Source organism: Triticum dicoccoides, chromosome 4B (assembly GCF_002162155.2).
Source record: "Triticum dicoccoides isolate Atlit2015 ecotype Zavitan chromosome 4B, WEW_v2.0, whole genome shotgun sequence".
In the NCBI taxonomy this organism is placed as follows: Eukaryota; Viridiplantae; Streptophyta; class Magnoliopsida; order Poales; family Poaceae; genus Triticum; species Triticum dicoccoides.
This window is the reverse complement of record NC_041387.1, coordinates 312,280,274-312,352,362: the sequence shown is the minus strand read 5'-3', so window position 1 is coordinate 312,352,362 and position 72,089 is coordinate 312,280,274. Positions and strand designations below refer to the sequence as shown.

Below are 72,089 nucleotides of genomic sequence, written 5' to 3'. Positions count from 1 at the left end.
TGGACTGCATAATAAAGGTTCATACCACAAGTGGCAATATAAAGTGATGTTCTTTTGCATTAAGATTCCGTGCATCCAACCATAAAAGCACATGACAACCTCTGCTTCCCTCTGTGAAGGGCCTATCTTTTAGTTTATGTCTTTTACATTATGCAAGAGTCAAGGTGATCTTCACATTTCCCTTTTTATTTTATCCTTTGGCAAGCACCTCGTGTTGGAAAGATCCTGATATATATATATATATATATATATATATATATATATATATATATATATATATATATATCCAATTGGATGTAAGTTAGCATGAACTATTATTGTTTTCATTACCCTTGAGGTAAAAGGTTGGGAGGCAACACTATAAGCCCATATCTTTCTCTGTGTCTGATTAGAACTCCATAACAATAAGTATTGTGTGAGTGTTAGCAATTGCGGAAGACTAAATGATAGTTGAGTATGTGGACTTGCTGAAAAGCTCTATTGTTGACTCTTTCTGATGTTATGATAAATTACAATTGCTTCAGTGACTGAGATTATAGTTTGCTAGTTCTCAATGAAGTTTATGAATCATACTTGACATTGTGAATAGATTGTTACTTGAGCATAAGAAATCATATGACAAAATATATATATATATATATATATGAATGATCATGATGCCCTCATGTCCATATTTTATTTTTATCGACACCTCTATCTCTAAACATGTGGACATATTTTTTGATATCGGCTTCCGCTTGAGGACAAGCGAGGTCTAAGCTTGGGGGAGTTGATACATCCATTTTGCATCATGCTTTTATATTGATATTTATAGCATTATGGGCTGTTACTACATGTTATGTCACAAAACTTATGGCTATTCTCTCTTGTTTTACAAGGTTTAACATGAAGAGGGAGAATGCCGGCAGCTGGGATTCTGGGCTAGAAAAGGAGAAAATATTAGAGACCTATTCTGCACAGCTCCAAAATTCCTGAACCTCCACGAAAGTCTTTTTTGGAATTAATGATAATTATTCAGCGGAAGAAATACCTGAGGAGGGCCACCCACCGTCCACGATGGTGGGGGGCGCGCCCACCCTTACAGGGCGCGCCCCCTGCCTCGTGGGCCACCTGGCAGCCCTCCAGTGCCCATTTTCTACTATATGAAGTCTTCTACCCTGAAAAAAATCATAAGCAAGCTTACGGGACGAAACTCCGCCGCCACGAGGCGGAACCTTGGCAGAACCAATCTAGGGCTCCGACGGAGCTGTTCTGTTGGGTAAACTTTCCTCTGGGAGGGAGAAATCATCACCATCGATCCTCTCTTCGGGAGGGGGTCAATCTCCATCAACATATTCACCAGCACCATCTCCTCTCAAACCCTAGTTCATCTCTTGTATCCAATCTTTATATCCAAACCTCAGATTGGTACCTGTGGGTTGCTAGTAGTGTTGATTACTCCTTGTAGTTGATGCTAGTTGGTTTATTTGGTGGAAGATCATATGTTCAGATCCTTAATGCATATTAATACCCCACTGATCATGAACATGAATATGCTTTCTGAGTAGTTACGTTTGTTCCTGAGGACATGGGTGAAGTCTTGCTATTAGTAGTCATGTGAATTTGGTATTCGTTCGATATTTTGATGAGATGTATGTTGTCTCTCCTCTAGTGGTGTTATGTGAACGTCGACTACATGACACCTAACCATTGTTTGGGACTAGAGGAAGGCATTGGGAAGTAATAAGTAGATAATGGGTTGCTAGAGTGACAGAAGCTTAAACCGTAGTTTATGTGTTGCTTCGTAAGGGGCTGATTTGGATTCATATGTTTGATGCTATGGTTAGGTTTACCTTAATACTTCTTTTGTAGTTGTGGATGCTTGCAATAGGGGTTAATCATAAGTGGGATGCTTGTCCAAGAAAGGGCAGTACCCAAGCACCGGTCCACCCACATATCAAATTATCAAAGTAACGAACGTGAATCATATGAGAATCATGAAAACTATCTTGACGATAATTCCCATGTGTCCTCGGGAGCGCTTTTCTTATTATAAGAATTTGTCCAGGCTTGTCCTTTGCTACAAAAAGGATTGGGCCACCTTGCTACACCTTATTTACTTTCATTGTTTGTTACCCGTTACAAATTATCTTATCACAAAACTATCTGTTACCTACAATTTCAGTGCTTGCAGAGAATACCTTACTGAAAACCACTTGTCATTTCCTTCTGCTCCTTGTTGGACTCGACACTCTTACTTAGCAAAAGGACTACGATAGATCCCCTACACTTGTGGGTCATCAGCCGCAGGAAGGCAGGGTTGGATACCCCCAAATCCAGGACGCCGACAGTAGCCCTCGGGCCCAAGCCACGCTCAGACTTGGCTTCCAGGCTAAGCAAAAGGGCAAGTGTGGAGCGCCACGGGCCCTAACCGCCTGCGGCCTTCATGACGTGTGGCGATTGATGGGACATGGGTGACTCCGCTTCCCCATGCTACCTTGGCAACTGCTTCCATCTGACAAAAGGGTTGCCGCCCGCCGCCAGGCTTTCATTGCCTCTTCTTCGTCTTGCTCCAGATCGCCTTCTCCTAGCAGCGGAAGAACTCACCAGATCTGCCGATTTTCCCGCCAATCTCCTGCTCGATGGCCGCTGAGAAGGCCATGGCTTCTGCCTCGGCTGCCGGCTCCGCCTAGTACGAGCCGGTGCTGCTTGCGCCCTGCGTGGCTAGGGAGAAGCTCCAGACCGCGCTCCTCCTAATGGCGAGCAAGGACAACGAGTGGAAGGAGACGGTGCTCCGGGTTGCCACCGCTGTGCCGGAGCCCGCGAATAGCACTTTCTTCCCCTTCTTTCCTGCACAGTGTCTACTCGGGGCTGGTGCCCTCATTCTCCCGCTTCTTCTTTGCCATTCTTCACCACTATGGCCTCCACGGGCTCCACATTCATGCCAACTCCATCCTCCTCCTGTCCATTTTCGCCTTCTACTGTGAGGCGTTCGTGGGGGTGATGCCCTCCGTCGCCCTACTCCGCCACTTCTTCTTCCTTCGCATGACTGGCGAAAATTTGGTTGGGTGCATCAGCTTTGTTGCGGCGCGGGGTGGTAACGCAATTTCTCGCGCCGAGAAGAAGGTGGAGGATGCCGTGAAGAGATGGGTTCTGACGAATGCCAAGTGCTCCCAGAGCTCGTTAGAGCTACCAACCGAATTCCCCATCTCCGAGAAGGGGTGGCGTTCTGATAAGATCACCGACCCTTTCCTGACATTGTTGGTGAAGAAGATGGAGAAGGACCTGAGGAGCGAGAAGCTGACAGGGGTCATGTTCATCAAGGAGTTCCTGAGGCAGCGCATCGCACCGCTCCAACACCACTCTTGCCCCCTGTGGAAGCTTGGCGGTGTTGACGACAAGATCCGCCTGCGCCAAGACGTCCTTCCCGAGGAGGAGCTGAGCAAGGTGTTGCTCTACTTGATGGGGAAGGACCCGAGCGATCCTCCGGAAGATTTGGCTTCTGCTGTACTGCCGGGATGATGGATAGCGGATTGGTGGAGTAATTATAGTAGATGCAGGCTGGAGTCGGTCTACTTGTCACGGGCATGATGCCTATATACATGATCATTACCATGAATACGTCATAAGTATGTGATTTTCTATCAATTGCACAGTAGTAATTTGTTTACCCACAGTATGATTTTGTTTCGAGAGAGAATCCTCTAGTGAAAACTATGGGCCCCAGATCTACTTCAATCATATTATAAAAAAAATACCTTGCTGCAATTTATTTACTTTTATTTTGTTTTGCAATTTACCTATCTACCTATACAATATTTGTTCCTTGCAATTAACGAGTTCAATGGGATTGACAACCCTCTTGCCCGTGTTTGGTGCAAGTATTTGCTTTTGTGTGTGCATGTGTTGTTCACTAGGATTTGGTTGGTACTCCTTCTGGTTCAATGAACCTAGGTTCTAAACTAAGATAAATACTTTTCGCTACTATATTGCTTCATGCTTCCTCTTCGAGGAAATCCCAACGCATCTCACAAGTAGCAGAAAGAATTTTTGGCGTTGTTGCCACGAAGATCATCAAATCAGTGCAAGTACCTTCACTCAAACTGTCATCTAATAGATCTAATTTGTATTTGCCTTTTTATTGTCCTTCTATTTTCCTCTCTTTTTCATCTCCCTCCACTTCTCTAAAAAACAAAAAAACAAAAATATTTTACTTTGTTAGTTTGCTTGTTTGCTTGCTTGGTCACTATGTCTCAAGAGAACACTAAGTTGTGTGATTTCTCAAATACTAATAATAATAGTTTTATTAGTACTCCCATTGCTCCTCCTGCCACTCAGCGGAGTCATATGATATTAATGTCGCATCGCTAAATCTTGTTATGAAACAACAATTTTCTGGAAATCCTAATGAACATGATGCATCCCATCTTAATACCTTCATTGAACTATGTGATATGCAAAAGAAAAAATACGTGGATAATTATATTATTAAGGTGAAATTATTTCCTTTCTCACTAAGAGATCGTGCTAAAACTTGGTTTTCATCCTTGCTTCACAATAATATTGATTCATGGAATGAGTATAAGGATGCTTTATTGCTAGGTATTTTCCTCCCACTAAGATTATTTCTCTTAGAAATCAAATTATGAACTTTAAGCAACTTGATCAAGAATATGTTGCACAATCTAGGGAGAGAATTAAATTAATGATTAGAAATTGTCCTCTCATGGTTTAAGCTTACGGATGATAATACAAAATTTATGTGAGGGACTAAACTTTGTTTCTAGAAATCTTCTAGGCTCTGCTGCAGGTGGAACCTTCATGGGAATTACATTGGGAGAGGCTACAAAGATTTGTGATAATATGATGACAAATTATTCTCAATGGCACACCGAACAAGCTCCAACTGGTAAGAGGGTAAACTCTGTCGAAGAAATTGCTACTTTGAGTGATAAAATGGATGCTCATATGAATATGTTCAATAGTAAAAATGCTCAAGTTGGTCCTAATGATGTGCCGCTATCTACTTTGATTGAGCAAAATAATGATGCTATTGATGTGAATTTTGTCGCTGGAAATAATTTCAACAACAATGTTTATAGTGGTAATTTTAATCCTAGACCGTATCCCGGAAATTCCTCTAATAATTATGGTAATTCCTATGGTCGTTAATATAATAATAATAATAATAATAATAATAATAATAATAATAATAATAATAATAATAATAATAATAATAATAATAAAATAATAATAATAATAATAATAATAATAGGATGCCCACTCATCTTGAGAAGCACATTAAATAATTTATTAGTTCTCATAAGATTTTTAATGCTATGGTAGAAGAAAAACTACATAAAGTTGATGATATGGCTAGAAACATGGATAGAATTGCTCATGATGTGGAAACTCTTAAAATTATAGCTTTGCCACCTAATCATGATATTAATGAGTCTATTAATTCTATCCAAGTGTCATTTAATGAAAGTAAAGAGAGAAATTCTAGGTTGAGAGCTAAGCCAGAATTCCTAGAAAAGGCCATTCCACTCGGGTTTTATCTTAAGCATGATAAGATATTAAAATTATTGATGTGACACCTATTTGAATACTTGTTTAGTAATATAAAACTTGAGACGAGTCAACTTTAGCTAGAAGGGGTCCCAATTGTTTGGAGGGTGATCATCTTAATGATGAAAATGATAAACGTGGGTTTGGAGAGGTCGAGACTTTAAATAGTGATGTGCCCACTACTTTGGATTACAAGGACTTTAATTATGATAATTGTTCTTTGATTGAATGTATTTCCTTGTTGCAATCCATAATAAATTCACCTAATGCTTACGAACAAAATAAAGCTTTTACTAAACATATTGTAGAAGCTATGATAAAAGCTCATGAAGAAAAGCTAGAATTTGAGGTTTCTATACCTAGAAAAGTGCATGATGAATGGGAACCTAATATTAAACTAGAGATTAAATATTATGAATGTAATGCTTTGTGTGATCTAGGTGCTAGTGTCTCTACTATACCAAAATATTTATGTGGCGTGCTAGGTCTCACCAATATGGATGAATGTTCCCTTAATTTACACTTAGCGGATTCAACTATTAAGAATCCATAGGGTAGAATAAATGATGTTCACATACTTGCTAATAGAAAAATATGTGCATGTGGTATTGAATGCAATCCGTCTTGTCCTATAATACTTGGTAGGCCTTTTCTACGTACCATAGGTGCCATTATTGATATGGAAGAAGGAAATATAAGATTCCAGTTTTGAGTAAATAAAGGGATGGAACACTTCCCAAGGAAGAGAATTAAACCATTTTATGAAACCATTATGAAGGCCACCTATGGAATTAATGTGAAGAATGACAATACTTGAAGCAATGCCTTACGCCTAGCTAAGGGCGTAAAACAATAGCGTTGGTTGGGAGACAACCCAATAGTTATCTTTTTGCTTTTACTTTCTGTTTTGGTGTGATGACACAATTATTGTTGTTGTTATGATTGTTTTTTAAGTTTTAATTAGTATTTGTGCCAAGTAAAGCCTTTGGGATGATTTGGTTGATAGTTGACTTCATTCTATGAAAAAACACAAACTTCTACGCTCGGTGCTGGAATTAATATAACTCACTCGAAGGTGATAATAAATTTTGAAAGTTTTATACATGATTTATATAAAAATTTCCCATGTTATCCTAATTTTTTAGATTTTTTGGAGTTACAAAAGTATGATTTTTGTTTGGATCATAACAGACTCTTCTGTTTTAGATAGATTTTGTTTTTATTGCATAGTTTATTCGTTTTAATGATGCTATGGATTATATGGGGGGTATAAGTCATGGAGAAGTTAGAATATAGTAGATATTATGAAATAATAAATTATGAATGATTTTATAATAGTACCTTATGATTTTTTTTATTATACTAACGGATCTCGTGAGGTTTCTGTTGAGTTTTGTGTGATGAAGTTTTCAAGTTTGGGGTGAGATCATGATGGATGAAGGAATAAGCAATGGCAAGAACCTAAGCTTGGGGATTACCAAGGCACCCCAAGTTCATATTCAAGGAATACCCAAGCTTCTAAGCTTGGGGATGCCACGAATGACATCCCCTCTTTCGTCTACAATCTATCGGTATGTTACTTGGAGCTACATTTTTAATCGTCACATGATATGAGTGTTTCTTAGAGCATCTTGTTCCATAGTTTTTGCTTTGTTTGCTTTTTAGTTTTCCACAACCATTGTTTGCTAGACACATATTTTCAGAGGTACATGCATTTATCATGATTTGTTAGAATACTCTATGTGCTTCACTTATATCTTTTGACCTAGGCAGTTTCTCTAGTACTTCACTTATATCTTTTAGCAGGGGCGGAGCTGGAGCAAATGTTACCCGATGCACCACTTTAACAAGGCATAAACTTTTAAGCAACGATGTCTTGAATAAAGGTATATTTCATTACTTCTAGCATACATTATTGAATATAATCAAAGGCGATTTATAAACACAAAATGTAGCCATCAAAATGCTTACAATAATGATAAAACAAGGGACAGAATTACTTGAAAAGGATGTCTTACATTTCCAAATTCCAACATACATTGTCGGACAACAAGGCTCGGTAACATACAAGACAAAACAGAATTAAACTTACTAGTAGAAGATAATAAAATGCACAAATAAAAGTACTTAGATGGCTAAAAATCTCAAAATTACCTTTAGTACGTTCTATTCCTTTGAGCCATGAAATAATCGACCACCTGAGCATTGGTGACCTTTTTTGTTTCTTTTTTAACAAATAACATCATCACTCAAAATTTCCATCGTTGAGGCGATTGCGGAAGCAAGTTTTAACTAGTTTCATAGCTGAAAAGCATTTGTGATGGTGCTTTTCTTTTGACAAGAAACTTGTCTGTAGTATCTATATTACAAATACAAGTTGCAAATGAGACTAGTGCAGAGAAATAAAATACACTCTAAATATAAGTTATAACCCTAGAAAATGCCCCACATTTTTTCAAACCATGGTGATCTCTATTATATTCCATACAAGTTTACACAAGATTGTTGCAGTTTGTAAACAAAATTAGGAGAAGTAAGACAAAGAGGTACCTAAATTGTGCCCTTTTCGAATCTATATGGAAAGAAACTAGGCCTGATGGAGATGAAGATTCAAGACGGAAAGGTTGGAAAATTAGTTACCAAGTGTCGGAACGGCCAATGGCATGCAGCGTTGCAAGCATGCGTCCCATTGTCACCGACAATTGTGCAAAGAGAGGACCCAGGCAGCATGGCTGGCGGCCGGGGCACTGCTGTTGCCGCCTGTTTATGCGAGGGTGATGCGTACGGTAGGCTGGCTTCATAGGTATGACGTATCTACAGAATCGATCGATGGATGATGGGTCGATTATATTTTTAATGGAATCTAGATCAATTAGGACGTGTACGTGAGGAGTGGATTGACAGGTGAACTGTCGTGCGTGGCGTACCCACGCGTCTTGCTACTTTGGGTCAATGCAAAGGCCATACATGAGGAGTGACCCTGATGCACTAGGCCTTTTTAATACATACGTACAACTAGTAAAAAAAACCACCCGTGTTCCAGTGCATACGGGCCGGCCCAATGGGATACGCCCCTGTCTTTTAGAGTGCAACGATGTTTATACTTTATACAAATGATTGCACTCTCATGCTTCACTTAAATTTTTTTGAGAGTCTATAAATAATAAGGCGTAATGTGCACGTGTTATAAGACTAGTCTAAGAAGGATAGGTATTCAAGAGGGGTATAATAAAAAGTTTCATGTAGATCACTAAATATGAAACGCAAGGTTTAATGATATTGATGTCCTAATATGAAAGGATATTGGTACATGATCATTGGTTAGTAGAAATATCAGTATTAAAGCTTGTTATTAACTTCTCATCTAAGTGTTGGTATTTGAGAATTTGTATTTGTATTGAAATCCTTGAGTGTTGTTATAATCGGATGCGTGTGATGGTTAACTCCTACCAACTAATTCCCTAGGGGCATGTGAGTAGTACTATGCTTTGAGGGCAAATAGGATTTCATAATAAGTATATTAGTTATTTATGACTAATGTGAGTCCATGTATTATATGCACTCCTACCTTTCCGCAATTTGCTAGCCTCTTCGGTACCGTGCATTGCCCTTTCTCATCTCGAGAGTTGGTGCAAACTTTGCTGGTGCATCCAAACCCCGTGGTATGATACGCTCTATCACACGTAAGCCTCCTTATATCTTCCTCAAAACAGACACCATACCTACCTATTATGACATTCTCATAGCCATTCCAAGATATATTGCAACGCAACTTCCACCGTTCCATTTTTATGCCATGTGTTTTCATCGTCATATTGCTTTGCATGATCATATAGAGCTGACATGATATTTGTGTCATAGCCACCGCTCATCATTATTATACATGTTACGCTAGATCGTTGCACATCCTGGTACACTACCAGAGGCATTCATATAGAGTGATATTGTTTTAGTTTTATTGAGTTGTAAGAAAATAAAAGTGTGATTATCATCATTATTAGAGCTTTGTCCCAGTCAAGAAAGGATGATGGAGACTGTGATTCCCTCACAAGTCGGGATGAGACTCTGAACGAAAAGAAAACTAAAAAATAGAAGGGAAAAGGGGGGAAATAAAAAAAGAAAAAAATGAGAGAAAAGATAGAAGGGGCAATGTTATATCCTTTTCCCACACTTGTGCTTCAGAGTAGCACCATGTTCTTCATATAGAGAGTCTCCCGAGTTATCACTTTCATATACTAGTGGGAATTTTTCATTATAGAACTTGGCTTGTATATTCTGATGATGTGCGTCCTCAAATGCCCAAGGTCTTCATGAGCAAGCAAGTTGGATGCACACCTACTTAGTTCCCACTGAGCTTTCATATACTTATAGCTCTCAGTGCATCCATTGCATGGCAATCCCAACTCCTCGAATTGATATCGATTGATGGGCATCTCCATAGCCCATTGATTAGCCGCGTCGATGCGAGACTTTCTTCTTTTTTGACTTCCCTTATTGATCTCTATCACCGCATTCTATTACACCTATAGTGATATATCCATTGCTCATGCTCATGTATTGTGTGGGGTTGAAAATGCTGAAGCACATTAGAAGTACAATGCAGTTGTCTGGTTTGACATCGGGGTGCTCATGATTTATATTTATGCGGTGAAAGCGGGGTCATGCCATGCTAACATGATAAAATGAGTAGGGATAACATTCATTAAGGATCGTATATTTTGAAAAAGTAATGATTATGCTTCTTATATTCATGGATATTATTATGTTGATATAGTTGCTTCATCTTTCTGAATAACTATACCGTAAAGAGATTACATGATACACATGTTAGGTAGCATTTCACATCAAAAACTTTTTTTTTGTCATTTACCTACACAAGGACGAGCAAGAATTAAACTTTGAGATGTTGATACGTCTCCAACATATCTATAATTTTTTATTGTTTCATGCTATTATATTATCAATCTTGGATGCTTTATATGCATTTTTATGCTATTTTATATCGTTTTTTGGGACTAAACTATTAACCCAGTGCCCAGTGCCAGTTCCTATTTTTTGGCTTGTTTTTGGCTTTTCAGAAAATCAACACCAAACGAAGTCCAATAAACCTTACGGTGATTTTTTCTGGACTAGAAGGGAGCCTAGAAGGTTTGGGAGGAAGCCATAAGACCTACGGAAGATCCACGAGCTCCCACGGCACGCCCTGGGGGGTAGGACGTGCCCCCTAAGCTCTTGGGCCCCATGCAAATCCGTTTGACCAAATTCCACCTCTATAAATTCACATATATTTCCAAAGCAACAAAGAGACACCTGAAACACTTTTTTCGCCGTGGCAAGCTTCTGTTCTTCTGCGATCCCATCTGGAGGCCTTTTCGATACTCTGTCGGAGGAGGGAATCGATCATGAAGGGCTTCTACATCATCCTTGCTGCCTTCCGTGATGTGTGAGTAGTTCACCACAGACCTACGGGTAGGGGTGGAAACGGATCGGATGCGGATCGGATAGTGCTTTTACCACTTCCATTTTCATATTTTCAAAACGAATCCGAATCCAAATATGGATGTTATCGGATACGGATGCGGCTCGGATATTATTCGAATACGGATACGTATCGGATATTTTCTTGATTCGGAATGGATATGAATAATATCAACATATTGCTTAAGTAAATTAGTCGATAGCTATGTGACCTGAAATAATCAACTTGTGACATACAATAAGTCAATGGTAAATAGGTTTATGAATAAATACTATTATAATGCATAATAGTTTATAAGTTTAATCATATAAAGAGTAAAATTTGACCCCTTATTTGGCTTTTATGTTGGATAATTGGAATATTAGATCTGGAATTTTGAAAATTACCTCCCATAATCTTATTCGGATACGGATATATCCACTTCCATATCCATATTTGTGTCAAAATCTCCTACCATATTTTATTTTTTATTTGTTTAATAAATTCGGATACGGATAATTTCCATTTTCATTTTGGTTCGGATGCGGATGTTTCGGATACGAATAGGCATTTTATCGAATATGAATATCGGATATTTCGGATTATCTGCTACCACTTTCCACCCCTACCTACGGGTCCATATCTAGTAGCTAGATGGCTTCTTCTCTCTCTTTGATCTTCAATTAATACAATGTTCTCCTTGATCTTCTTGGAGTTCCATCTAATGTAATGTTCTTTTGTAGTGTGATTGCTCGGATCCAATGAATTGTGTGTTTTTATTAGATTATTCACTGAAAGTAATTGAGTCTTTTTGAACTTTATTATGCATGATTTTTATAGCTTTGTATTTCTCTTTGATCTACCTGTTTGGTTTGGCCAACTGGAATGATTTATCTTTAGTGTGAGAGGTGATTTATAATGGATTCAATCTTGCGGTGTCCTCAGCCAGTGACAAAAGGGGTAGCGAGGCATGTATTGTATTGTTGCGTTAAGGGTAAAATGATAGGGTCTAATCATATTGAATGAGTTTACTTTGTCTACATCACGTCATCGTGCTTAAGGCGTTACTCTATTTGTCATGAACTTAATACCATAGATGCATGCTGGATAGCGGCGATTGGTGGAGTAATAGTAGTAGATGCAGGCAGGAGTCGGTCTACTTGTCACAGACGTGATGCCTATATACATGATCATTGCCATGAATACATTATAACTATGAGCTTATCAATTGCTCAACAGTAATTTCTTTACCCACCGTATGATATTATTTCGAGAGAGAAGCCTCTAGTAAAAACTAAGGCCCCCAGCTCTACTTAATCATATTATAAAAACCAAAAATGTATTGTTGCAATTTATTTACTTTTGTTTTGTTTTGTAATTTACCTATCTACATATACAAGATTTGATCGTTGCAAGTAACGAGTTCAAGGGGATTGACAACCCCTCTTGCCCACGTTGGGTGCAAGTACTTGCTTTTGTTTGTGCAAGTGTTTTCACTAGGATTTGGTTGGTATTCCTTCTGGTTCGATAATCCTTGGTTCTCAACTGAGGGAAATAATTATCGCTACTATATTGCTTCAACCTTCCTCTTCGGGGAAAATCCCAACACGGCTCACAAGTAGCACTTCTCAGTCACTTGTTTCATTTTGTTGACTGATGCATCTGATTCATGCATCTCCTTTCTCGACATGTTAATTACATCTTGGAACGCATATGCATTTTGTCTCCTCGTATCTAGTTGATGCTCTAGAACATCAGCACATTCCAATTCCAATCCACAATCATTTGGTAAGGCCATGTTGCATTGCTCTGAGAAATTTGTCTTGATGTCACTTTATCTTGAAATGTTTCTGTAAGTACACATGACTAGGGCAAATACAACAGTGAAGTGAGCTAGACAGACTAACTTGTACATGGCAAACAGGACCAACAATAATGTACACGTCATGAAGCATAAGGAGGTGATATTTTAAAAATAATAAAGATGGTAGTCTGTGTAGCACGCGTACAAAAATCTCTCTTCGCTCACCAATGGAGCATGATGTTGGGGCCAAATCCAAAACACCGATAGGTTACAAATTTAGACCACACATAGCTATTAAACATTAGATATATGTTGCGTATAAGTAAGCAAGCAGTTAGCCATTGTGTAGCTCGTGTTAACTAGCTAGAACATTGTGTGGCACGTTTCAAAAGAGTCTTAGGGAGCATAATGAACTGCATAGGGATTCATACAAACTTACTATAGCAAGCAAAATTGTGCAATCATTAGCCAACTCAATCAGTTGCTGACATACATGCAAAATACAGTATGGCTCAGACAAATAAGCAAATAAATATGCCTCAAAGAAACAAGCAATTAAACTATTGCATGTAAATGAGTAGTTTTAGATTGCGAGCATCATATAAACTAGATTTTGAGACTCATGCAGTAATGGTTGTAAATGTACTTCAAAGCTTCAGACACACTTTGCAAAGTAATGAAATGCTAAGTCATTTAATTATGTTAATTAATATTTATACAAGTACCCTACATCAAGCAACATTGTTTGGGCATCTCATTAACTACAAGACAAATAAAGCAATTGAAACGAGCAATTTAACTATGCTTGAAGCAAACAAGTAATTGAATAGTTGTGTTGCTAGCCTGCATACATGCATGCCTCAATAACATCATTGGCCTTGTTACATTTGAATCAAATGATGTATCTTCTATATAATGGAACAAGTAATGTAACATTGTTTGCCTCCTATGAAGTATCTCGACTAGTATGTGCTCCAGATCCTAGTAATGATAGGGAGGCTAATGAAGTGAACATGGTTTTGTTATGACATTTATGACATCAAGATATCTACCATAGTAGGAAGGAGTTTATCACTTTGTTCACTATTATAAGATGTTTTAGATATTTAAATATAGACTACATCCGAACTAAAATGAGTGAACAGACACATTGGAATGTGTACAGGCATCTGATTTAGAAAAAAATTAGAACATCTTATAATAGTGAACGGAGGGAGTATTATCAATGGCCCAATGACTAGGATACAGGTGAAGAACCCTATGCAAGGACAATGTCAGGCAAATAGGATGTCATGGTAATTGAAATGCAATGACTTACCATAACTAGTTGTACAGGCTTGGCGCTTAAAGTTGTCCCTAACATCATGTCCTTGGAAATCCTGAATCTTTGCTTCATTGAACCCCGTATGTAAGGTGACACAAACTAGTTACATGTCTCCTTACATGGAAGATAAATATGCATACTTTCCAGTCTCTGGGCAACACCAAAGCATGAGTTTGTAACAAAACGAGACCACATAATGAAACATGCTACATCTCTTGCACACACTCAAATAAGCATTTACTAAGTGTGTGCTATGTATAAACTAGGCAACCTTCATGAACTAGACCTCCAGGTACATGTAACATCCCAAAATTCTAAATTTTGGAATGTTATATTAAATAAATAGATTTGATTATTTGTTTGATTGTGGTGTGGTTGCTTGTGTGAAGTTGAGTGAAATTAGAAACTTTTTGAAAGTTAAATGAGAGGGGAAATGACTTTCCCAAACTTTCACCTTGCATATATGATCTCCATGAATTCAAATTTATTTCATCACAAAACCCTAGAGTGAAGATGATATGACTTCTTCCATTTAAATAAATGAAACAGGTTTTGAAATGATTTGAATTTCATTTGGAAATATTCCAAACTCCCAAACTTTAAGCAACTCAATGATTTTCATGAGAGAAGATAAAATGACTTCTTCAAACATATGAAATATAAGTTGGAAGTTTAGAAGAATCAAATTTAAAGTCCCTTTGAAACTATTTTCAATTTGAAGTTATTTGGTTTTTATTCAAATTATTTTTCTCCAAAAATAAAATATATGGAAAATAGGGTAAAATGATTCCCTAAAGTAGAAAAATGGAAAGAAATAAATTTGAAATTATTTTGGTATTTTAAATATTTTTATTTGATTTTTAAATGAACATGTAGCACTCTTTGCTTTATTTAAATTTTTGTGGAATTTATTTGACGCTAAAAAAATGTTCATGTTATAGAAAATCTTTTTCTAAAACTTTGATATATTATATGCCTATAGTATATTTTTTATTTTATTGGTTTACTTTATTTTTATTGTTTGTAAAAGTGTTTTAAAAAAAGGCGCAGCCGAACTGGGCCGGCCCAGCCAACCGGGCCAGGCCGCACCCCAGCGCCCCGCGCCCATCTTCGAGCTCCCGCTCGGGAGTCCGCCGCCACCACGGCACGCCGCCGCGCCGACCTTGGCATCCGTGCCGAGGCCGGACTCCTCCGGCCCCTTCCACAAGCCAGCGCCCCGCCCTGTTCTTTAAATAGCGGAGCCCCGCCGCCCTCCTCTCGCATCTCGCTATCGCCCTCGTGCAGCCGCTGCCACCGCTTGCGGTCGCCGCTGTCCGCCGAGCCCCGCGTCGCAGTAGCCCGCCGCTGCCGCCTCACACCACCCCGCCGCATCGCCGCACCTCGCCACCGCCAACCGTCGCCGGAGCCACCACTGTCGTCAACCATCGCCGTCGGGTTTTCTTGCCCGAACCGGCTGAACCGGTATAACCCTGACCCGGTTTTCGTTTTCGTTTTTTTAAACCCGGTTTAATATTTATTTAGTTTAAGTAACGAACATTTTCTGTTTAGTTAGTTTTAGTGAACGTTTTCGTTAGATTAGTTTCTGTTAGCGAGCGCTCTCTCGATAGACTTTTATTTTTCAGTTTATTTCTGCTAGGGACCCATCCGTGAATGTTTTATTTATAGATTAGCCCCTCGTTTTCAAACGGTCACAACTTTTTGCTCGTTTACCCAAATCCAACGAAACCAGCACCCACTTCTTCGTTATGATCTCAGATATCTAGCTAAACAACTTAAACATATTTTTTAAAGATTAAAATTGGTTTCAAAAATATTTGAATTCAAACTTCTTTTGTTCATAACTCGAGTTTTATAACTCCGATTTAGTTGATTCTTTTTTGCAAATCGAAGCTCTTGACCTAAACTTTCTGATAAGGCCAATCCACCATATTTTGGTACTGTTATAAATTGTTTTCTGTTGCAAGATTTAATTGCTTGTTTTCGAAGTTTTCCGAGATCTTTTCTTCGATTCTTTTGCATGATCGCTTATGTGTGGTTACTATTGCTTGCTCACGATAGATTGAACGGAGTGTGATGAGTAGATCTATCACGAGTTATGAGTGCGGCGAATCTTCATCAACAGTACAGGGCAAGTTCCCACTTTGATCATATCCCTTTATTACCCAGTTTTTATGCATTAGTTTCAACCCACAAACATTGCATGAGTAGGTTTGATAACATGTGGTATTGGGAAGTAGTTGATGAGGTAGGAACCTATTGTCTTTTATAAAACCCAGGGTATCATACGTTATGCTTATACTATTTTGGATATGCTCGTAGGCGTGGATTGGTATGAGAGATTCATGAAAGCTGAGAGAGATATGATTACTAAGGGGAAACTTAAGGTGGTACTTTAATACACATCTGGGTGGAATGGTTGGGGCACCCTGGAGCACCCAGTGGTTCGCCCGGACACCTGGAGAACCCAGTGCTTTCCCAAGGGGATCCTGGAGTACCCATGTGATCACCATATGGAATGCCACCCAGGCTCAAAGGGATCATAAGATTATTCATGCTAGAAACTTCCGTGTGCAGCCACAAGACATTATGGACTCTGGCATAGTTTAGTAAGTTGTGGCATAGTTTAGTAAGTTGTGTGAGCTCTTGAAGAGCTGGACTAGTAGATGTAGGAGGATTGTAGGTGTACCGGTCCGCCTGGAGTAGAGAGTAAATGCTTCTGAAAGACTGTGTCTCGGTGATCCCGTTCTCAAACACCTGGCAGTGCGAGGACTTTAAGGGAGGCGATTGAGTCTTGTGGGGAAAAGTGCACAAACCTCTGCAGAGTGTACAAACTAATCATGATTAGCCGTGTCCCGATTATGGACATCTTGAGTATCTGGTACTTGAATTATTGATTTGATCTCATCATTCTATTTAATGAAATTGTTGGGTTACTAATGTTTTGGTGATATTTTGGGATTGAGTTGGGGTTGCCTTCTCAATATGGATAATTTAACTTAGTAGTAAAATAAAATGTATTCCTTTGTTGTAGGGAAAAATTGGCTTTATGCAAAAATAAACTTAGAGCCTCCACCAGCCAAATATGCATGTAGTGATAGATATTGTTCATCATTATCCTATGGTGTGAATTTGCCAGTACATTCAATGTACTGACCTACATGGCTGCAACGTCTCATGTTGCAGGAATCTTACGACGAGTAAGTGATACGTTAGGGTTAAGATGTCTACACTCAAATTTGTCGGTGGTGTTGTTGGGAACTCCACAACTTTGATGTTACTTCCGTTATATGGATTGAGGTAATAGTATTTATGTTACTTTATACATGTGATTTACCTCTGTTATAAATCCTCGAATACTGTGTGTGTCAGCATACCAACCCAGGGATGACACTTAAGCACAGAGGCTTGACCGTTTGAGGTCGGGTTGCTACAGTACTCTTGGGGAGCCTAGTTTAGTGGGCAGGCCAACCTTTATGTCACCTATGAGTTATACAAGCCCCCACTACAGCCAGTAGTGTTTAAATCATTGACAAGCTCGGTCAGGTCATGAACAACAAGTAATCAAAGCAAGCAGTTCTAATATGGTTGGCTGATATAAACAAGCAATTAAACATGTGTGTGAGAAAATCTTACACCACTGAATTACATACCAAGAAAACAAGCATAGAAGGAGGCCTAAAGACCATCGCTTACTAACCAGATATAGGAGGCATGTAAATACCATGTGCAATGTATGAACTAGCATAAACATTGCATATTTCAAATTATATAATGAGATGCACATGTATTAGGTTATGCCATGTATGACAACTAAATCTACACTATAGCAGGCAGGAGTGATTCATCATTGCACGCACAATTCAATCGAGGGCTAAGGACCAGTTCTTTTCCAGATTTTGTGAGCTTATTGTCAAAATAAGCCATAAAAGCTCAAAAGAACTCGTTATTGAGTTGTGGGCTTAACTTATTTCCACTACCCATTCCTTCACAATGAGAAAAAGCTTTGGGGGAGGGGTGCTTCCCGCAGAAGCTTGCTTAAAATTGAAGGGGTATAGTCAAATGACTCTGTTGCTTGCCCATATTACACTAAAAATGCCACTGCTCGGGCCTGCGTCACACCCAACCCCCACGCAAAAAAAAGCATGCAACCATTTATTCCCCTGCTCGCTCGCATCTCCTCTCCCTTTTCTCTCTGCCTTGATCCCCTGCCTGCAGCACTAGGTTTCCTCTAGCGAGCCGCCGCTGCTAGTCCAATCTGCCTGTTCCTTGATGTTGCTCTCTCCAGCGAGGCTACATGGTCGGTGGGTATGGCCCCATCTCCCCAGCGGCTCCTCCAACTAGAGCCTCCCCTCCCTCTCCTAGTCTCCAGCAGTTGCTCCGCTATGGTCCGGCCAATGCTCCACTCTGGCAGTCGCTGCCCAACTCCGAGCGGCGGCCCACTCCGGCAGTAGGCCCCTCGTCCCCCCTCCCCTCCTCCTAGGCTATGGTCATGGGGTGTTGTTGTGGGATGAGCTCATCCAGCAAGGTGAGGATCTCCTCTATTTTTTTACCAAATTTTCATTCGGATCTGCTACATGATGAATTGCTATGAGTTGTTGTTGCTGCTATATGATGAATTGCTATGAGCTACTGCTGCTATATGATGAATTGCTCTGAGCTGTTGTTGTTGCTTCTATATGATGAATTGCTATGAGTTATCGATGCTGCTATATGATGCTTACAGGTGATGCTGCTATATGATGAAAACCAACCACTTGGACCATGGAATTATGATAAATAATGGTTCTTCATTTAAATTCAGGCAATTATCCTCTATTTGGAAGACATTGACCCAAGTAGATTGTGCCAAATTATATATGCATTTTCAACAAATAATGATGGTTTGTTTTTCTATCATATTAATTACTGCAATGGGTTCCATTCATGATGTTTGGAAGTCAAACTTATTTTCATATGGGCAACAAAATGACAAAATATAATGCAATATAACTGAATCAGAACAATAATATAGTAAAAGGGCAATATAGACTTTTCATTGACCATACCACAAATAAGTTTAAAAAACATGCAATGCAAAGAACTGGTTGGCATATTATTTGGAGCTTATATTCACATGAGCTTATTTTTCATAGGATAGCTCAAAAGAACTGGCCCTAAGAACCCTTGCCAACAGGAATGCCAAAAACATAACATGTCACGATAATTGAAATAAAGTGACTTTCTATACCACGCTGTATAGGCTCACCACTACACCTCCCTTTTTGCGATGTTCCATGAAAATGCCCCATACATCTTGTACTAAGAAATCTTGTACTTTTTCATTGCTTCACCCCATATGCAAGTCTGACATAGTTAATTTGAGATATCTTTACATGATAATGCACTACATATCCCTTGCACGTAATTAAACAACCAATTAAAGATTGTGTGCATAGCATAAACTAGCCATGACTCTGTGTACTGGACTTGCAGGCACTCTTAGGGAGCATAATTCAGTGCACTAGTATTCCTACATGACACCTATGAATTTGTGTATTGTATGACATCTATATCTTTAATTTATCAGCCAATAGAGGTAATCATTGGCTACAAAAAGGGACTACTGGTGGAAAAGCCTAGCAAAGCACGTCGGCAGCACACAACAATACAAGAGAGAGAGACGCACTTACAAGATCGTAGCAAGGCTTCAGTCCATGATTTTGGTTGGCCAAGGTGTTAGATCCAGAAGAAACATCATCCTTGTAGCACTTGCCAGCTCCATAACATGTAATAGCAACCGGTTAGTATATTTGAAGTACAGCAGGTAGGTGATGTTGGACGAGTTTAAAGGTGACAAGTACCTAGGTCATGGTGGGTGCTTGGCATCATGGCAGACAGTGGGAATCAGGTTAGATACATCAAGGGTGATGCTGCGATGGCTGACGAGGTCCAGGAAGGAGATCTAGGACCGTGGACGAGTGTGTTTGTGAAGCGGCTTCGATAGTGCAGACAACGGTGTGGACGAAGCGGATCTGAGGCCGTGGAAGAGTGCGTCGGTGAAGCTGCTCCGGTAGGGCTGAGGATGGTGTCAACAAAGTGGAATGTAACCATGGACGAGGGTGTCGGGAAGCTGCTCGGTATGGTGGACGACGGTGTCGACGAAGCGGAACTAAGGCCATGGATTATGGCATCGATGAAGCGGCTCTAGTAGGGTTGAGGATGGTGTTGACGAAGCAGATCTGCGGCCATGGATGAGGATGTAGGGAAGCTAGGGTTGACGATGGTGTCGATGAAGCGGATCTGAGGCCGTGGAAGGGGGTGTCGGTGAAGTGGCTCCAAAGGTGTGGATGATGGTGTCGACAAAGCGGCTCCGGTGCGGTGTAGGAAGGCGCAGTTGTAGATGCACTATGGTTGACAAGAGCACCAGTGAAGCAGATCTGGTGCGGTTGACAAGGGTGGCACTATGGTAGTTTAGCAGTCTACGGTTTCTAGGGGAGATGGGAGGGGTAGGTGCGGCCACAGAAGCTAATCCGGAATGATGGACGACACCGTCCATGAATAGGCTCTGGTACACCGGTGGATGAGCAGTCCAGGGTTTCGAGAGGGGGAAGGGGTAGAATTGCCGATGAAGTATGGGTGGCGTGATGTAAGGTGCTCTAGTGTTGTGGAGTAGTCTTTTTTGCGGGAGGGGAGAGAAAATGGGGTGTCGTGTGGTGGGAGGAACCGGAAGTAACCAAAGCAACCCCGGCCTTTTATGAAAATGAGGGTCGTCTTGTTCTCTGCGCACCAAGGACATAAGGGCAATTTCGCATTCTCCAGACTGGATCACGAAAATTTTCAAAGCAGGCGGAGATTTTGCCTCTCACGGAATCGTTAATATACAACTCAACTAATTTTGGCCAGTGCTAGCCGGAAGCCGAGGATGTGTGACTGTGTACACGGAGCACACGTTAGCAATAACTAGTATCAAGTCGACCCAAGAAAAAAAGTCAATAACTCCAGATGATGCACTGATAGCCTGTTTGATCACACGAGCGCGGCCGATCATACGGGTGTAACTCAGGCGCGTTCGTAATCAACAAAGTGAACGCTCAACCTATGTATTTCTTGTAAAAATATATAATTTTGTGCCATTGGTTATTTATTTTAAACACAATGCATTGACGTGTTAATTTCAAATATATTGTATAGTAACAAATGGATATTATAGATGTGTAATCCACTACTTAAAAGTGTTACCTCATATGATTATGTGGCCTCCATTTCGTAAACTGCAGTACCCGTTGAATCCAAATATGAATATTATGTATACTACTTCATAATGGAACCTTAAATCATCCAACCCAAATGAATTTGAGTGCAACACTATCAATGGTGCATGTACATGATAACTACAGTGATTATTTGAAGAAATATCACTATAAGTTTGGCTTGCACTATTAAAAAAGGCTATTTCAAAAAATAGTATAACTTATGTGATATGTGAGTGTCCAATCTTATAGAGTTGAATCGATAGTGTATGTTCAGCCATGATACGAAGTAGAGATTAATTATGTTTGAGTGAGGCACATCCTCGACCGGGAGATAGTGATATGTGAATGAATTGTGCAATCTCTCTCACACACATACAAATCTCCCTTCTCCATGGGCATCTTCATCACACACACACACACTCCATCTATTTCTCTCCCTCCGTCAAGGTTAGAATTCGGCATTTTACCTTGTCCTATAAGTCTCTCACACAAAAACACACACGCTATCTCTGTCAAACACTCACACCCCTTAATTTAGCCCACCCACCGCCACTCATGTCTCTAAGTATAACTCCGTCTTGCACACATATCCCTAATGTTAACTTGATTCCCCAAAACCATATGAACCCTGATAATGGGATTCCAGCTCGGCACCTTTTTTGAGATTTTGAGAAGAGTTCCCTCACACACGCACACCCGCTTGTGTATCTCCCCATTGCTTTAGGTATGCCTCGCACACATGCTATCTACCTATCCCTAATATCGATCTGTAATACACAAACTCTCTCTCTCTCTAAATGTCGCTTGCACCCTTGTCTTCTCTCTCAAACACACACACACACACACACCCTTGGTAGTTGTATCTCTGAGCCTTGCACACATGCTCCAGATACGTCTTTCTCTTTGTAGCCCCCCTCGATACGTAGATTTCTCGATGGTTGTTGATGGTGGGGTCGAAGTCGCCTGCGTAGAGGTGTAATGATGATAACGCCAGGTTGCAACCTCGACTGTGCTTTTCTCTTCGACAGCATGTGTGCATTCTTTTGTGTGTTTAGTTAGGTCGCTCAGTGTGCCTTGTTTTTACGGGCCTAATGTGCTAGTTTTCATCTAGTTTTCTATTAATTAAGCGGGCAACTCTCTTCTTTCTTAATGAATTCGAGATCCTTTGGGGGATACTTCAAAAAGCATTCACTTTCAAACCAATTATCACAGTAACTATATAAAAATGTCAATATCTCTAGCTTGTACAAGAAATAACATCTGGTGCACTGGTTAGGGCCCCATGCTCACAACGCGTTGTCTGTTTTTATACGTACTTCTTTCTCTACCCAACTGACCGTGGAACCCATAGATAAAACGAGAGAGAGAGTGGGCACCATGCTACGTTGGCAGATTTAACAAACAGTAACTAGAATACAAGTTTAAGGATTGATTTGTTTCATTTTTCAGGCACCATGCTACGTAGGCGGATTTAATAAAGAGTACCTAGAATACAAGTTTAAGGATTGATTTGTTTCATTTTTCAACTTTTTGTATGAATATGTACCCACCGTGCAAGTTCATGTACTATACATGCATTTTTTACGGGTACTATACATGCATTTTTTATGGTACTATACATGCAATTAACTCAAATGGATTTGATGTAACTCTAATATTTCCAACATAAGCCCACCAAGGAACAAAATGAGACAGGCTTACTCAGTTGTGTACACCAAAGAATTGCATGACAAGTCGGTGGCTGACACAGCACACCCTCCCTACTACTAGTAGTAGTAGTACAATAGTACTACTGTTGTACAACTAGTAAACCAGGATGGTAAACACATTTTTTTGAGAAATGGACGGTAAACTAGTAAACCAGGACGGTTCCCAATACAGCTTGAATGCAAACAAGGGAGAGGGTAGTGGTTCCCGAAACATTGAACGACCAATGATGCATCTTCCTTCAATTAGCATGCAGAGGGTAGTAATGGGAGAAGTGGGAAGGAGCCAGCAAGATGTGAATGCAACGTAGTTTGCACTTTCATATAAATGCGTCCCTCCACTCTAATCCATCTATCAAACCCTATGCACCTACACACCTAGACTAAGCGCAACAATGCTCACTCCAATTCCAAGACCAGTGACCAGAAGCCAGACCCATGGAGGCGATGTGTGCGAGAAGTAGGAGGTTGTGCCAGTTAGTCCACAACGTCGGCCTGTGGCCCAGCAGTGAGGATTGTCTCCAAATGGTTTTTACGACCGCCTGCTTCATAGCCTACGTCAATGCCACTTTGGTCTCTATGCTGCACAATATGATTGTCGGCACCATCCACAGGTTAACCATCCTCAAAAGGCTCATGGACAACATCGCCGTACTCCTCCAGCCCGCGCGCCTAGGCTCCTCATTTCCTGCCACCCTAATTGGCCTCTGTGGTGTGAACCTCTTTCACACACTAGTGGCCCTGCGGTTGCCTGTCGACGAGATGAAGAATGTCCGCCTCGAGGTCGCACTCGCTGCGCAGCGCCTCGCCAAGCAAGAATTCATCGACCTACACATCCACGCGAGCAAGTCGTCTATATAGGCCTCTACAAAGCCAGTGAGGACGCTATAGTGTTGGCCTTCTTTGACAGACTGGAAGCCTTGGATGTGTTTGTTGAGAAGCACATTGACCTCGCCACAAAATCCGTTGCTCGTCACCCGGGGGTCGATAGCCTGGCACACTGAGCAAGGAGGAGGTCGTTGATGGATGCATCTTTCTTCTTTCCTCCTATAACCACCACTGCATGGCGTCGTCGTGGCCTTAATTCTTCTTGTATCGCATTCTCATTCCATTCGATAGACGTGTGTGCCTTACTCACATTTGACGTCAATTAAATGTATCACGGTTAGTTACTACCTCCGTTCTGGTTTATTGGCCTCCTTCGTGTTTTGTGCCAAATTTTCACTTTGGATTTAACTAACAATATGTTAATGCATGTCACAAAAAACTAATATCATTAGAAACTATGTCCAAATACGAATCCAGCGATATTATATTTGATGACATGCATTAATATTTTATTAGTAAAGCTATGATCAAAACTCGACACAAGGGGGACCAACAAACAAGGACGGAGGTAGATCTTACCTTATGCATCAACTTTGTAATATATGTACGATGCATGACCGAACCTACCAAACTATATATATGGGCATCAAGACCAAACTTATAAATTCAAAACTAAGTGTTACACTTCACAAGTTCAAGACGAGAAAGTGGAACATGCATAACACGTCTGTCTCGTTCGCATCACATCCCACACGGATGTTCCTGCCCGCCACTCAACGCACATTGGCTAGGCATATCACTAACATGTGGGCCTCCATGTGAGCGAACCGACGATGCGCCGAACTGCAAACTCCCCCTCTTATCACGTGTGGGAAAGCCCCACCCTAGCATTTTCAATCGTTATTTCTATCTGCCGATGGTGCCAAGGAGCAGATCCAAATGTTACAATTTATAAAAGTTAAAAGGGAAAAGTCTGTCGTGTTTGTGTCACACCCCCACACGGTTGGGAGTACTCCATGGTCGATCCGGCACCCGCTCAAGCTAGGGAAAATGTGTTGTCTCGCATTTACACTGTCATGTGGGACCACAGTTGAGCAAACCGACTATTGACAAACCCACACCCCGCCCACCGCGCGTTGCCTGATTTAGAAGAGAAAAACAAGGAGGGAGAAGATGATGTAGGGTGGAACCCTGGATGCCCGACCTTTCACGATTGGAGGGGATCCTACCGAGAACACGAAGAACACGAGGAACACGAGGGAAAAACATGGGGAGAGAAATCACTCAAACCAACAAGATTCGATTACACATGTGCTAGATCCTTGAAACACAAAGGGATATATGATCCACAATCAACAAGGGACGATACAAGTGGCAACTAGTTCATCTCCATGAGGAGTTCTTGAGGGGTCTTCCCATGAAGGGGTCTTGAATCCAAAGAGGATCTTCTCCGAAGAGGGAACGGTCTCTCTCGATGGAGTAGATCCGGATGGATGAGCAAAACTCTATCTCACAAATGAGCTAAACCATTGCTAACCCTAGAAATAGGGAGGAGGAGTTCTACTTATAGTTTAGTGTCACGAAGGGGTAAGTGGGCTTCGGCCCAACACTTGATCACACATAGGTGTTGGACGTCCGACCGTCATCGGTCGTCCGATGGTTCGCGAGGGTCCGGACATCCGGTCATGGTCGGACGTCCGATATTTTGGCTTTGTTCAGGATTGGTCGGTCATTCAGTAGGGGTCGATCGTCCGGTCCGTCGGTCGTCCGGAGGCTTCCATACTTTTGTTGTTTTGGCTCAGACGTGGTGGTGTCGGACGTCCGGTGGAGCTTGGTCGTCCAGGCGCTGGGAGTCGTCGAACGTCCGGTCGGCATCGGTCGTCTGGCCCTTGGAGCGTTCTCTCGATGGGTCTGGCCTGGCGGGTCGAAGTATCAGGCGTCGGTCGTCCGGTCGGGGTCGGTCGTCCGACAGCTGGAGACTTCCAGGCTGCTTCTCTTCTCGCTCCTTGTACTTGGTGTTCGCGTCGTCTTGTCCGTTGGGTGTAGTTGTTCCATGGCCTTCTTCAAAGTACTTGATCACGCATAGGGTCTCCACTTGAGGTAGTACCCATGTCTCATATGTAGAGAGTGGAAGTTCATAGAGGAGCGAGTTCACCTTATCTTCGATAGCCTTTGCTCGAGCTCTTGTCATTGGTCCAAGTGGTGTCGTGGGAGAAGAAGGTAGGTCCATGGGGATGACCTTGGGATGATTTGCATCATCTCCCCCCCTTGGGAAAGATCCAACCTCGGATCGAAAGCCTCATCACCATGTTAAGGAGAGAGATCCTTGATGTTGAAGACACCGCTCACGTTGTATTTGTCGAGTGGGAGATAAATCTTGTATGCATTGTTGTTGTAGCGTGCGAGCACCTTGAAGGGTCAGTCGGCTCGAGGTAGAAGCTGGGACTTGCGTTCGTTGGGGAAGCATTCCTTTCGAAGGTGTAGCCACACAAGATCTCCAACATTGAATATCATGGGTTGCTTGCTGATGTTGAGCTTGGTCGCGAGTCCTTGTACTTGGCGCTCAATGGTGTACCTTATATCTTCATGCATCTTCTTGAGGTAGCTCACTCGTGCACTCGCGTCCATGTTGATGCGCTCTCGTAGTGGTAGAGGGAGAATGTTCGTTGGGAACAATGGGTTGAAACCGTAGATGACCTCGAAAGGGGACTTGCTGGTAGTTGAATGTCTTGCTCGGTTGTAGGCGTACTCGGCGACGGGTAGACATTCCTCCCACTCATTGATGTTCTTCTTGATCAACACACGTAGTAGAGTGGAGTGTGTTCGGTTCGTCACCTCCGTTTGGACGTCGGTTTGAGGATGGTATGTTGAGGAGAACAAGAGCTTGATTCTGGGCTTGGTGCATAGAGTTTTCCAAAAGTAACTCAAGAACTTGACGTCGCGGTCTGAGACAATTGTCTTTGGCACTCCATGGAGTCGCAAGATTTCCCTACAAAAAAGATTTTCAATATGTGAAGCATCCTCTATCTTGTTGCATGGGATGAAATGAGCCATTTTAGAGAATCGGTCCACAACAACAAACACGGAATCTTTGCCATTTCTAGTTCTAGGCAAACCAAGCACAAAATCCATGTTAATATCTTCCCATGGGTGATATGGAATTGGAAGTGGCATATAGAGACTATGGGATTGGGCTTTTGACTTAGCTTTGCGACATGTTGAACATCGGTTGGTGAAGCATGAGACATCGCAGAACATCTTGGGCCAAAAGTAGTTCTTGGAGAGCGTGGCAAATGTCTTGTCACGTCCAAAGTGTCCCATTAGTCCTCCTCCATGAGCCTCTTGTAAAAGTAACAAACAAAGAGAAAACTCGGGGATACATAGTTTGTTAGCTCTTATTAGATACTCATCCTTGATGTAATAGCGTTCCCAAGATGTATGCGTTAAACATTTGGCATATGGAATAGCAAAAGTAGGATCATGCGCATATAATTCTTTGATGTGCTCAAAGCCAATGACATTCAATTCTAGTTTAGTAACAACCATGCATTTGCGGGAAAGCGCATCCGCTACAACATTCTCTTTCCCCTTAAGGTACTTGATGACATAAGGAAAAGACTCTATGAATTCATGCCACTTAGCATGACACTTGTTCAACTTAGTTTGACCCTTAAGATACTTGAGAGTTTCATGGTCGGTATGGATGACGAATTCATGAGGGCGAAGATAATGTCCCCACTCGCGCAAAACTCGCACTAAAGCATAAAGCTCTTTGTCATATATGGGATAATTGAGTTGCGCTCCGGAAAGTTTCTCACTAAAGTAAGCTATGGGGCACTTCTCTTGCATTAACACACCTCCTATGTCGTACCCACTAGCATCGCAATGTATCTCAAACAGTTTATCAAAGTTTGGTAAGGCAAGCAAAGGAGCATGTGTAAGCAAATTCTTAAGCTCATTGAATGCGGTATCTTGGGATGGTCCCCAAACAAAAGGTGCATTCTTCTTACTCAAAGCATGTAAAGGAGAAGCAGTGGTGCTAAAATCCTTAACGAATCTACGATAGAAACCATCTAGGCCAAGGAAACTTCGCACTTGTTGCAAGTTTGTTGGTTGTGGCTAAGTCTTAATAGCATTGATCTTTGATTAATCTACATGCACACCCTTAGAAGATACCACAAAACCCAAGAAAACAAGCTTATCAACACTGAAAAGGCATTTGTCCATATTAGCATAAAGTCGCTCTTTCCTAAGGGCTTGTAACACGATTCTAAGATGGGTGACATGATCTTTGAGGGATTTGCTAAAGACAACATATCATCAAAATAGATCACAGCAAATACACCAATGTATGGCCTATGAACAAAATGCATGACTCTCATGAAAGTACCGGGTGCTTCGAATAAACCCATTGGCATAACAAGCCATTCATATAAGCCAAATTTGGTCTTAAATGCGGTTTTCCATTCGTCACCTTCTTGTACGCGGATTTGGTAATAGCCACTCTTTGGATCAATCTTAGAGAAAATGGTGGCTCCGCTAAGCTCATCTAGCATATCATCTAAGCGGGGAATGGGGTAACGGTATCTAATGGTGATAGCATTGATAGGACGGCAATCGTAACACATGCGATAGGTGTCATCTTTCTTAGGAACAAGGATTATTTGTATGGCACATGGGCTCAAGCTTTCTCGTACATGGCTATTGTCGATGAGTTGTTGTACTTGTCATTGGATCTCCTTGGTTCCTCGGGGTTGACGCGGTAGGGTGCTTTGTTAGGAAGTGGTGCTCCGGGTATGAGGTCGATTTGGTGTTCGATGCCTCGTAGAGGTGGTAATCCCAGAGGTAGCTCATTTGGAAAAATGTCTTGGAATTCCTGCAAAAGAGAAGACAAGACTAAAGGTAGATTGTCGGTGATCACTTGACTTGGAGACATTGGTCGTAGTACGTACTCCTTTCCCTTCATATTGAAGCTATAGTGATTATTTCGCCCGTTGTGGATGACGCCTCGGTCAAATTTCTATGGTCATCTGAGAAGGAGGTAGCAAACGGACATTGGAACAACATCACACTCCAAAGTGTCTTCGTATGCTCCGATCTTGAAGGAAACTTGCACCATATGCTCGAATTGGGTAGTGCCGGAGTCGCTTAGCCATTGGACCTTGTAGGGATGTGGGTGCTTCGTCTTGACCAATTGGAGCTTGGAACGTAGCTCTTCACTTGCCAAGTTATGGCAACTCCCTCCATCGATGATGACCTTCACGGACCTTCCATTGATGTCGGCCTTGGTGTGGAAGATATGGCACCTTTGGTCGTCGTCTTGTTGATGGTGAAGAGTCAAAACTTTGGACACAACAAGAGTGGGGCTCGAATCTTCGTCACAAAAGACTTGATCATCTTCATCTTCGTTCACGCGTCAGTGCCTGGCCACTTGCTCAACGGCTTCCATTTCCTCTTCACTCATGGAGTCATATGTTCCGTCATCGTTGAGGATCATAGTGTGCTTGTTGGTACACTCAAAGGACTTGTGGCCTCGGCCGCCGCAAGTGAAGCACTTGATTGAACTTGACTTGAAAGTCTCATCGGTTGGAGTAGATGATGATGAAGCTTTTTGCTTGAAGTTGCTTGTAGTAGGAAGATGACTTGAAGTTGTAGAAGTCTTCTTGTAATTCGACTTGTCGGCATTGCTTGTAGAGGGCTTGATTGAGGTAGGAGACGTTGGAGTCGTTGAAGCTTGGGTGTTGGAGAAGTCGTAGCTCTTGGAAGAGTACTTGGCGTACTTGAAGTCATCTTGCACTTGACGCTCCGCTTTGGTAGCTTGATGTACTAGCTTGATGAGGTTGGAGTAGGGTTGGAAGTTGGCAATCTTCTTGATTGGATGATTGAGTCCATTCAAGAAACGGGCCATAGTTTGCTCATCATCTTCCGTGACATTGGCTCGCATCATGGCAATCTCCATTTCCTTGAAGTATTCTTCAACGCTCTTTGTTCCTTGCTTGAGGAGTTGGAGTTTCTTGAAGAGGTCGCGGTTGTAGTATGTTGGCACAAACGTGCTCTCATTACATCCTTCATTTGATCCCCATGTTGTGATGGGTGGTTCACCTCTTGCCTCTCGGCGCTCAAGGACTTGTTCCCACCATATGATCACATAGTCTTGGAATTCAAGGGATGCCATGGCGATCTTCTTCTCTTCCTCATAGTTGTGCAAAAGAAAGATCTTTTCGACCTTCAATGCCCATGATAGGTATTCTTCGGGATCGTTGCTTCCGGTAAACTTGGGCATAGTGAACTTGAGCTTGCCATAGTGTTGCTCTTCATTATGTTGGGGTCTCTGATGATGACGCCCTTGACGTGGATGGTTGTAAATCTCATATTGCTCTTGACGAACTTGAGGTTCTTGTTGAGCTCGTGGGACTTGTCGATGTACTCTTGCTTGATAGTTCCTCTCTTGCGTGTGGCTACGGCTCGACTTGATTCTTGGTGGGCACGTTGCGCCTCAAGTGCTTGAGCTTCACGTCGTTGTTGTTCTTGACGTTGTGCCTCAGCATCTTGTGCGTCTTGGTATAGTCGCGCTCACTCTTCCTCTTCTTGATGGAGTTGTCATTGCCTTTCTTGTGCTTGCGTGAAGGTAGCTTGATTTTGACGATGTCGATGCTCTTGCGCTAGACGTTCCTCTTGAGAATCGATGCCGTGTAGAGGATTGCGGTTTGCTTGACGGTCTTGGTGCGTGGCTCAATGTAGCGTGTTTGATGTAGGGATACTTGATCCGGAGATGGTGTCGTCGGAGTGTCGACTCGAGCGGCTCCGTCTTGAGTAGGATGAAGTGGTAGAAGAGCGGTTTACCAACAAGGCACGAATCACGTCCATTCTTGCATCGTTATCTTGTTTGTGTGCGTCGAGCTTGTTGTCGAAGTAGTCTCTTGTTTGTTGCTCGAAGAGTCACAAGTCGGTGGCGAGATTGTCGACGCGGTCGCTCATTGCTTGTTGTTCTTGATGCAAATCTTGTTGTGCACCGAAGAGGTGGCCCTTGGTGACGTAGGATGACATATTGTCGTCTTGCTCGATGAAGAGTGGGTTGGTAGAAGAACTTGGCCTATCCATCATTCCAAGCAAATATGTGAGTGTGAGAAGGAGAAGAACTTATACCAAATGTACCTTGACCAATGTTGAAGATGGATCAATGATCACTCAAATGTGTAACAAGGAAATAACACAATTGGTATCGATTCTTGTCGGTTCTCACACCTACACAAGTAAAGCTTATAGTGGAGCTCGGTTAGGATGGTGGCACAAAATTTGGTGCAATTGTTAGTGAGACTCAATTATGTCGGAAAAGATTCGCAATTTGCAAATGCAACAAGTAGACCAATAGCAAGTAGTGGTACACGGAAACACACACGCAAATAGATAAATGGGGTTGTGCAAACCAAAAATGAGCGGAAAATGTGGAATCCATGGAAAATGCTCTTGTTGCACAACTCTAGAGAGACGATAGCACGATTGCACAATAGGCGGATACAAGACTTGTGCACGACCTACTAAGCAAAAATGCAACAACTTCTATCCCAAGTATGTTATATGTATGGTATTCCGATGATATGATCCAAGATGATCGAATATGACAATCTTAATGTTGTATGATGATATGGTTCTTGCTTAAAACCTCTTTGCTTATCTTCTCCTTTTTCTTAAAAGCTTGTTTGGCTCTTTCTCTTTTGAGCTCTTTTCTCATGCAAAACTTCACGAACCAAGATAGCAATTGCGTATATGCGATGACAACCTTGTGAAACAAGAGATGATACCAAGATATACACCACGATGATATGGTATGTATGCTATGGGAAGTATGATCACTAATGTGCACAAATAACATTGCCGACAATACTCAAAGGCTAGTCTCGATAGTCAAGGTACGCAAAAATGGGCTAAGGGGTGATCAATGTAAGGCAAGAATGTACCATGACAGGGTACCACGATACCAAGTTGATATAGAGGTTACCGTTCTTGCTTACAGTCGAGGTGTCAAAATTGTTGAGCGGTCGATGTCGATGATGAATATGAGTGGCGGTGATGTAGTTGTCGAACCGTCCCTAAGTAGTCGAAACACGTTAGGAAACGGAAACCGCAACTCAAGACTCAAAGACCAAATGTCTCAAAATTGTGTCGCAGTGCAAAACGGGTGATCGATGGTGGTTGCGGAAAGCGGTGGTGTCATGCAAGTGCGTATGCGGAAAGGTGGTATTGGAGTGTATGCGGAGGTGGCGGTGGATCGGTGAGAGTGACCGAACTGAAGATATTCAGTTTCGTCAGAGTTCGTCGGACGTCCGATGGTGGTCGGACGACCGGTAGTCGTCGGACGTTCGGTCACTGTTGGATGTCCGATGCCTGGGCGATTTCAGGCACGGGATGAACTCGGGTTCTTGAGATGTGGAGGCGAAATTTGGGCAAAATTTGAGCGATTTTGTGGCTGGAAATGGAGGAGATGGTGGGGAAAGCTAGATTCATGTGAGGCAAAGAAAATCCACGGGTTAAATCCAACAAAACTTCATCCCATCAACAAATCACAAAAGAAATTTGGGCTATTTTTTGTGGGTATTTTAGGAATTTAGGACGCAAAACAACAAAATCAAGCTAGAAAACAAGGGTAGGGACTCCAAAATCGTGATCAACCTAGGCTCATGATACCAAGATGATGTAGGGTGGAACCCTAGATGCCCGATCTTTCACAATTGGAGGGGATCCTACTGAGAACACGAAGAACACGAGGAACACGGGGGGAAAACACGGGGAGAGAAATCACTCAAACCAACAAGATTCGATTACACATGCGCTAGATCCTCGAAACACAAAGGGATACACGATCCACAATCAACAAGGGACGATACAAGTGGCAACTAGTTCATGTCCATGACGAGGTCTTGAGGGGTCTTCCCATGAAGGGGTCTTGAATCCAAAGTGGATCTTCTCCGAAGAGGGAACGCTCTCTCTCGGTGGAGTAGATCCGGATGGATGAGCAAAACTCTATCCCACAAATGAGCTAAACCATTGCTAACCCTAGAAAGAGGGAGGAGGAGGTCTATTTATAGTTTAGTGTCACGAAGGGGTAAGTGGGCTTCGGCCAACACTTGATCACGCACAGGTGTCGGACGTCCGACCATCATCGGTCGTCTGATGGTTCACGAGGGTCCGGACGTCCGGTCTTGGTCGGACGTCCGATGTTTCGGCTTTGTTCAGGATTGGTCGGTCATCCGGTCCGTCGGTCGATCGTCGGTCGGTCCATACATCCGATGTTTTGGCTCGGACGTGGTGATGTCGGTCGTCCGGTGGAGCTCTGTTGTCCGGGCGCTGGGAATCGTCGGATGTCCCGTCGGCGTCGGTCGTCCGTCCGCTGGAGCGTTCTCTGGCTGGGTCTGGCCTGGCGGGTCGAAGTATCAGGCGTCGGTCGTCCGACGGCTGGAGACTTCCAGGCTGCTTCTCTTCTTGCTCCTTGTACTTGGTGTTCGCGTCGTCTTGTCCGTTGGGTGTAGTTGTTCCATGGCCTTCTTCCAAATACCTGATCACGCATAGGGTCTCCGCTTGAGGTAGTAGCCATGTCTCATATGTAGAGAGTGGAAGTTTGGAGAGGAGCGAGTTCACCTTATCTTTGATAGCCTTTGCTCGAGCTCTTGGCATTGGTCCAAGTGGTGTCGTGGGAGACGAAGATAGGTCCATGGGATGACTTGGGATGCTCCGCAGCAGAAGAACTAGTTGTAGTACGGACACCAAGCAAATTTGTGTCAGAAGGGACTCGTGATGATAGAGTAGGAGCACTCCGTACTCATTTGTACAACCACTATACTACTCTTGCTACTCTACTGGTACATCTATTCTTTCACTCCTACTGTGCTAAAGGTATACTAGAGTACTAGTACTCCAGTACGCGCAAAGCACATAAGTTGGGATTCCAATTGGACGGCACAACAGCATGGGAACAAAATACGAGCAAGATCTTGTTTCGGGTGATTTCTCTCTTTTCACTCAATGTATTGTGAATAACAGTGCTGTCGTCGTTCAGCGATCCACCGCTCGCCACCACTGCCGCGGTCGCCATGCTCGTCGTGGACGGCGAGCACTTGTGCGCCCTTGGTGTGAGCCCGTTTGTCGAGGGCGATCTCAGCGAGCACGAGCGGGAGCATTCTTGGGCGAAGGTCGGCAAAGAAACGGTTGCCGCCGTTCGGCGATCCACCACGGCCGCCTCCTTTGTTGGAGCCACGGTCACCGCCGTGGTTGTTGTGCTCATCGTGGACGGCGAGCACTTGTGCGCCCTTAATGCGAGCCCGTTTGTCGAGGGCGATCTCGGCGAGCACGAGCGGGAGCATGCTTGGGCGAAGGTCGGCAAAGGAACGGTAGACTGGATGATCGCAACTTGGAGCTCGAACCTTTTTTCGACGCCATCAAGCATATGGAAGGTTAGTGTGTGGCCGCTCACCGGCTCCCGAACATCACCGAGGGCGAAGGCGATAACTTGCAGGCAACGGCAATATTCATTGATGGAGAGGTCGCCGCGTACAGTGGATCGAAAATATTAACTGAGATGCATGGCGTGTTCGGCTTCATTGTGGAGGAATGTGGGCGATGATGCTATCTTAGGAGTACCATATAGGATAAATGATGAGGTGGAGGAGAGAGAACTCATAAGAAAAGGCTTGTCTTCTCTTATTTAAGAGAAGACAAGCGATGATCTCTTAGCACCGTATGTCTCACCATATTTTTAGGAATGGCTAATTATTGAAGATAAGACTAAGAGATGACCCATTATAGATATCTTTTTTGTCATCTCTAAATTATATGTGAAACTTAAAGATAAGACTATCTTATCAACTATTGTACATGCCCTTAGCTAGCTACCTTAAGGACCCGGCTCTGTTGTTACAACGGTAAGCATATATCACACATATGTACATGTACATAACAAGTCACGTTACAACTCAACACGATCATGCACCAAGGTCACCTCGTTGAGATGTGTTGCAGGAGATAAGAGGCCTTCCCATTTCATTGATCCGGATTTGGGAGGAATCGCCGAACAATTTGCCCACACGCAGTAACAGTCTGCAAGCGATCAGAAAGGGCATTCTCAAGCCATTTATTATCACAATTTCGGCACATGAAGAGAAATTTCACATCAACAGCAGTAAAAAAATCACAGTAATTCAGTTTCTCACTGGAAGATGAGAATATTCTCAAGATCTAAATAGGGATGGATAGAGTCTACTCCCTCCGTTCTGAATTACTTGTCTTAGATTTGTCTAGATACGGAGGTATCTAGCACTAAAATGAGTCTAGATACATCCGTATCTAGACAAATCCAAGACAACTAATTCGGAACGGAGGGAGTAGCTTGGAGCTGTGTCAGGAAAATATGTATGTTGGTACTTACTTTTGTTGTGAACGACTACTCAAATTCCAGACCGTTAGATTTTACAACTGATACAACCATCGTCATCAACTCTATGCACAAAAATCATCCCATTTCTACACTTGCACCACCACAGTACATCCAGCCTGGTCTAGCAAGGAACCATAGCTTCACTCTACTGTCTGTTGAAGGGTTGGCCATGCAGCCTCCTCGTCGTTGTTGTAGCCATTAACAAGAAAATAAACGCAGTTCTTCTGCCAGCCTTGGTTATAAGGATTCCTGAAGCGTCCATCAGGCCCACGAAGATAAGTGTAGCGCGACTGGTTTGCAGCCTCATTAGTTGTGAGATTCCTCGCTATCTGCATCAAACATGGCATGTAATGGGTAAGCACATGTTATGAAAAGCCTGACGGTGTTCCGTCTTGGTCTTTCTAGCATATCGGGGACAAATGGGAGTATCAATATGGGGCTGTTGAGTGATAAGCAGAGATTCTCTTGTGTCATGAACTACTCCCTCCGTTCCAAAATAGATGACTCAACTTTGTACTAAATTTAGTACAAAGTTGAGTCATCTATTTTGGAACCGAGGGAGTATATAGCAAGGTTGGAAGTGTTACAGGCATAAAATACAAGCACTTGTGCTTCTTTGCTATTCCCATTGTAGAAAATGTCAGGCCATAATAATACAACAATGCATGCAAACCTAATGTGTGGTCGGCGTGATAAACCAATATTGCAGCAAAGTCCTAAGCAATTAGTCAACAAGACAGCTTACCATTACTGCTTGTGCCACCGTCAAAATAAGAGCTCCAGTTAATAAGAAAATATCCATGAACATGAACAATACAGCACCAGGATGTTTTGTCACCATGAAGTGAGTCCACGACTCAGAAGATGAGAGTATAATGGGCTCCGTCCAAAGTCCTGCCGTCAGATGTCCATGAACTGTTACTACACTATTAAAAGAAATGAACGTATATTCACTATGCCTCCTTACTGTGGAATCCAACGGCAGCACCGAGAAGGGTTGTAGCTATCCCCATACAAAGAAACACCAAAAAGTCCCACTTATTTCTCTATAAACAAAACATATGTTAGTTATACGGAGATCCATAAGATCTGATGCAGAATAAGTTGAACATAAGGCATGCGTATTCTTTATTTTTAAGTTCGAAGGGAAGCACTTTGAATATCAACTGCAGTCAGATTTGAAAATGAACTCCATAGTCCCCAGCTATAGCAAAGTATGTATAACATAATAAAATGTTCTCTCAATAATTTCCAGAGTCTACGAATAACAACAAGCAGCATGATGCACCAACACACAAAATTAGTGCCCCCTATTTAGTCAATGGGACATTCCGAGAATATTTCCTGCTACGGCTGGAACAGCACGTCAGGGATTAACGCCCCTTTTGCTAAAGAGTACGGTACATTTGGCTCCATAACTTAAAATGAAGCATTTCATGCAACAATTGGATAATGGAAAAGCGCTAGCTAAGAGTAGAGTACATTATGGTTAACTTGAATAATTTGCAACTACCACTGGTACAGCCCGATGTGAAGTTTTCTATTCTAATAGAAGATAAAGTAAAGTTGAAAACTTTAACTAGATTCAAACTCGACATATCCACATCTTACCTTCCCAACACAATTTGATATCCAGGGGCAGTGATGGTCAAACTGTTCAACACACCGCATACAAATTGGACAATGTTTGGAGCGCACAGGACGAACTATCTGGTAAGTACAATTACTAAAAAATTAGTCTGGTAACAACAAGATGTAGTAGCATCAATGACATAAGAAAACAATGGAGAACCTTGTGTAGCTATGTTCACGTGATATATTTCAAAAATAAAATGTCGTGTCAAAATGAATATCCAAGAGAAAATAGTAAAAAAGAAAAGTAAAGTAAAAATGGAAGTAAACTACAACATTATAATACCTTGCAAGTAGGGCATAGCTGAGACCAATTGCCTGTAAAAGTAGAGGAACTAAGATCAATCCCCATGAGTAGTTCCTGCAAGTATAACACAGCTCAGTAATGATGTTGAAGATATTGAAGAAAAGTCCCTAAGAATATGACAGAAGTGCTGAGTACAAAATATTCAGTACAGATGCTCACGTTACCAGAGAAAAATGCAACTGAAAACAATCTACTTCTCAGATGGCATCTAGGGGCTGTTTGGTTGCTGCCCACAGCAGCCCTGCCAACCCATCGGCACGCCAAAATATTGGCGACCGATTCGACCGCCAGCATCTCGCCCAGGAATCGGCTATCAAATGAACTAGAAAGAGCCAATGGGCCTTGGCAAGCCAAAATTTTGGAGCCCAGCCAAACGGATACCAATACAGCGATCAACGCTAAAGAATTGGCTGGGCAGTTCAGGGTAGCGACCCAAACAGACCCCTAGTGTCACGACCCAAGCTCCAGAGAGCGTAGTCGTGAGGAGGCTGTTGTGCCGTAGCGTGGAGAGAGGTGGGCAAGAGGGTTGGTGGAGGTGAACCTCCGTTTTCTGGTTTTCCTCAGCACTTAAGGTGTACACGGCTGTCCAGTATATGGACAACAGCTACTTGATACCCAAGTTGGATCAGACCCTTTCCTAACCAAACTCCTCCCATGTCAAGTTTGATCTACCCCGACCTCTCCTGACATTATCAGCACGTGTAACCATCCACTATGCACTGACACTTCGGGATGCCAATTGTATATGCCCAAACCATCTCAGTTGATGTTGGACAAGCTTCTCTTCAATTGGTGCTACCTCAACTCTATCGCGTATATCATCTATCCGAACCGATCCTTTCTTGTGTGGCCACATCCGCATCTCTGCTACACTAACTGTTGGACATGTCGCCTTTTAGTTAGCAGCACCATACAACATTGCAGGTCGAATCGCCATCTTGTATGTTAAGAGTTATATTATGTCCATGAATAGCATGTGTATTTTCCCCGTTGTATAGGGGTTTCCTGCATATTTACCACCTCTACATGTATATATAGATATTGACCGTTGGCCCTCAGGAAATACAAGTTGCATATATCCTAACATGGTATTAAAGCCGTAGTTTTTTTTTTCGCAAGCGCAACTCTTGCTGAGATCCAATCTTGCGCGGCCCATCGCTGCTCCTCTTCTTTGCACCACCGTGTTACTGCTCCTCTTCCCCAATTGCACCGCCGTGCTACTGCTCCCTGTCCTTATCAACCCCCGCTGCCACCGCTCTACTGCAAACAACAGCCTGTTCAGCAGCCGCCTCTCAGTTCAATTTACCCGGGCGTCTCCTTAGGTTGAAGGCTTGAAGCCCACCTCCAGGCCATCGGCTGAGTTAGAAGCCAGCCACAGCTGCCGCTTCTTGTGCAAGCTGGCTAAGTTCGCTCATGGGATCAGCCGCCGCCCGTACAAGCTAGCTGCATCTGCTAGTGGGTTTCACACCGTTGCCCCTCTGGATCCAGCCCTACAGGTCAACGCCCCAGCAGCTTTGGCTTCCATCCTGCCTCGCCCCGTCGATCCAGCCCTACTATTAACAGGGAGCTCACATGTTCTCCCAGACAGCCGCTACAGGTCCACGATGCGCTGCCTCCCGTGACTACGCATGCCCGCGTTCGCGATCCGCGACGGTCGCCAATCTCCGCGCGTCGACCTCACGTACAGGTCGACCTCACGTACAGGTCGACCTCATGTTCCGACGGTCTCCTGCCGCTGCATCGTTCCATTGGGATTACATCGAGCCGACGCCTTCCTCTGTGATTCACATCTATTCGAGCCAGCTTGCTTCAGTAATATACTTTGTTAGGACTTCGTGTTTCTCCAAGGCTCACCAAATGACATTTCGCGGTATCTTATCGCAAGTCTTCTCCAAGTCAATGAACACCATATGCAGGTCCACATTTTGCTCCATGTATCTCTCCGTAAGTTGTCGTACCAAGAAAATGGCTTACATAGTCAACCTCTTAGGCATGAACCCAAACTGGTTTTAGGTCACGCTTGCCATACTTCTTAAGTGGTGCTCAATGACTCTCCCATGGCTTCATTGCGTCACTCATTAGCTTCATTGCATCACTCATTAGCTTAATTCCATGGTAATTAGCACAACTGTGAACATCCCCTCGTTCTTGAAGATTGGTACTAATATTCTCCACCTCCATTCTTAGGGCATCTTGTTTGACCAAAAAATGAGGTTGAAAAGCTTAGTTAGCCATACTATTGCAATGTCTCCAAATCCTCTCCACACCTCAATGGGGATACAATCAGGGCTCATCGCCTTGCCTCCCTTCATTATTTTTAAAGCCTCCCTGACCTCATACTCTTGGATCTGTTGAACAAAACATCTCTTGGTATCATCAATGGAGTTGTCCAGCTCAATGGTAGAGCTCTCATTCTCTCCACCGAACAACTTGCCGAAGTATTCTCGCCATCTATGCTTAATCTCCTCGTCCTTCACCACAAGTCGATATGCTCCATCCTTGATGCATTTGACTTGGTTGACATCCTCATCTTCCTCTCTTGGATCTTGGCCATCTTATAGATGTCCCTTTCGCCTTCTTTCGTGTTTAAACGCTGGTAGAGGTCCTCATACGCCCGACCCTCGTTTCACTCACAGCTCACTTTGCGGTCTTCTCTGCCACCTTCTACTCTCTATTTTGTTTGTACTCCTATCCAGGTGCAGGCGTATGAAACAGCCTTTCTTCTCCTCAATAGCCTTCTCAACATCACCGTGTCACCACCAGATATCTTCAGCTTTGCTTCTACTTCCCCTGGTCACCCCATACTCCTCTGAAGACACATCCTGAACGCAAGTCGCCATCTTCATCCACATTGTTTGCATCAACTCCTTCCTCCCAAGAGCCCTCCTTAATAACCCTCTTGTTGAAAGCCTGAGTTGCCTCCCCCTTAAGTTACCACCACTTCGTTCTAGCGACTTTCACGCGTTCATCCCACTGGACATGAATCTGAAAACGGAAGTCAGCCACCACAAGTTTGTGTTGTCGGACAACACTGCTCTTGTCGGACAACACTGCTCCAGGTATCACCTTACAATCAAGGCAAGCACGCTTGTCTTCCCTTCTCGAGAGGATGAAATCAATTTGGCTAGAGTGTTGACCACTACTAAAAATTGGATTCTCTCTTCCCAATTAGTACTATAGTACTATGTACCAACTGCAATAATAAGTTTGAACTCAAAAGTCTGAACTCTTACTTTATACAGAATCACTATGACAAGATTCTTTAAATATTGAGGTGGGCCATTTTCTTAAAGTGCTTGCGTAAAAAATTAAAGTTTGAACACCACTAGTACTCTAGTAGAACATTCTACCTTCGGATCAAGCCCCTCGGTATTGGTTTTGATGTAGCCTGGAGTGTTTCTGTCCAAAGACCAAAACAGCAAAACTGACATTAAGCAGTAAGCAGACAGAGTACTTTAGAAGAAAACAAACTTAACATCTACAAATCAGCTACTGAAAATTAAAAAAGGGGTAATTCTGGACTATTAACGTTTGAAAGAAGTTTTCAATGTTTTCCTCATCATCTTTCTAAAGATTCTACATAAATACAGCAATCGCCAAGCATCATTAGTGTATTGCATAGCACAAAAAAAGAAAAAGACAAGAAAAATAAAGCACTTGTAAAAAGATTCCAAACAGTGCATGCAAATGATCCAGTTAAGTAAACTTCATATGACGTAGGCTACCTGCTAACTCTGTAGAACACCACTTGCGACGCCAAGGCAAGAGAAATAGCAGCCCATGACCAAAGACCAACAGCAGCAGTGATTCTAGAAAAATCAGATGCTGGAAAGGTTTCATAATCAGGTCAGATCATGAACGACGCTTTACAAGTCCTAAGCTTGAACATCAATAACAAAAACCTCACAAACAATACTCACCAAAAACAATTGATTTCAGGAAAAGGATCATGAGGATAACAAGATAAGAAAACAGGATAGGTGCGTATCCAACCTTGCCCAGCCTCCCTGAGCAGTACTTGTCTCCAAAGCTTACTTTTGTAGCATTAGACTAAAAGCGGAGAAATGAAACTTCCATTAGTGGAGCTCAGAAGATTAGTACATAGTGCACACAGTAATGAGTCTAAGTCATTTTGTTGGAAAACATCTCCAAGAGGAAGGGGGGGAAGAAGTAGGGAAAACAGGAAATATGGACAAATGTGAGTGCACCAATCCAAATACAAGTTTATATCTATGTTTGACTGCAAATATTTACCACAGCCCACGCCTATCTAGCTGCAGTAGTCTATCAGCAGACTGAACATTAGCATTTAGTTAATTTTTTGGGTCAAACAACGTTATCTCTTATAAGTTAAGTAACAATTCCAGGAGAAAACTTACAAGTATATTGGAAAGATGCTGTTGACCTTTGTCTGCTGCAAGTTGCAAAGGAGTAAACCCACCTCTATCCCTCAATGTTAGTTCCTGCTTGGTGCCTGCATGTACAAGAAGGGTGCAAACTTCTAAACTTCCTCTTATAACAGCCCAGTGTAAGGGAGTGCAACCTGCATGACACCACAAAAGGAACTTAGTAAAAATGTGGATTGTAGGTAGGATCTACCTCAAGAAAATTACCAGCAACTCCTGATATATATAGTTCGTTTATTACCATAAGACATGTAACTTCACATGGTTTAAACTCTAACCAATGATTCGAGAAAACGCAAATGGCTTTTGCGTTTCATTGCATTGGAAAGAGAGGGAATTTACATCCTCCTAGGAGGCAGGTTTGCACAGCCGTCAGGGGCTCAGTGGACATCCCAAGATGATGGCAAAACGACCCTGAGCCCTTGAGCTCCGGCCTTTGCCCAACATCGGGCCTCGTCCTTGATCCTGTCAACAAGCTCATTGAGCGAGGGTCTAACATGGTCAAAAACGCACGTTCCTATGCTTCCAGATCATCCACGGCACCAAGAGCGCCACGGATTTCAGCGCCTTGCGTAGTGTGGGCGGTGTGGACTCCTTCGCATGCAGCCACCAGTCCATAAGCGAGTCGTCGTGCTCGGGCATCGGCGCCGGCAAGCGCAGCCAAGATAGGACCTCATGCCATGTCTGCCTAGTGAATGGGCATATGAGCATCAAGTGCCTGGTCGTCTCCGGTTCCTGGTCACACAGAAGGCACCGTGGGTGGTGCTGCAGGCCGCGGCGTGCGAGCCGCTCGGCGGTCCAGCAGCGATCTTGGCATGCCAGCCAATGGAAAAACTTCACTTTAGGTGGTGCCCAGCTCCTCCAAATGAGCTTCCAGGAGTGGCAGCCCGGCGCTCCCTGGAAGGTTGCCCGGTAGCAAGACTGGGCAGTGTATGTGCCATTGGTGGCCCAGCTCCAAAGCAGCTTGTCCGGCTCGTTGGACAGTTCGACGTGCTGCACCAAGTGCCAAAGCTTCAGGTACTGTCCGATCTCAGGAAGGCCGAGCAGGCCTTGGATGTCGCGCGCCCAGCGATTGCCGGTCATGGCCTCCGCCACCGTTCTCGTCTTCCAGCGCTGCTTGGGGATGCATTGAAAGTGATGGATAAGTCTGTGTACTAGGGTCTTTGTGGGGCTGCACCACATGGTCCTTGTGGCAGTTACGATAGAGTTCCTGACCATCAAGGACTGGCTGTTAGGATAGAGTTTTGTTCTTGACCATCAAGGACTGTCAGTTAGCATCTTAGACTAGCATCTTAGACTGGCATCTTAGCAGCATCTTAGCATATGCTTGGCTGGCTAGCAGCCTATAAATATGTATCCCCAACCCCTCAGGTTGGCATGGCATTGTGTGAGAAATAAACCAACGAAAATTGTCCCAACTCTCCTAGTGTCATCCACAACTATCAATGCTCAGGTTGAAAGGTCTAACAAGTGGTATCAGAGCCAGGTTATCTTGTACCCTGAGCATTTCCTGTGGGCAGCCTAAGTCGGTAGCAGCAGCTGCTCCGTCTGCCTCTGGTTACCTCCCTCCCTCCGAACAGTCGAGCAGCAGTTCGTCTTCAACAGCCTCCTCTTCACGCAACAGCCCCCCTGCAGCGAGCCATGTATGCAGGTCGCTCTCAGCACACGGCTACCTTGAGCATGCGGCGCCGGCAGGAGGCCGAGCGCGCCGCGGCAGAGGAGCGTGAGCGAGCAGCTGTGGCAGCAGCTGCTGCGGCAGCAAGGGTGTCGAGGCTGGCTGCAGCGGAGCTGGCAGCAGCCAGAGCGGAGGTAGAAGCAGCCAGGGCGGAGGTAGAAGCAGCAGACGCAGCACGCGAGGCTACGGCGGATGCCAAGGCACTCCGCGGCGGCTCCGGCAGCTCCAACAGCTCCGTGGCTGCGGACGACGGCGCCGACGCAGATCGCGCCAAAGTGGCGCAAGAGTGGACGGCCCAGTGGGCAGCCGAGCACGCCCACGCTCCAGGTGCAGGTGTGCACCGCGACGGCAGCTGCAATGACCAGGACCGCGGCCTCTACGAGGTCCGGACTGTGGTCAGGGATGTTGGTCCCAGTGTTGGGTGGCCTACCCTCACTAAAACCAACTACGTCGAGTGGGCCGGGATCATGAAGATCAGGCTCCAGGTGCGGCGCCTATGGGAGGCAGTCCAGGACAGCAACGTCGACCACCTAGAGGATCGACGGGCGCTGGACGCCCTCATCGCCGCAGTCCCGCCCGAGATGCAGTTCTCGCTTTCCAACAAGCGGACTGCCAAGGAGGCTTGGGACGCCATCGCCGCGGCACGCATCGGCAGCGATCGTGCTCGCAAGTCCACCCTGCAGGCACTCCCTAAGGAGTGGGAGAGCCTGGGTTTCAAGCCAGGTGAGGACGTTGATGACTTTGCTCTCCGTCTCGACACTCTGCTGCAGAAGTTAGTGCAGTTTGGCGATGCCACCTACACCGAGGAGAGAGCTGTCGAGAAGCTTTTTCGGTGCATCCCCGAGAAGTACAAGCAGATGGCTCGGTCGATCGAGTCTTTGCTGGACCTCTCCACGATGACGATCGAGGAGGCGATAGGTCGCCTCAAGGTCGTCGACATCGACGAGCCACAGCCTTCCTCGGGACCCAACACCACCGGCGGGAAGCTGCTCCTAACTCGGGAGCCGTGGGATGCCAGCCTTGGTGACAGGAAGAAGGGGGAGCCTTCTTCCACGACGGGCGGCCGCAAGCGTGGCAAGCAGCGTAAGGCGCGAAGAGGCCCCCCGGGCAGGGCACAAGGACGTGCCGAGGGTGACGCCCGCGGAGGCGCCAAGGACGGCGCCGCTGGCGAGCCCAAGCCAGCACAAGACAACAGTTGCCACAACTGTGGCCGGTTTGGCCATTGGGCCAATGAGTGTCGGCAACCACGACAAGGCCAGGCTCATGTCGCACAGGCGAAGGAGGAGGAGACGGCTCTGTTCATGGCGCATGCAAGCATTGAGCTACCTTCAGTGACTCCAGTCGCAAAGGCGTTCATCCACCTCGATGAGCCAAAAGCACACGCTCTTCTCGACGATGGCTCCGGGAAGGACAAGACTACAGGGTGGTGCCTCGACACCGGCGCCACCCACCACGTGACCGGGCGAAGGGAATTCTTCGCCGAGCTCGACTCCGATGCGCGAGGCTCCGTCAAGTTCGGGGATGCCTCCGCTGTGGAGATAAAGGGCGTCGGCTCCGTCATCTTCACCACCAAGACGGGAGAGCACCGACTGCTCACCGGTGTCTACTACATCCCCGCGCTAAGGAACTCCATCATCAGCTTGGGACAGCTGGATGAGAACGGCTCACGCGTGCTGATTGAGCATGGGGTCCTACGCATCTGGGATCGCCAGCATCGCCTTCTCGCCAAGGTACCCAGAGGTGGAAATCGACTCTACGTCCTTGATGTGCAGGTGGCACAACCGGTCTGTCTCGCGGTCCGTCGGGACGACGTTGCGTGGCAGTGGCATGAGCGCTTTGGGCACCTTCATTTTGAGGCCCTGAAGCGTCTAAGTGCCAAGAGGATGGTGCGAGGCCTGCCATGCCTCGACCATGTGGAGCAGTTCTGCGACATCTGCGTGCTGACGAAGCAGAGACGACTCCCCTTTCCCCAACAGGCGAGTTTTCGGGCCAAGGAGAAGCTGGAGCTCGTGCATGGAGACCTGTGCGGCCCGGTGACGCCAGCCACACCAGGAGGTCGACGCTACTTCCTACTGCTCGTCGACGATCTCTTCGCTACATGTGGGTGATGATCCTCGGTAGTAAGGGAGAAGCGGCGGACGCCATCAGGCGCGCGCAGGTTGGTGTGGAGGCGGAGAGCGGCTGCAAATTGCGCGTGTTGCGCACTGACAACGGCGGCGAGTTCACGGCGGCTGAATTCGCATCGTACTGCACCGATGAGGGCATCCAGCGCCACTACTCCGCGCCGTACAGCCCGCAGCAAAACGGCGTCGTCGAGCGGCGCAACCAGATGGTTGTGGGGATGGCTCGGGCTCTCCTCAAGCAGAGAGGGATGCCGGCTGTTTTCTAAGGAGAGGCGGTGCTAACGGCCGTCTACATCCTCAACCGCTCACCTACTAAGGCACTCGACGACAGGACTCCGTACGAGGCCTGGCATGGGCGGAAGCCGGCGGTCTCTCATTTGCGGGTCTTTGGCTGCCTTGCGTTCGCCAAGGAGCTCGGCCACATCGGCAAGCTCGACGACAGGAGCACTTCGGGAGTCTTCATCGGCTACGCGGAGGGCTCAAAGGCCTACCGCATCCTCGACCCAAAGACACAACGTGTGCGCACAGCGCGAGACGTCGTGTTCAACGAAGGGCGAGGGTGGCAATGGGACAAGGCGGTGGACGACGGCTTGACGCCGATGTATGACGACTTCATTGTCGAGTACGCCCACTTCAAGGAAGCTGGGGGAGCAAGCAGCTCCTCTTCGCCGGGCATGTCTACCCCGGCCCCCAAAACTACATCGACTCCGGCGCCTGCTACGCCGACGACACCACAACCGGCGACGCCGCATACTCCAGCCCCGGCGGTCACCACTCCGGGCTCGTCTTCATCAGCACCAGCTCACGCAGAGCACAACCCGATGAAGTTCGCTTCCCCGCTCACTCACGACGAGGAGCGTATCGACGCGTGGCATGACGGCGAACCACTGCGGTACCGTACGATGGATAATCTGCTCAGCGACCAGCCGGCGCCGGGACTGGTGTCACGTGACCTGGAGGCGCAGCTACAGCTTGCGTGTGAAGACAGTGAACCACGGTCCTTTGCAGAGGCCGAGAGAGACGCGGCATGGCGCGCCGCGATGCAGTTGGAGATGGATGCGGTCGAGCAAAACCACACCTGGGAGCTCGCTGATCTCCCTCGTGGTCACCGCGCAATCACCCTTAAGTGGGTGTTCAAGCTGAAGAGGGATGGAGCCGGCGCCATCATCAAGCACAAGGCTCGCTTGGTGGCCCGAGGCTTCTTGCAGCAGGAAGGAGTCGACTTCGACGACGCTTTCGCCCCCGTGGCACGGATGGAGTCCGTGCGACTTCTCCTTGCACTGGCTGCCCAGGAGGGCTGGCGTGTCCACCACATGGATGTCAAGTCGGCATTCCTCAACGGCGACTTGAAGGAGGAAGTCTACGTGCATCAGCCACCAGGATTTGCGATCCCCAGCCAGGAGGGCAAGGTACTCCGCCTGCGCAAGGCTCTCTATGGTCTACGGCAGGCACCTAGGGCGTGGAACGCCAAGCTGGACTCCACGCTGAAGAAGATGGGCTTCGAGCAAAGCCCGCATGAGGTGGCCGTCTACCGACGGGGCAGTGGAGGAAATGCCCTGCTGGTGGGCATCTATGTTGACGACCTGGTGATCACCGGCACCAAAGATGCCGAGGTGGCGGCGTTCAAGGAAGACATGAAGGCCACCTTCCAGATGAGTGGTCTGGGGCTCCTCTCCTTCTATCTAGGGATTGAGGTGCACCAGGATCACTCTGGGATCGCGCTTCGACAGTCCGCCTATGCCAAGCGCATCGTTCAACTAGCTGGGCTCACCGACTGCCACCCGGCCCTCACCCCGATGGAGGAGAGGCTGAAACTGAGCCGCGACAGCACGACGGAGGAAGTGGACGCTACGCAGTACCGACGCCTTGTGGGGAGCCTTCGCTACCTCGCCCACACACGGCCGGACTTGGCCTTCTCCGTCGGCTATGTCAGTCGGTTCATGTAGCGACCGACGTCGGAGCACCAACAGGCAGTGAAGAGGATCGTCCGCTACGTGGCAGGGACCCTCGACCACGGCCTCCACTATCCTAGGTGTCCGGGGCGGCACACTTCGTCGGGTACAGCGACAGCGACCATGCCGGCGACATCGACACCAGCAAGAGCACGAGCGGGATCCTCTTCTTCCTCGGCAAGTGCCTCGTGAGCTGGCAATCAGTCAAGCAGCAGGTGGTAGCCCTGTCCAGCTGTGAGGCTGAGTACATAGCGGCCTCCACCGCCTGCACTCAGGCGCTCTGGCTCGCTCGGCTGCTTGGTGATCTTCTCGTCCAAGACACCAGAACGGTGCAACTCCTGGTGGACAGCAAGTCCGCCCTGGCTCTGGCAAAGAACCCCGTTTTTCACGAACGGAGCAAGCACATCCAACTGAGGTATCACTTCATCCGCAGCTGCTTGGAAGAAGGGGGCATCGAGGCGAGCTACATCAACACCACGGACCAGCTCGCAGACCTGCTCACCAAGCCTCTTGGGAGGATCAAGTTCCACGAGCTTTGCTCCAGGATCGGGATGATTCAACTCTCCCACAAGACGACGTACAAGACTTAGGGGGAGAATGATGGATAAGACTGTGTACTAGGGTCTTTGTGGGGCTGCAGCACATGGTCCTTGTGGCAGTTACGATAGAGTTCCTGACCATCAAGGACTGGCTGTTAGGATAGAGTTTTGTTCTTGACCATCAAGGACTGTCAGTTAGCATCTTAGACTAGCATCTTAGACTGGCATCTTAGCAGCATCTTAGCATATGCTTGGCTGGCTAGCAGCCTATAAATATGTATCCCCAACCCCTCAGGTTGGCATGGCATTGTGTGAGAAATAAACCAACGAAAATTGTCCCAACTCTCCTAGTGTCATCCACAACTATCAATGCTCGGGTTGAAAGGTCTAACAGAAAGAGCATGAGCGCGAGCTCGCGGACAGATTGGCTGCCAAGCCAGCGATCCTCCCAAAAAAGTGCGGTCCTGCCATCCCCGAGGGCCATGGTCGTGGAGGCGTAAAAGAGCGCGCGCTCCTCCGAAGTGAATTGCAGGTCCAGCCCCTGCCGTGCTCTGTCCGTGTCTGTGCGCGCAAGCCATAGCCAACGCAACCGAAGCAAGAGCCCTTTGCGCTCCAGGTCCCGGACGCCCAGACCGCCATATTCAAGCGGTCGGCAGACCCGGCACCAGTTCACGTGGCAATGACCACCATGGGCATCCACGCGGCCGGCCCAAAGAAACCCACGCTGGATCTTCTCAAGTTGCTTCAAGGTTTTCTTTGGGGGCGCGAGCGCGAGCAGTTGATGGATCGGTATCGCGGTGAGCACCGACTTGACTAGCGCAAGCCGTCCAGCCTTGTTCATCAGCCAAGCCTTCCAGGAGGGTAGCCGGCCCGCCACCGCGTCGACGAGGGGTTGCAGCTGAGCCGCAGAGGGGTGGCGGGTGGTGAGCGGGATGCCCAGGTAGGTGACCGGCAGGGTCACGACGGGGCACCCAAGCAGTTCAACCAGCCCCGCAACAGAATCATCGCCATGTATAACCGTGACCGAGCTCTTGGAGTAATTCACCCGTAGCCCCGATGCCATGCCGAACACGTCCAGGATGCCGTTGACAGCGGATATCTCCTCAGGAGTGGCGTGGCAGAAAAGCATCACGTCGTCAGCGTAAAGAGAGATCACCGGAATGGCGCGATGGGGGTGTAGCTGCTGGAGGATGCCAGACTGAAGGGCGTCGCATCAGCCTCCCAAGTGTGTCCACTACCAACACGAAGAGTTGCGGGGAGGTGGAATCGCCTTGCCTCAGCCCGCGGCAATGCCAGATCGGCGGGCCGGGGGCTCCGTTGAGCATGACACGAGTGCTCGCCGAGGACAGCAGGATGGCTAGCCACTCTCTGAATTGGTCCCCAAACCCATACTGGCGCAGCACCTCGAAGAGGAAGGGCCAGCAGATGGAGTCGAAGGCACGTGTGAGGTCGAGTTTGAGCATGATCCTAGGCGCGCCAAGTTGATGCAGCATCTTGAGGGATTGCCGGACTAGGATGAAGTTGTCGTGAAGACTACGCCCAGCAATGAACGGGTTCTGGTTGCGGCTGACAAGGTTGTCGAGCTTGGGAGCGAGTCACAAAGACAGGACCTTCGCGAAGATCTTGGCCACTATGTGGATCAAGCAGATCGGTCGGTAGTCGCCGAGCTTGTGAGCATCCGCGTGTTTGGGCAGCAGGGTAAGCAGCGCTTGGTTAAGCTTACTAAACCCGCACCCTCGCAGTGTGTACAGCAGCTTGAAAACGCTCCAAATGCCGTGCGCGCAGAAACTCTGCAGTGAAGCCGTCCGGTCCGGGCGCTTTGCGCGCCGGCATGCGCTTGACCGCCTCCCATATCTCCTCCTAGCTGAAGGGCTCATCGAGGCATGCGAGGTCGCTGGGGGCAATGAGTCGGGAAAGAACCAAGGTGCGCTCCCGGTCCACGGCGGTGCCCAGCAAGTCATCAAAATGCATAAAAGCCGCGTTGGCCATCTCCTCATGATCGGTGAACACCTGGCCGTCCACGACAAGGCTGTGTATGCGATTCTTCTGCCTTCGGAAGGAGCATTGTCTGTGGAAAAAGCTCGTGTTGGCGTAGCCGTCCTTGAGAGTAGCGATGCGGGCTCGCTGCCTGGCGATCATGCGCTCCATGGAAGCCATGCCCAGGTAGGCGAGCTTGAGCTGCTTGCGAAGCCACTCCTCCGGAGGCGAGAGCACCCGGTCCTCACGCGCCTTGTCGAAGCGCCGGATCAGCTCGCGGGATATGGCAAGCTTTTCCCGAATGTTGCCCGTGGACTTGGCGCTCCAACTCGAGAGGCGGCGGGCAGTGGCTTGTAGGCGTTTGACCAGCCTCCGGAAGGGGTCGTCGTCGTGCACCGAGCTCCAAGCCGCGGCAACGGTGTGGTGGAAGTCATCCAACCGAAGCCAGTAGTCCTCGAAGTGGAAGCGCTTGTGGGCTGTCGGCAATGATTCATCCCCTTACTATGTACTCCCACCATCCCAAAATAAGTGTCGCTGATTTAGTACAACTTTGTACTCAAGTTGTACTACAAGTTGTACTAAATCAGCGACACTTGTTTTGAGACAGAGGGAGTACCTCCTAAATTTGGGCACTAAAAATTGTCCTGCCATTTTGTTGACAACAACCCCAGATGAAATCCACAAACAACAACCCTAGCAAACCCTAATAATAATGTAAGTTTGTCCCAAACAGAGCCCTCTCACCCATGAGCACCCGCCAGTGTGCCTCCTCCCTTCCTCTATTCAGCTACTACTGCTCATTGTCAAAGCTCACCTGCTGGCTCCTGGACTGGTCAGGAATGATAGGACAGTGGATGTGTGGTCTCGCACCAGAGTTGGGCTAGGCAATCCACATATACACTTCAACACCCGCTCATGTGTGACCCGGGAAGTCAACACGTGAACAGACTCAGAGGTATGGCTCAAGAGGCCTATACGTGGACAGAGGGGGCAACAGGAATTTTTAGATAAATTGCAAATGCCAGCACTTGAACTCAAGACCTTCGGCCATGATATCATGTTATGGATGCAATTTATGTGTGTGTGTGTACATAAAATAAGACTTAGACCCATACTAATACTCGTTAATACCCCACCCCCCCTCCTGATGAGGACATCACTACCTTGTATACGACAAAAAATATTGCATACATGTATATTTGTGAGGTGATTTCTAATGCAAACTATGCAATACTTTATTTATGTCATCCAGGACAAAAATACTTCACAAACTTTTGTGTCATGTCTAATTGCAGGTGTATGGGACATTTGTACAATCCACATATGAAGATAAGGGGAAAAGAGATGTTTAGGTGCTGTTCAAAAAGTCCTCTCACGTCACTTTTGGGCTAAGAGAAGCTAGAGTCCAAGTCTCTCACGTTCTGGATTCAGATTCGGACTGCACAGACATACCTGACTCAAAACGCCAAGAACTCTTTCATACGGACTCCAAATTTGAGTTATCGACGAAACAATCTGACGCTGCAGCAGAATCCGAGTCAAACTACAAGTCGAAAGGTGTTGCATCACCTCCACTTGGGCCCATGAGCCTTGTACGACCTAGGGTTAGTTTTAGGCTGCCTTGGGACGCCCACCCACCTCCTTGCTCGCCACCCCTTGCTCCTATATAAGTAGATCCATCTAGTAGCTTTTTCCTTGGGATTTGTTTAGTTAAAAGTTAGCCAATGCAACTTCGTGTACTTCGTTTGTGTCCAACGACCAGACCAAGACCGCCTTCGGATCCCCACAATTATCAATACTTCATCCATATTCGCAATATTCAGATTGATTTATCATATTCTTGCTTGTTCTTCGATTGCTTGCAGGAAGACCTTCGGGGTCAGGTTGATCGTGCTCCGGCGTGGTCAATAATAATCTCTCGGAGTTGGTTTAGCGAGTGCTAAGGCGCAACGTCGTGCACGTTTGTAGTCGGATCGTCAAAGTCGACTCCACCAAATCGATAGTTATCATCTCATCGAAAGATCGGGACACCCCGCCTCTATCAAGTGGTATCAGTTTTCAGGTTGCTCGGTGAGAATTTCCAGTTTTCCCTAGATTAGATTTATTTTCTTACCTACTGTCCAAGAAAAAGCAACAAAAAAGTAAAAACTTTGTCCAAGCGAGTCTGATCCTTTGCAATTTTCTTTTCATTGTTCACATTATTGAATTATCGGTTGCATCGTCGTGTCCAGTTGCTGGTCTTAGTGTCTAGTTCGTTTAGAGTTTCGAGTTCTGTTCACATTAGTCACGCCACCGCTGCATCGTTACTCCTTCCGTTGTCCACCATCCCATCCATCAATTTCCACCTCATGCTACTCACCGTTCATTATCATAATCATAGTTGAGGTCGTTCACACCTTCGCTTGATCCAATCTACATCTTATGTAGTTTGTTTTGGAAAGAGGGGGAGAGAAAAGAAAAGGAAAGAGAAAAAAAAGGAGAGAAAGAAAAAGGAAAAAAAAGTGTGAGGAAAAAAGAAGAAAAAAAACAAAATTCGGATCTATCTAGACTCAATCTCGTACATGAATTCGGATTCGAATCTGTTTTGCTCACTGTTCAGTAAAACAGGCGTATCTTTCTCATGCGAAGTCCGTTTTGGCTCCGTGAGTACTCAAATTAAAGCTAGCGACGAGCCGCATCTAAATAGTTGCAGAAGCTAGTTCAATGTTTGACACCTCAAAATCGGCTTCTAAATAGGTCTTTTTGCCCTCCAAAGTTCGTGAACACAGCTTGTTCCAGTTTTTCAGGCCAGTTTTAGTTTTTTGACTCCTCATATCAACTCAGAATTGAGTGATTCTTTTTGCGTTTGAAAGCTTGAGTCAATGCCATTCTTGAGAAAAATTATCAAAAAATTGGAACAAGTTATTCCAGAGGAAAGTTGGAGAGAAAGTTGTTGGTATATCCTGCTTGACAGTTGTTTCTCATCATTATCTTTAATGCTATTGTGATCTTCACTTATATCTTGCTGTCCAGAGCTACTTCATATCCTTTATTGATGCTAGTTGTGCTACACCTGACCTCATTAGTGTTCTAGGCTCGCGTCTCTAGTACGGTCTAGCCTAGGACCAGCATAGTACCGTCGCTAAGCGTTTATTCAACATTGCATCTCTGAATTGATTATTGCTAATCTTTTGCTACCCAAACTCCACATATTTCTACATCGTGTATATGTACGTTCCCCTTGCAATCGCTTTACTCAATCTTCGGAGTTATTTGACACCGCTGGTTGCCTGTCACCACCTGCTGCATGGTAAGAACTTGTAAGATATTGATATTTGCTATATACCGTGAGCGTTTTACCACCACATCCTAGTAGTTCATAGGAACATTATTCTTGAATTTTGTTTCTTGTTTTCTACTAACTATGGCAGGTTCTGGAGTAGTTAGTTCTTGGGCTTCATCGATCGTGGGAGATTTGTCACCACCTAAGAAAATACAACAACCATCACAAGAGGAGCAACATCAGAATGCACATAATCAGGTTAATGTTTTCATGCCACCATTTATTGGTCGTTTGAGGCCTGATTTATATATTGAATGGGTACGAAATAAATGCTATATTTGCTTTCTGTAATTTTGATGAGCGTGGAAAATTTTAAGCTGCGGTTAGTACTTTCAGTAGCTTTGCTTTAGTTTGGTGGAGTGAGTATTGTCGGTTAAACCCTGATTTTATACCTACTACTTGGGATGATTTAAAACTTGTCATGAGAGATAGATTCATTGATGTTTATTATACTCGTGGCATGATTAAAAAATTACAACATTTAAAACAAGGCACTGACACGGTAACAAAATATTATGATGATTTTACAAACTACATTGTTGCACTCATTTTTAGTGGAAAGTGAAGAAGATTTTATGGATAGATTTGGGGAGGATTAAACCATGATATTCAAGAGATACTAATTCATGAAGAGTGTTATTCTATGAACCATTTGTTTCGTCTTGCTTGCAAAGCTGAACAGGAAATAAAACGACGTGTTGCCCACAAAGAGAACAAGCGCACGGTGCACATTCCACGTGTTGATACAGATGTTTCTTTAACTACTAGGCGTACTATGACAACCACATCTGTTGTTGCTATGACTACATCATCTCCACCATGTGACACACCACCATCGAGAGTGCCTACATCATCTGAGTTGATCATAAGAGGTAATGACAAAGGTACAGATTTTCCACTTTCACATGAGAATGATGCATGCCTAGTTAACTTGAATACATCATGTGTTGAGTTACCTATTGATTTGGGCACACCACCTATCTTAGAGAATTGTGTTACTGTCATGAATGCGTCATGTGATCAAACAACTGAAATACCAACAATTTCGAGTGCACCCATTGAATTAATTGTTGATGCAAAAGAACCAATGTTTAATCATTTTGATATGACCTCTAATCTTGGTGATGATTCTGTGACCAATGACTTATTGTATGTTTGCTTATTTAAGCATGTTGTAGCATGTAAATTTGATGCAAGTAAGGTTTATTCATCAATGTTAGGATGGTTTAATGATGAACATTGTCAACCTTTTGAAATGAATAAGAGCTTCACTTATATGTGCAAACTGAGTTGCAATATTTTCATGCCTTCTACTTCTTGTGATAATATTTTGGCTTCGAATTTTATGAACTATGAAGGTTACTCATGTATACATGTGTCATATGTGCAAAAACCAAGGGCAGTAAAAATGGATGACATATACATATACAACATGTACACCTTGTCTCTTTTGTTAGCCATATTTCAAACTAAGCAACGTTGTCAAGAAGGGGAGGATGATGAGGACATCACTACCTTGTATACGACCAAAAATATTGCATACATGTATATTTGTGAGGTGATTTCTAATGCAAACTATGCAATAATTTATTTATGTCATCCAGGACAAAAATACTTCACAAACTTTTGTGTCATGTCTAATTGCAGGAGTATGGGACATTTGTACAATCCAAATATGAAGATAAGGGGAAAAGAGATGTTTAGGTGCTGTTCAAAAAGTCCTCTCACGTCACTTTTGGGCCAAGAGAAGATAGAGTCCAAGTCTCACGCGTTTTGGATTCAGATTCGGACTGCACAGACATACCTGACTCAAAACGCCAAGAGCTCTTTCATATGGACTCTAAATTTGAGTTATCGACGAAACAATCTGACGCTGCAGCAGAATCCGAGTCAAACTACAAGTCCAAAGGTGTTGCATCACCTCCACTTGGGCCCATGAGCCTTGTACGACCTAGGGTTAGTTTTAGGCTGCCTTGGGACGCCCACCCACCTCCTTGCTCGCCACCCCTTGCTCCTATATAAGTAGATCCATCTAGTAGCTTTTTCCTTGGGATTTGTTTAGTTCAAAGTTAGCCAACGCAACTTCGTGTACTTCGTTTGTGTCCAACGACCAGACCAAGACCGCTTTCGGATCCCCACCATTATCAATGCTTCATCCATATACGCAATATTCAGATTGCTTTATCATATTCTTGCTTGTTCTTCGATTGCTTGCATGAATAGACCTTCGTGGTCAGGTTGATCGTGCTCCGGCGTGGTCAATAACCTCTCTGAGTTGATTTAGCGATTGCTAAGGCGCAACGTCGTGCACGTTTGTAGTCGGATCGTCAAAGTCGACTCCACCAAATCAATAGTTATCATCTCATCGAAAGATCAGGACACCCCGCCTCTATCACCTCCTCAAATGCAAAGCGTATGCATAGCATTGCATTTGAAGAAGGGTAATACTAGAAAAAAAATGATAATCCAAATTCGCGTTTTGAGTATAGTCATAGCATGAAGAGTCTTCAAAACCTGTCGAGTCAAGCCGAAGGGGATAACGAAGAAGATGGAGCATCAATAGAAGATACAAGAGAAGACGGGTTGTCAAAAGAAGATGGCACATCAAGAGAATGAAGCATTATGCAGAAAATCGTAGCCCAAGAAAACCGGCGGCGAAAGAAACTTGGCAGCAAGCGAATGGGCATCAACAATGCAAAGTGAGCCACGAAAACTAAAGGACAATGACCAGAAAAAGTTTGACGGACAAAGGCATGGTGGACTGGAAACACGAAAGAGCAACGGACTTGGTGGACGCAGCAGAAAATATAGAAAACTAAAAAGCACATACGCTATGATGCGATAGCAGCAAGAAAATCGTGACGGCAAGGGCCAAAACCAATTAGGAAAGATGCCGACGAGGAACAGCAAAGAAGAGCACACAACACCCATGAATGGTGGATGTGCGAGAAGGGATCCAACATCGTCAAGAGTCAGCGGGCAGCGAGGGAGATGCATACCCGACGAGAACATCATATCTGTTTTTTTTAGATGAGATCAAGACAGCAGCAAAACGGTACAGTAGACCATGGAACGGCAGGTGACAGGAGCACCACGTAGCAGCAGGTACACCCATGCTACTAGCAGGGACACCCGGCGAACATCATCGGACAGCAGCAATCAAACAGACGGACCGGCATGGCAGCGAAGAACGGCTAGGCAGGCACATGTCATGGGCGCACGTTACGGGCGTCACCAGCTTCACAGACAGAGCAGCTGGGCGGCAGGTGCCCACACGGCAAGCGCCCATGCAACTTGCGTGGATCACGCGAGCGGGCAGTCAACGCGCCCACGCGGCTGTCACGGGCCGGTCAGATCACGGGGGGTGGTGATATCGTGGAGCAGCAGCGGCCAACCAGATGGGAACGACGGTGGAAGACGAGATCAACCCAGAGGAACAGATCAATCAAGAGGGAAACAAAAAATATATTGGATCATAAGGACGAGTTGCGGCGTCCAGAGACCTAAACCTAGGCTCTAATACCATGTTAAGCTTCATGCACTAGCCAACGCAACCAAAAGTCCCAACTGATGGAAAGGGTTAGGCAATCCACATATACACTTCAACAATCCATGTGAGGTGAGGCCAAAGGAGCCATTCAAATGTGATCTCACGAAGGGCGACAAGGTTGTGTACTCATGGCGCCGGCTACGAAGCAATCTGAATGGACTAATAAGACAAATAGATAAGGGAGAGCAAAGGGAGAGAATGGAAGTGTGGTATAAAGTGTGAAACAGAAAATAATCAGATATAGGGAGGAGACATAATGCATCAGAACACAAGCCAAGTAGGAGCTTCCAGTGGCATGTGCTTTCCTATCAAAAGGCTCACCTCCACCTTGTAAGATCTGTCTTTATTAAAACTTGCTAGCTCTGTAACATGTGCCCTATCTCCAATTTCTTTATCACATGGCTCCTCATACATGCTCATACCACCCTGGGTAGACATCTATTGTCAATATTCTATGGTAACCTAATTAGAGAAAAGAGTACATTTTCAACCATCCACAATTTTCAAAGGAAAATAATTGATACCCCACACCCCCATATTTTGTGATTTCATTAGCTAAAAACTTAAAAAGGCACACATAAAATATGCCTTAAGATAGTGTGATGACAGAGAACCTGGCAAGTACAGTTTACTCTTAGTACAAGATAGCTCAACATTCAAAAAGCAGCAATTGTTCTTAGCGCAAGATTTGTGTATGCGGGGGAAAAAGTGGGGGCACGAAGAGTAACTAAACAGCACAGGAAAGATAAATACTGCCAAGTGAAGGGTACCATTTTTGTCCTGCCTTACTTGATTAGCATCCATAAACAGTAGTAACCTAATTGTATCTGCATTCCCCTTGTAGGCAGCCCTGAATATGACAATTTGTTAGAGAAGATGCAGTTTCATATTGCACAAAAAATCCAAATATCAAGATATGGATCAAGGATCCATTCTATTCGTGTCTTAGAGACAGAAGTCGAGTAGATGATAAATTAACTGATTCTTCAGGATGATAAATGAACCTAGTTATTGGTAACTGATATTGGTAACATCCCTACTCAGCACCTAACCGGGCAGCTATCAGTTACCAATATCCTGAACATTGCATATCTATATCTATATCTATACCTATACCTATACCTATACCTATACCTATACCTATATATATATATATACTAATAAAGCACGGAGTGCTTCTGTCCGTTCACCGTCACGCCATTTTACAAAAAAAACTCTCTGTTTTCTGTAAATTAACCCGCAGTACATATTTAAGTCACAGCTGAACCCTTTTTTTGCATTTTCTCAGAAAACCCCCTGACGTTCAGGTAATCAACCCGCCATCCATATTTAAGTCAGACGAATCATTTTTTTCGTTTTAACAGAAAACCCCCTGACATTTCGGTTAATCAATCCGCAGCTTATCTAAAACAAAATTATCCATATCTTTTAAACCGTAACTCCAATTTTAACATGTTATATATGAAATCTGATTAGAAAAATGTGTACAGTCTAAATATGATATTATTTTAGTTGTTAAATAATTCTAAAATATTATTTTTGGTGCAAACTTAATCTATAGTGCACGGTCTGTTTTTCTTTCGTACCGGCGGCGATCCGAGAGAGAGACACATTAGGACTGACCACATCCAAACGCGTTTTCATTGTGTGAGCACTGAGGCCACCGTCAGCAACACAAATGCGATGCCATGTGAAAATAAAGGGCGTGAACCTATTAGGGTCTTGAGTCATGGTTAGTGGGTTAAGAGTGTGTGTTATTTTCTCTCCCGTTGCAACGCACGGGTTGCTCAGACCTCAATGCAACAAACCATTTTTCAGTAGCATTGTATCAGGTATTCATGGTGGCTATATTACTTGGTACAAGGTACGCAACAAATTTTGAAGTATCAAACAAATCATACAATATGCATTTATGTTGCTGGTGGCAATGCTATGTGAAGCCAGGCAAACATGCATTTAAAAGGTAAGAAGTATTCTTCATATTCATGTACCAGTGCAAAGAGCTCCTCCCTTCATTGTCCAAAGCTTCAAACTCCGCACCATACTTTGAGATGATGTGATGCAAGAATGTTGTTTGGCCATACTGAGCTGCAACATGGACTGCCTAACATAATGTTCCAAAGGAAGAATAGTAAAACACAAGATCTACTCACGCTACCAAAATTCAAACCCACAGTGCATGGACTTAGGATGACTAGCGCCAAACTTATAATCTATTTACTAATGTGAAACTAAGCCGAAAGCTGCATGCTGCTAACAAAAATACCCTATCAAGCCTCGAAAAAATTCCCAAGAAGTTTTTACTCTTTTTATAAGTACGCTGGTCGATTATCCAGTAGCAAAATTCTGTTTTCATAGCAAATTCCCATAGTAGCTCTGCGAGCAATAATGTTAGCTTAGGTCAACGAGTAACATATTTATCCAAATTACAGTGACATAATGAATTCACCAATGGCTGATCCCATCATATAATCAATGTAATATAATTACTTGCTAAACAGAGATAAGCTCAAGATATATGTTATTATCTGCTTAAAAGTTCGAACACTACAAATCATACAGCTGAACTGTCTGATCAAACAATAACCAGCATGCATTCTGCAGTTTTCTATGGACAAACACATCTTTCGAAAACCAACCTACAGCCTTTTGCACAAAGCTATCGGTTTTAAGTTCCTGACCAATCAGTAAATCTGAGAAAAGTTTGAGAACTAAACCGTACCTCAACCAAACCTGCACGAATAAACGTGGCAACCCAAACCAAACTAATCTCAGTTTATATTTATGTCAGCCCAACCAAAACTAAAACCAGCTTGACTTTCCACCCCAATCGAACTGAAACTGAGTGCCTACCTGTGGTTGAAGCCAGTTGCTGGAATGGTTTGAAAACCATTCGAGTAGTAATAATAACCATTGTCCTATGGCACACCCCCGACTCTGCTTCAACTCCCTGATCACCGCCGTCTCCTCCTCACACCCCACCTCCGTCCCCCCTGCCCTCGCGCTCACGCAACGCGGCGCTGCCGCCGCCGGCCGGCTCGACTCCTACGCGCTCTGCTTCGCGCTCCGCCACACCTCTGCGGCCCAAGCGGGTCCCCTACACAAGATTCGGGTGGCTCGGCGGCGTCTTCATGTCCTGCGCGCTCGCCGAGTCCTACGGCAGGTCCGGTCGGTTCCAGGACGCCTGCAGGTTGTTCGACGAAAGCTCCGGAGGCCAGTCTGACAAGCGGCGCGATGACAGTGACCGCAGAGGCGGGGCCGAGGAGCCGCACGTGAGCGGCGCTTGACGGTAGCGGCTATGGAGGCCAATCAGGCAAGCCGCGCGCGACGATGGCGGCCACGGAGGCAGGTCCAGAGAGACGCGCGCGAGCGGCGCTCGACAGCAGCGGCCGGGGAGGCAGGTCCAAAGAGCCGCACGTGAGCGGCGCTCGACGGCAGTGGCCATGGAGGCCAGTCCGGCAAGCCGCGCGCGATGGTAGCTCTTGCGAAGGCGGGGCTAGCGAGCTACGCGCAAGCTGCTCCGGCGAAGGCGGGGCCAACGCGCCAAGCGCGAGCGGCAGCTGTTGAGGTCTGATGGGCTCGAGAATTACGAACGGAACCAACGTCAACAACCGGGCATGAACTATGGGTCTAAACTTTTTGGAGCTTGACCTGTTCAGGCCTATAACCAATCATACCCAACCATTTGCAATAAGAAACCAAACTGAACCAAACTCTTTTCAGAGTCAACCTATTAACACCCGAACCAAACGAACCTGTCAGCAGAAACCAAACCAATACACCCGGTTAATCCAAAACTGTTCTCAGATTTACCAATCAGGCACTAAATCATACTCTATTTAGTGTCTGAATTACGAATGATCGGAAGGGAGCCGCGCATTTCTCAGAAACAAAATATCAGACACTAAATCCAACAACACTGCAAAATATCGAAAAAAGAGAATACAAATTCAGAACAAAAAAAAACGATTGCATACCCGGTAGCCGTTCACATCGGCTGCCTCTAGCCTCGCGCCGTTCTCCAGCAGCACATCGGCCGTGGCCGTGGCCCCGCGCACCGCCGCCCAGTGCAGCGCTGTCTGCTGCGAATTGTCTTCTGCGTTCACGTCCCCCCCATGCTGCAAAAGAACAATCAACCACACGCGCGCGCACGAATCCATCAGCAAGGAAGGTGGTCCAAAGCAGCGCCCGATTCGAGGCCGGCGAGTAGTATAAGGCGAACCTCGATGATGTAGAGCGCCACGTGGGGGTAGTTATTGAGCGCGGCCCACTGGAGAGCGTGATAGCCGTTGCCGTCGGGCGCGGCGAGCGACGCGCCGCCGCCGTCAAGCTCCACGAACCGCCGCAGTCGCTCCAGATCCCCGTACGCCGCGGCCGAGTAGACGTTCACCACGGGGTCCGGCTGCTTCTCCCCCTCCGCCGCCTTCCTGGCGCCGCCGTCGGCCACCACAACCTCGATCTCCCGGGCGCGGGATGACGACGACATGGCGCGGGCAGAGGAGCTGAGGGGAAAGCCGGCTAACGACCTCAAAGTCTTAGTCTTACCAACACGCCGATGCGAGAGTCCACAGTGAAACAAAAAAAAAATTAAATAAGATTCACAGGCTCATGGGAGCATCTTGCCCTAAAATAGAGAGCTCTCAGCAAATTATTTAGGGCATCAAAAATGATTTTTAGGCACAGAAAAATTTCAGTATATCTAACCGGCGAACATTACGATCTTAAAGTCGTTGGATCGTGATCAAATGCATGGCATTTATTTAAAAAATATATCGTAAACATGGCAATTTTCACTTCCGCAAATCTCACAAAAATGCATGGTAATTTAGTTATTTGGGCATGGCAACTGCGACAGTCGCTGGCAATTCCTCCCGAGCGAACTTTTTCCGTATAAACAGGTCATTTTCTTCTCCAACAACTGTCCCAAAATAGGCACAGCTGCTCCAACAACAATGCTAAAATAGGGCACCCAAAACACCCAAATTAAACTAGATTATTGCAAATTTGATCCAAACATTTGAAGTTTTAAAGAAGCAAACTTAAACATAAATTGAGTACTAGCATCCAAATTTAAGATAGTTCGACTACAAACATGCAAACTTAAACTACTAACAACTACTCGTTAGTGAGATTGTCCTAGTCAATGGCGTCCTCCTAATCGTCGTCATGAGCATTCCTTATGTCAACATTGTTCCAAAGCTACAAGAACTTCTATGCCTCGCTATCTAGCTGCTCCTCAGCTTCCTCATCATTGGACACAAGCTTGATCACCGGGGGGCCGCCTCTTCCTCCTTCTTGATCCTGGAGGGGCCAGCCTCGTCCTTCTTCACTGGCTTCTTGCGATGCCACCAGTACTCATACTCCTCATACACAAAGAGCGGATTTTTCACGACGAACCTCGTCATAGCGGTGTCATCCTTCTGAAGGGTGTCGCGTTACTGCAGGACGATACGAGTACCCCTCGTCTCCATGCAGGTCATGATCTCCACATCGGGACTGATGAACTCCGCCATCTCACGGAATTCGCTTTTTGGGAAGTACATCTCCCACTTCGGTCGCCCGAGCCTCCAAGACATGATGTCGAAGGCACGGGCGACAAGCTCCGCCATGCCAAACGTGTCGAGCCAATTGCGTTGACCGGCACGTGAGCTCGGTTGCGTAGTGGCCAGATGCCCGCACCCGAATGTCGCGGAAGCCGGTCTTGTTCCTTGGCTCGCGACGTGGTGGCCTCGTGGTGGAGATCCAGCGGCGAGTGGTGCGATGGTGGGTTGCAGGTGTGGGGGCGAATGAACAAACGGAGGGGCACTAGATCTGTGGCAGGAAGGTGCAATGGTGGCGTATTTGGTGGCGACGGAGGCGTGTGCGACCAGATTTGTAAGGTAGAGGTGGTGGGCTATGGGGTGCTGGTGCCTGGAGAGACGAAGGAGGGTACTAGATCTATGGTGAGGTAGCGCGGTGGTGTCAGTGGTTGCCGAAAGCGGTTGGTGGCGGAGCGGGAGGGGAAGCGCTTGCGCGTGTGGGTACGAGTGGAACTTTCTGGATGGCAGTTGGCGTATGACAAATATACATCACTCGGGACTATTTTGGGGATGCCTCAAAATGGGACCACACAGAATTATGTATTAGGCCATTACTGAAGCAAGTTTTTTTGCCACAAATGCCTTAAAAGGCAGTTTTTTGGGCAGCTGCCTTATTATAGGCCTGCTGTTGGAGAGCATCTCCATGCAAAATAGGCAGATGCCAAAAAAACATTTTTCTAAGGAATTTGAACCCAAAAACGATGCCCCAGCCGTTGACCCATCCTTATATGATGCTGCAAATTCTTTTGGGCGCCCCAATTTTTTTTGCCTCTCGTGCTGTAAATTTTTTGTACATGCATGCTGCAAATAAGAAATGAAGTCGCGTGTAACCCAACCGCCTGCAAAAAACTTCATGCGGTCAACTGATACATCTCCGACGCACCTATATTTTCTGATTGTTCAATGCTATTATATTATCAATCTTGGATGCTTTATATGCCTTTCTATGCTACTTTATATCATTTTTGGTACTAACCTATTAACTTAGTGCCCGGTGTCAGTTCCAGTTTTTTTCTTGTTGTTGGCTTTCCAAAAAATCAATATCAAACAAAGTCCAAACACGATTAAACTTTACAATGATTTTTTCTGGACCAGAAGGGACCCTAGAAGGTTTGGGAGGAGGCCAGAAGACTTACATGAGAGCCACGAGCTCAAAGGGCACGCCCTAGGGGGTGGGGCGCACCCACTGAGCTCGTGACTCCCACACAACTCCATTTGACCTAACTCCGCCTCTATAAATTCATGAATATTCAAAACAACAGAGAGCTCCTCGAAACACTTTTTTTTCACCAGCTGCAAGCTTCTGTTCTTCCGCGATCCCATCTGGAGGCCTTTTTCGGTACTCTGCAAGAGGAGGAATTGAGCATGGAGGGCTTCTACATCATCCTTGCTGCCTCTGATGATGCGTGAGTAGTTTACCATAGACCTACGGGTCCATAGGTAGTAGCTAGATGGTTTCTTCTCCCTCTTTGATCTTCAATACCATGTTCTCATCGATCTTCTTGGAGTTCTATCCGATGTAATCTTCTTTTGCAGTGTGTTTGTTGGGATCCGATGAATTGTGGGTTTATGATCAGATTATTCATTGAAAGTAATTGAGTCTCTTCTGAACTTTATTATGCAAGATTGTTATAGCTTTGTATTTCTCTCCAATCTATCTGTTTGGTTTGGCCAACTAGATTGATTTATCTTCAGTGGGAGAGGTGCTTTGTGATTGGTTCAATCTTGCGGTGTCCTCGCCTAGTGACAGAAGGGGTAGCAAGGAACATATTGTATGCCATTAAGGGTAAAACGATAGGGTTTATTCATATTGCTTGAGTCTATTCTGCCCACATCATGCCATCTTGCTTAAGACGTTACTTTGTTTGTCATGAACTTAATACGATAGATGCATGCTGGATAGTGGTTGATTGGTGGAGTAATAGTAGTAGATGCAAGTAGGAGTCGGTCTACTTTGTTATGGACGTGATGCATATATACATAATCATTGTCATGAATACGTCATGACTATGCACTCTTCTATCAATTGCCCAACAGTAATTTGTCTACCCACCATATGCTATTGTTTCGAGAGAGAAGCCTCTAGTGAAAACTATGGCCCTCGGGTCTACATTAATCATATTATAAAAACCAAAATACATTACTGCAATTTTATTCTTTTTGTTTTGTTTTGCAATTTATCTATCTACCACTACAATATTTCATCCTTGCAAGTAATGAGTTCAAGGGGATTGACAACCCTCTTGCCCACGTTGGGTGCAAGTATTTGCCTTTGTGCGTGCAGGTGCTGTTCACTAGGATTTGCGTGGTTCTGCTTTTGGTTCGATAAACATTGGTTCTCATTGAGGGAAATACTTATCAGCTACTATATTGCTTCACCCTTCCTCTTCGGGGAAAATCCCAACGCGGCTCACAAGTACCAGAAAAGAATTTCTGGCGCCTTTGCCAGGGAGACATCATCAAATCACTATGAGTACCTTATCAAACTATCATCTACTTGCTCTACTTTTTATTTGCCTTTTTATTGGCCTCTCTTTTTCATTTCCATCTACTTCTCTAAAAAACGAAAAACACAAAAAGAAATACTTTGTTTGCTTGCTTGTTTTGCTTGAAATTGCTATCATGTCTGAGTTTGAAAAAATTAGTGATGCTCTTGCCACTAGTGAGGAACCTTTTGATCATCAAGCTTTGCTATTAAATCTCATGAAAAATGAAAAAACTAAAAGAAGCTTTGATGGAGTTGCTAAAGAAACAATAGATAATCTTGCCGATGATGATCCTAATAAAGAAGAGCCTACTATCATGCATACAAAAAAGTTCTGTGTAGGTTGTGGTAATATTGTTTGAAAAAGTGTTATCCAAGATTTTTTTACTTGTGCTGGCTCGATACCTATGATAGGAGGATCAATTCTTACTAGAACTAATAGTCTTGCGGATGCCATATCTTTGCTTATAGTTGAATTGAAGAGACAATTTGTGCACATGCATACAATGGTTGTTTCTAGAATTTTCCAATATTCATGATCTACTAAGCGTTTAGCTATTATATTTCTAGTTCATGAATTTTGCCACGTTATGAGAGAGGCAAGAGAAATATCTGCTCACCATAGAATAAATAGTGAGTGTCCTCCTATAGAAGAAATTCTTTATGATCAAGAGGAGATAAGGAAATTAAAATCAATAGATTGTGCTTCTTATGATGAGAATCTTAGAAAAAAGGTTCCCCCAATTGTTTTGGTTGATAAAATTTCTGAACATAATGATCAATATGTTATAGGAAATATTGGATTGGGTTGTGTGATTAAGGAAAAGTGTATGGAATACCTCTATCGAAACTTGTATAATAAAGAAATAACTATCACTTATAAGGGGCCTAAAGAGGAGCGTCCTCCTCCTAAACTTGATCTCATAGATTCTTATCCTATAAAATTTAGCCCCTTCAATTATTTTTGCTTACCAATTAGAAAGCCTGCTACTGAAAGAAGGGAGTATGAGCTGAATATGGATGATCCCGTATTATTCCCATGGCAATACTTGAAACAATGCCTTATGCAAGCTAATGGTGTAAAACAATAGCGCTTGTTGGGAGGCAACCCAATAGTTAGCTTAAATTTTTACTTCTACTTTCTATTATGGTGTGTTGACACAATTATTTCTACTGTTATGATTGTGTTTTTATGTTTTAATTAGTGTTTGTGCCAAGTAAAGCTTTGGGATGATTTGGTTGACAGTTGACTTGATTTTGTGAAAAAACTGAACTTTTGCGACAAGAGCTGGAATTACTATAATTCACTGGAACGTGATAAAATTATGAAATTTTTGCAAATGATTGATATACAAACTGCCCATGATTTCCTAATTTTTCATATTTTTTGGATTAACAGAAGTATAGTTTTTGTTCAGAACATTACAGACTGTTCTTTTTTAGACATATTCTGTTTTTATTGCATCGTTTGCTTGTTTTAATGATGCTATGGATTATATGGGGGGGTATAAGTCATGGAGAAGTTAGAATAGAGTAGGTATTGTGCAATATTAACTAAGAGTTGTTTACGATAGTAGCTAAGGTTTATGATTTGTCTATTATACTAATAGATCTCACGAGGTTTCTATTGAGTTTTGTGTGCTAGAGTTTTTAAGTTTTGGGTGAGATCACGATGGATGAAGGAATAAAGAGTGGCAAGACCCTAAGCTTGGGGAAGCCCAAGGCACCCCGAGTATTCAAGGAAGACCAAAGCTTCTATGCTTGGGGATTCCTCGGATGGCATCCCCTCTTCCATCTACAATCTATAGGTATGTTACTTGGAGCTTTTTATTCATCACATGATATGAGTTTTTCTTGGAGCGTCTTGCACCATAGTTTTTTGCTTTGTTCGCTTTTCTGTTTGCTACAATCGTTGTTTGCTGGAGGCACCTTTTGAGAGGGACATGCATTTATCATGATTTGTTAGAATACTCTATGTGCTTCACTTATATCTTTTGAGTTAGGCAGTTGTGCTTGTGCTTCACTTATATCTTTTAGAGCACTGCGGTGTTTATATTCTATATAAATGATTACACTCTGTAGGACCTTGAAGTATGTCTAGAGGGGGTGATTAGACTACTTGACCAATGAAAAACTTAACCTTTTCCCAATTTTAGAGTTTGACAGATTTTAGCTATCTTAGGACAAGTCAAGCAATCATCACACTATTCAAGCAAGCATGCAAAGAGTATATAGGCATCGGAAATTAAAGCATGCAACTTGCAAGAAAGTAAAGGGAAGGGTTTGGAGGATTCAAACGCAATTGGAGACACAGATGTTTTTGGCGTGGTTCCGATAGGTGGTGCTATCGTACATCCACGTTGATGGAGACTTCAACCCACGAAGGGTAATGGTTGAGCAACTCCACGGAGGGCTCCACCCACGAAGGGTCCACGAAGAAGCAACCTTGTCTATCCCACCAAGGCCGTCGCCCACGAAGGACTTGCCTCACTAGCAGTAGATCTTCACGAAGTAGGCGATCTCCTTGCCCTTACAAACTCCTTGGTTCAACTCTACAATCTTGTCGGAGGCTCCCAAGTGACACCTAGCCAATCTAGGAGACACCACTCTCCAAGAAGTAACAAATGGTGCGTTGATGATGAACTCCTTGCTCTTGTGCTTCAAATGATAGTCTCCCCAACACTCAACTCTCTCTCATAGGATTTGGATCTGGTTGAAAGAAGATTTGAGTGGAAAGCAACTTGGGGAAGGCTAGAGATCAAGATTCATATGGTAGGAATGGAATATCTTGGCCTCAACACATGAGTAGGTGGTTTTCTCTCAGAAATGATAAGTTGGAAGTGTAGGTTTAGTCTGATGGCTCTCTCCACGAATGAAGAGGAGGTGGAGGGGTATATATAGCCTCCACACAAAATCTAACCGTTACACACAATTTACCAAACTCGGTGGGACCGATTCAACGGACTTGGTCGGACCGATTTAGTAAACCTAGTGACCGTTAGTGATTTTCGGTGGGACTGACATGCAACTCAGTGAGACCGATTCGGTTAGGGTTAGGGCATAACTAATCTCGGTAAGACCGATTACACAAACTCGGTGAGGCCGACTTTGGTAATAAGCTTTCCAGAGAGTTGGTCAGGTAAACTCGGTGGGACCGATTTGCTCTTTTTGGTGAGACCGAAATGTTACAAAAAGGAAACAAAGAGTTTACATTGCAATCTCGGTGGGACCGATCGCTCAGTTCAATTAGACCGAAATGTTACGAAGGGAAACAGAGAGATTACAATCCCATCTCGGTGAGACCGAGATCCCTATCGGTAGGACCGATTTGCCTAGGGTTTTTGGCAGTGGCTATGACTTTTGAAATCGGTGACGCCGGGTTGGAAGAATCGGTGTGACCGATTTTGGCTTTGGGTTTAGGTCATTTGTGGATGTGAGAAAGTAGCTGAGGGTTTTGGAGCATATCACTAAGCACATGAAGCAAGAGGCTCATTAAGCAACACCTCATCCCTCCTTGGTAGTATTGGCTTTTCCTATAGACTCAATGTGATCTTGGATCACTAAAATATAAAATGAAGAGTCTTGAGCTTTTGAGCTTGAGCCAATCCTTTGTCCTTAGTATTTTGAGGGATCCACTTTCATCATCCATGCCATGCCATTCATTGAGCTTTCCTGAAATAATAGTCTTGGAATAGCATTAGCTCAATGAGCTATATGTTGTTATGAATTACCAAAACCACCTAGGGATAGTTGCGCTTTCAATCTCCCCCTTTTTGGTAATTGATGACAACATATAGATCAAAGCTTCGACAAATGATAATAAGATTGAAAAACATCGTCGCTTTGAGAAGTATGTGATAAGCAAGAGCTCCCCCTAAATTTTTGCATAGTTTAAGATTTGCTTTGGACTGCAAATGCACAAGGAATTAGGCTCATGGGTTACTCTTCCATGTCACATATATCTTGGTGGAGCGCTCAAAATGATAAAGATTGAATACATGCACTCATCACCAAGAAAAGTGAATGATCACATAGGATAGATAAGATAATATCATCAAACATGCATAAGTGTAGCTTATGATCAAACACATGATCATCAATGTCTCACAAATAACAACATAGTATCTCAAGCAATCAAAAGAAAACCAGTTTGAACCAGCAAATCAAGAGAGAATAAAAGCAACACACTCTCTCTCGAAGCCTATGATCTATACATTTTTCTCCCCCTTTGGCAACAAGTTACCAAAAAGTTCATAGGAAATGCATAGTGCTAGATCGACTCTCAGGCTTGATCTTCAGTTGGTGGTGTAGAGATGGCTCCTTGGATGAAAGCTTCAGTTGATATAGAGGGTGCTGGAGTTGATGCTGGAGCTGTAGGAGCTGTAGCTGGTGCAGATGATGTGGCTCTGGTGTCTGGCACTGGCACTGCAGCTGACCTCTGAGCTCTAGGCACTCTGGCAAAGACATTAGTGGTAGTCTTGCCCTTCCTCTCCTGCATGTCATCTTGTAGCTGCTCCACAACTGACTGAATCTCAGTTGCCTTGACATCTAGTTCATAGAATTTTTGTTCCATGATGCTCTCCAAGCTCTCCTGATTTTGAGTGAGGGTGGCCAATCCCTTCTCAATCCTCAGAGATGATGCTATCAAGTAACCAAGCTGCTCCTGCTTGTTCTTCAAGAAATACTCAGATGCCTCCTCTTGAGTTGGCATCTTGGCAGCCTTCTCCTTCCTTGCCTTCTTCTTCTCTTGAGCTTGAGCTGATGATGGATCATCCTCATTCATGACAACCTCATTGTCCTCAAAGTCTGGATAGAGAGGAAAATGTTCCCTATCCAATAGATATTTGCCTGTGCCCATCTTTGAGTTAATCAACTCCTGAATCTGAGGGGCATATCCACAACTCCTCTTATGATCTGCTGTAGTCCTCTTAATGGTTTCAACTATAGTGCTCATGACCTTGAATTTTTGTGGCACATCAAATAAATGCAACATATTGATTGAATGCCCTCTGATCATGCTGCAAACACTGACTGCTGACCCTGTGAAGAGTTATAGATGAGATAGAGTGGATGAGCATCACAAAATGCAGAGATTTTTGCAAAAGAATGATTCAAAAATTCAATTTTAGCTTTCCACAGAAAGCATTTCGGATCAACCGATTTTCAAACTCGGTGATACCGAAGCAGTTTTGGAACCTAAACCGATGAACTCGCTTGGACCGAGTCACAGTTCGGTGGCACCGAGACTGCTAGGGTTTCACAAAGTCCTAAAATCGGTCGCACCGATTAGCAATTCTCGATCAGACCGAGAGCTACTAGTGCAATGGCATAAGCCAAATCGGTGGGACCGAGTTTTTCAACTCGGTGGGTCCGAGATGGTTTCGGCGGAAACCTAACCCTAAATTTTCAAATCTCATCTAATCTACGGATTGCATTGACTGGATAGGAGTGTTTCAATCGTGGCAAGAATCAATAAGAACACAATGTGCTAGGAATCAGACGAGGATAGCACTGTGATCGAGTCCATACCCTAGTTCGGCGATGAACTCGCTACGGCGGTAACGACGGGGTTGAAATCCGTTGACGGCGGCGGAGACCAGCGACAGGAGGCGGCTGGCGACGAGGAGACGATCCGGAGACCTTGGAGGCAGAGCGAGCTATTTCGCGGGCGAAGGGGTTCGGAGGAATTTCCAAATTTTTGCCTGTGACTATATATAGCCCGACCATGTCGGTGTGACCGAGTGGAACAACTCGGTGGCACCGAGATGCATAACTGTGTTCAGTTACAGCAACTCGGTGTGACCGAAAAGTTCAAATCGGTTGCACCGAGATTGAAAACCTAGATCGACTTGGTGATCTCGGTAGGACCAAAATGGAGGAATCGGACAAACCGAGAATCACAAAGAAGTTTTGAAAGTTTAAGTCTATGACGAATCGGGGACTCCGAGTGCTCCTCACACAAAGTGGTTCGAATCTGACTTGATCAAATTTTGTGAAGTAGCATGAATAGAGTTTGAGACGAGAAAAGCATAGATAGCTAGAGAAAGTTCTTAGGCATTCTTGTCCATCCACTTAGCCAAAAGAAGAAAGAACCAAACAATCAAAACAACAAGTGGATGTCCTTGAATGAGTAAAATATGCACCAACATGCTCACACAATAAGATAGCAAATGAAATATGTGGCAAAGCATGCACAACCAATTCTAGCATCTATCAAACAATTAGCGATGACTAGGTCATCTATATATGAGTATATTGACTTAGGAGTCAAATGATAAACATTTGATCATAGGTCATACTCATCATTTAAGCTCGAGTGGGGTTACCACTTTTACATAATGCATTGATGTGTTCACACCATTAGAGTTGCTTTGACTCAATTCTTAGAGTTAAGCTCCCCCTAGATGTGAGATCCCCTTTTAGAGGGATGAACTAACCTTGGGTTTTGTCGATGTTGACTTCATGTAGGTGTTGAATATGTGGATGCTCAATGTTGATGTAGATCATTTGGAGCAATCCTTTGGAGTGAGTTGCACTTTCAACTTGCCTACATGGGTTAGTCCCACAAGGAACAAACAAGAATATCCATAGACATAGAGTGATGCACACACAAGATGATGTCCATGAAAACATTAGGTTACCTTGTCCCTTGCCTTACCAACATGAGGGTTTGTGACTCCTTGAACTAGTGCACGATGTGGAAGATGATTGCACTTGTCCTTGCCATAATGATATGAGTGAAAAATGTTGGCGGAGTCACCCTCAAGAACTCTCTAGTTCTTCTTCTTCGGGATCCACATCATCTTGATGAGAATCCTTGGAGTTGTAGTTGTACTTGATGAAGTAGAACTTGACGTAGTCTTGGGAACCCACTTGACCGAGACTTTAGGTGCTTCTTCAAATGCATCAATCTCTTCTTGAAGCTTGTCCTTGCCTTTGTTCTTGTGGTCTTGTGGTGGAAGAACATCTTGAGCTTGTGTTCCCTTGAAGGAAGTAGGATCATACTTCTCTTGTTGAGGAACAAACTTCGTCTTGGGGTATTGATCTTCTTCCCACTCAACTCCATTGGCATTGGACTTTCATTCAAAACCAACACCTTGATTCTTCCGGTGTCTTCCTTGCTTGGGTACAATTTCCTCGAATTGCTTACTCCCGGTAAGGCTCTTGTAAACACCTTTCTCTATAATTCCCTTCAATAAGCTATTTTCTTCC

General features: G+C 44.7%; 1 protein-coding gene across 1 annotated transcript; it reads right to left on the bottom strand.

Moving 5' to 3' along the window:
* Positions 1 to 35,071: 35,071 nt before the first annotated feature.
* LOC119296032 (probable protein S-acyltransferase 23) lies at positions 35,072 to 61,383 on the bottom strand. Its single transcript, XM_037574451.1, has 13 exons — positions 61,036 to 61,383; positions 60,791 to 60,931; positions 58,805 to 58,917; positions 57,584 to 57,663; positions 41,649 to 41,812; positions 41,190 to 41,319; positions 40,995 to 41,094; positions 40,620 to 40,668; positions 37,249 to 37,323; positions 36,942 to 37,040; positions 36,298 to 36,376; positions 36,076 to 36,224; positions 35,072 to 35,659 (listed from the first exon to the last, which is right to left on the bottom strand). Exons 1-13 carry the CDS (start codon positions 61,297 to 61,299, stop codon positions 35,471 to 35,473), a joined length of 1,632 nt encoding a protein of 543 aa, XP_037430348.1. The 5' UTR covers positions 61,300 to 61,383; the 3' UTR covers positions 35,072 to 35,470.
* Positions 61,384 to 72,089: the final 10,706 nt, after the last annotated feature.

Excerpts from the sequence above, each read along its gene's own strand:
- LOC119296032 (XM_037574451.1), bottom strand. The coding sequence starts at position 61,299 with ATGTCGTCGTCATCCCGCGCCCGGGAGATCGAGGTTGTGGTGGCCGAC. Across the intron at positions 57,664-58,804 it reads GGGAGGAGCTCTTTGCACTG|GGCTGCCTACAAGGGGAATG; the intron begins GTACATGAATAT and ends TGTCATATTCAG. Across the intron at positions 41,320-41,648 it reads AGCATCTTTCCAATATACTT|TCTAATGCTACAAAAGTAAG; the intron begins GTAAGTTTTCTC and ends CTCCGCTTTTAG.